Source organism: Pyrus communis, chromosome 10, assembly GCF_041283825.1.
Source record: "Pyrus communis isolate YQ-2024b chromosome 10, ASM4128382v1, whole genome shotgun sequence".
NCBI classification, from domain to species: Eukaryota; Viridiplantae; Streptophyta; class Magnoliopsida; order Rosales; family Rosaceae; genus Pyrus; species Pyrus communis.
This window is the reverse complement of record NC_142574.1, coordinates 19,345,577-19,412,400: the sequence shown is the minus strand read 5'-3', so window position 1 is coordinate 19,412,400 and position 66,824 is coordinate 19,345,577. Positions and strand designations below refer to the sequence as shown.

Sequence of the window (66,824 nt, the reverse complement as noted above, 5' to 3'; positions counted from 1 at the left end):
CCAAGTGCAACATAAGTCGAGTTTGACACTTTTTAACTTTTTTGAGCTTCTTTTCCTAATTGTTGTTTTTTTTTTTTGGTCAATTATTTTCCTAATTGTTAGGTGTATTTCTGAATTATACACCATCTTCAATCCTTAAAGTTAAGTCATGAGGTGCTTTCACCTTGGTAATTCTTTTATTTTTGAAAAATACTACTATTTTTTCTTGGGTAAGATGTTAGGTCATCTCCAACCAACCCGGTCAAAGGGCAATAGGACACAAAAATCGTCTCCAACCGAGGACTAGGCCAAAGGGCTTGTGGACCCCACCGTGCCAAAACACCCAAATCAGGTCAACCAGCCAGCCCTCCAGCCCAGCCCACTTACCCTCCAACGGCTACCTGGCATCAACATGACGCCAGCTAGCTGACGTCAGGTTACCGTTGAAATTTGATATATATATATATATTTTTTTTGGATGAATTTAAAAAAAAAAAATTTAATTTGTTTTCTTATAAATACCTAAGCCATTCCTACACCATTTCTCACATACTTTTCACATTTCCATACTATCCGAAAAATTATTGAGATTATATAAAGATAAGAAATCCGAAGGCTTATTCATTTAGCGACTAGTGGCACTCAAAATATGTCCGAAAACCTTATTTTAATATGGTAGTTTAATTTAATTAACCATATTAATTCAATTAAAATAATAAATTATTGAGGGGGTTATGTTTAGCCTATGGCCCTTTGGCCTCCTGGGTTGGAGATGAGTTTTTCATCAAGGGGCTATGTTTGGCCTATGACCCTTTGGCCCCCTCAGTTGGAGATGGTATAAAATATGGTTTGACACTTTTCATTAAAATATAATTTCTTGCAAGAATATAGGGTTGAACATGGTCCTTTGCCCCTCCTTTGGCTCTTTGCCCCTCCTTCGGCTAAAAATGATACTGATGAAAATTTGAGGCAAAGTCACGGTTTTAATAATCACGGTAGAATGTAGATACAAACCTTCTGTCAAGTTTGTTAGTTAATGTGCTTCCCTTCATTCAATTTCAAATCTTATCTATATAGTTTAGATGTGTTCGGTGTATATTATTTTATCGTTTGTATAAAAGTAAAATCATAACAGATTGACATGAATTTGAGTTTCGTGATACTTTTCGGTTCGTCTTACGGTAAAAGTTCACATTGTATAAAATCATGTCCCGAAGCTTGTTACCAATGCTCCCTTTTTTGTGTAGTGTCATAGAGTCGCATTGAAAATTCAAAGCAGTCTACCTTACTGTATGAGACTTGATTTTGGTGGGTAACTTCCAAACTAGGAAAATTCGAGGCAGAATCCTACCACTGTACAATTTGATTTTCTTTTTTCGACAAAATAAATTCATCGCCAACACAGCAAATTTATACAAAAAGAGCGCAACTACAAGGTAAACACAAAAGTGAAGGAAACGAAAACTACAAACGCATGAGATCGGTCCAACCAAAGCCCCAAAAGTGAAGGAAAACAAAACTCCAACATCCTCCAAAGAGCACCACAAAGATTGCATCTAGATTGATGTGGGACGGAGGAAGAACGGAGCCAAGTGGGTTGATGGACAGCAGGGAGTGGAAGAAATGGGAGATCGGAATTGAGGGCTGAGGATTGTGAAATCTAAGGCAAGAAGGGGTGGAGGACAGGGAAGATCACAACGGACAGCAGGGGGAAATGCAAGCTAAGGGAAAACGAAAGAGGAAAAGCAGCGGATTGCCACTGACCCTGGCCGCGGGTAGGGTCATTGGCGTCAAGGGTTGAAGAAACGGAACACTCACACAACGGCAAGAACTCTCAGAGAGAGAGAGAGAGAGAGAGAGAGAGAGAGCAAACGGGACAGAACTGTAATCCATACAATTTGGTTGTTTTGATGGTAAGTTTCAACCTAGTGGCTGTCAAAAGTAATTAGAACAAGTGATTTCACAGATATTTACACCAGAACATGAGTAGATTGAAGATCTCTTACACCCTTATTTTTGTTGAAATATTAATTTAAATGTCGATCGATGAAACTCTACGAGAAATTCGATGGATGAAATGTCAATTGGTTACGTTTTACAAATGGAACTCATCAACAATCACAACTAAAGGCAAATGTCGGTCGATGAAATTCTACAAGAAATTTGCAGTATCTATGGAAAACTAACCTTGAACCCACTAATATTGAATGAATTGAACACAAATTACAGGAGACGAGTATGTTACTTGTCAATCTAATCTGAATTTTGAATAAGTATTCATGACATGTATGGAGAATTTGAATGGAGAAAGACAAAAATATCTGAGTAACATAATCCTTTACACTGACTGTAGAACTAGGCGGAGATGGCGAAATGAAGTCGTCATTACCTAACCTTCCCAATTGAATGCAGATAAACCGCAACCGAGACAACGCTGGAAACAAGAAAGAAGCATAGATCAGCTATTGTTTTTCTCATGATGGCTACACTGATGTTTCCCTTACTTTTATTGTGAAAAATGGTAACTATTTGAGACCAGTGATGTTTCGAGAATACCACTCAAAACGATGTTTCGAGTGATATTTCTCATGATGGCTAAACTGATGTTTCGAGAATATCAACCAAAATACAAACACCTACTACCAAATTGTAAAAAATATCTTTTGACAAGTTGATTATGGCCAAGCCACTCCCAACCCAATACATATGGCATGGCACATGACAGAATTGAATGGGTCTGTAGGACTCAACTATTTGACGATAAAGTATAGAACATAGATGTTTCATGTGAGCAGAGGAAACTTACGTCGAGCCAAGGAAAAAGGCGAGGGATAGATGAAAGCCAAATAGAAACACAGAAACAACTGCTGTAAGAAGCATTGCCACTGAAGTAGAATACACCTGCAGAAAGTAGCTAAATTAAGATCGAATTTTCTTAGAAGGCCAGGAAATATTCAAGGTGTGATTCCAACAAATGCCTCATAATTTTAAAACCCACAATATATGAAATGCATATTGTTAACACAAGTAGGCCATTGACAATGATTTAAAAATGCATATTGTTAACACAAGTAGGCCATTTACAATGATTTAAAAGACAGCAGCCCCGTAAACCCCTCCACTTTCCATACGTATGTAAATCAAATTAAATGTAAGAATTTTGTAATAGGATGCCTAAGCATAATTATAGGCCATTATAAAGAAGCATGTAAAAGTACTTCAGTGAATGCTTCCCTAAAATCAAAGTTGTAATTCCGTGTCTTACCTTCACAATATTATCAGCATACTTCATAACCATAGAGACAGCAATACCACTGCAAAGGAAACAAATATAAGTAATCAAATAGAACACGATAGGGAATATGCACAACAAGCAAACAGCCATTGATAATTTGATAAGAAAAATAGGATACATAATCGACCTGAGTGCGTGGTTGAAAATCATGAGAACTGTAATAAAAGAGTATCCGTGGAAGAATCCCCTGAAAACGCATTTTCGAAGGCAGGATATTTTAGCAATGAAGACAAATATAACTGGTAAAGCAAAAGACCCAACAAAGAGAATAATCAGAAATGGAAAACAGAGATTAAATTACTTGTTCATCACTGCATCAAAATCTTGAACCAGTATAGCAACAGCATTGAAGGCCATGCCAAACACGTACATCCAGAAGTTCTGCACATTTATATTCCTTGCAGGACGCTTTTTCATTATGGCCTGCCAATATTATATAGAATATTTAGTCAACCATAATGTTTTAAAAGCCATTAGTGACAAATCTAAACCCAAATTTTGATAAAATTGAGTACGCTGGGTAAGCTATTTGCACATTTTGTGATGCTTTAAACATGAAGCAGAGAACAAGCTGTTTACTTAAAAAGTCACCTCGGTGTATACTCCAGCAAAACCACTTAAAAGTGCCATCACCTGTTACAAAAACAAACATGGCAAGCTATAAAAGGGGGGAAATAACAAAATAAACAAATCAGATTAAGACTTTCAAAATGTTTGAGAACTCACAATGGCCATCACCCAGCCTTGGAATGGAGTTTGGAGAACACTGTCAGATCTGCAAACAGAATGCCATTTTAACAAACTTATTGAACTAACTCAAGCAGAAACTTTTATAAAATAACAATTAAAAAGCGGTGAACAGTGTTCTCTACACTCTGATTTTCATATATAACTAAGGAATCACAATATCGGCAGACGAGTTTAACTTTTTAACCTAGAGAAAATATGAAGGATATTTATGACTTGAGTTCCTCCATGAATTCAATAAAATTAACTCCCTATCATCCACATGAGATGCACCATGGATCAATCACATGATAGGATTTATTGAGATTGAAAAGCCAACTAACCAGTAACAGCAGTCTGCCGAGAGACAAACTCATCATAAATTAAATCAGATTACTGCATGGAAAAATATGGCAGTTAAGACACTTACTTTGGGTTCAGTTGTGCAGTAGTGCACCCTGCACATAGTATAATGAAAGCGGCCCATTGAATCTCACTTAACCTGTAGTAAATACAGGTAGAAACAAAAGCTCATAAGAACTGTATCTTCAGCCAACAGTATACAGCAGCACACAAACTAGGCAGCTTAGCTTAGTCGTATTTACTTACTTTCTCTTGAGTATGATTCTGTATAAAATTCCAGTACTGATAATGTTGAAGTTCTTCAGTATTTGATAACCCGGAGCATCCACGTACGCAAAGATATAATACTGCCACATACAAATGAGCGCTGGATGAAATCACACTTCAGAAAGTAAAAAGACCTAACACACTGATGCAAAAGAAAACATACTACCGCAACCAACCTGAAGCAAATTCTTGATTAGGTAAAGAAATGCCGGAATGGGGTACACAATAACTTCATCCAGCTTTGCACTCAACCTAATTCAAAGACAGAATACAATCATGTAACTTCGGGTTTAAATCCCTTTACGCCGCCTATTACAGTCATTCATCAATACCCAAAACATTATACAATGAACAGAATCGAGTTCTCCCGTAACATCACTATAACTCAGCAACAGTGCACAAGTTATACAAAAGGTAAAAACCTGTTATCTTCAGTAACACCTTCATTGCTCCAGATTCGTGCCAAAGCAGCAAGCGATATTGCACACTTCAAAGCCTCCACCTAATTCCCAAAACACAACCCATTTCAAGTCAAGCGAAAAGCCACATTACAAAGCATAAATTCCTAAACTTTAATGTAAATTGTAGCTTCATCTGCCTCAGTACTCACCGAGAAATTTGCAGTGGTGACACTGTATTCATACTTCCCAGCCCGCTTCGACCACACAATCAATATTGCTTGTGAACTCGTGAAAACGGTCAGAGCTATCGTAACAGCCGACCTATTCCAATCAACCCAATACCACTTATCAAATTAAATTAAATTAAAAATACCAAAGATTTGAGTTAATTGGAAGAAATAGAAAGATTGGGCACACTTGAGCTTCCACTTGGTGAGATCCACTGGCTTGACCCGCAAGCTTTCGAGGTCTTGGGGGGCTGAAGATTCATCTTGATCCTGCAATTAGATCAAATTGGTAATAAAAAAAGGTTGAAAATTTGAGGATTATAGCAAGAAATCTGGTAACTTATGTGGAAATCACCTGATCTTTGAGCTTCCTGTACTCCATTGCTACGCTCTGTTTGGTTTTCTTTGTGCCAATTTTGGTGGTTTTCAGATCCCCACAGCCATTGGAGGACACTGCAGTGAGTGAACCACAATGAAGAAGAAAACCGACCGAGACGACGTCGTTTGAGGCTGTTCTTTCCTGTTTGGTCTGAACTCGCAAATGAAATGACCCGAGCCCAATAAGAAACAGAAATCGGTTATTTGGTTTCGCACACTCCTGTTAATTTATGAATTTTGATAATTCATAAATAAAGAAGAGTGCGTGAAGTGAAAATATGGGTGTGGAAATCGCTTACATGTATCTAAGGAGGCTTCGATATGCATTCAGAACATGTTTAATGTTTTTAGAGTACATTTACCACATATTTGTACCATCATTTGTATCATTTCTTTAATAAAGATAGAGTCCACCAACATATGCGGGTCTCATCTCTATTAGAGAGATGGTACTAATATGTGGTAAGAGTAGCACTTTTTATGTTATAATTGACTTGAATATGATAACTTAATATAGTCTCGTCTGGTAGAGGGTTGGACTAGAATGAATAATCTTCCAAATGAAGGATAACTATGTTTGGATGAACTCTAAGTACTCATGAATCTGACAATAGGAGAAAGATTGATGCTAGTGAATCTTCTCCTAGGAGCCGGCCTACATAGAGAGAAAAGATAAATGTTAATAACCTTAAAGTTTACTTTCTCGGTTCTTATTTTCATCTTACAATGCTGAATGATAATCTAAATTATCTATTTTGTAAAAATTAAACAATTTCAATCATCGCGTAAGTGTATAACGAAAATGAGAACCGAAAAAGTAGAGCAGAAGGTAAGTAGCATCCCCTTTGAAAATCTCATTTATTTAGTATACTAAACAAATGTCAAATTGCACGCTAATTAGAAAATAGGAATTCGGTGTGAACATAAAGATTTCATTTGGGGACCCGAAAGAGAGAGGTGAGAGAGACTCAGAGACACAGCTGACATAGCAGAAATTAGGGAGGAAGAAGAAAACTTATAGCTCATTGTTTAATTTTCACATAGTTTTCAGTAGTTTAAAGGGCTCTTTTAAAATGTGTCAATATTTGTTGAAATTTACTTGTCATTTATCAAGAAACCAGTACGTGCATAAAATAAAACACATGTTTTGTATCCTTTTCAATTTCTACAATTTGTGATCACAAAACAAAATCTTATATGTTACATCTTTTTAATTTCTTCATTTTTATTTCTCTCTTATCCAGCAATTAACAACACAAATTCTACACTTTTATTATTCTTTGTCTCATACATGTTACCAGGATGTTAATGTAATAGTATATCAGGTCTATTATATATTGGTAACAATACGTGATTGACTTGAGATACCGATACAATGAAATTCTCAATGTACATAAATGCATGTAACTATGTGAAATTTGACTATGTAAATACAAGGTTAGACTAAGAACTAAAGGAAAGACATTTAACATTATAAATTTATAAGTTTTCATTTACTTGACACAATGATTAATTTGAAAATCAAACGATTACAAAAGGGTTTACTTGAACACAACACGATTATAAATGAGTCGGTCAACTACAAAACCTATTAACACAAACTATCAACCGTAATTTAGATATAAACTTTGAATACATGCAATCTTTCTTAAATCACAATGTCAACCTTTGTCATGTTTTTATACCATGTGTCATGTTAGTAAGACGCGTGTTACTACTTATTAAATAAACAGGTTTAAGTGCATGTGGTCCAATATCTTAGTGGATATGATGTTGAGTTTTTACTCATATATCCCGGGTTTGAAACATTCCTCATTATTGTAATAGTTTTGAACCGTACCCCTCCCCTTAATAATAATAAAATTTAAATAAACATGTTTAAATCAGTAATTGAACAACATTGCAAGCAATGTTAAAATACAGAGGGAATGAATGGGAGAATGACTCATGTAATTTGCAAGCAGCAGATCCAGACTTTACAACCGACAACTCAAAGGTGGTCCCTCCTCCTCCTCCCACGTTTTAGGGACGAAAGTGATAAATTGCTAAAAACTGTGCCTTTTGCTACTGTAACTCCCAAGTTATTGTTTTATTCTCCTTTTTTTTATTCTTTTTTTTTTTTTCTGTTTGTTTTTATGTCAACCAACCATTTCATGCCAAAATATTGGGTTATATTCTTTGTTCTAGTAACTTAAGATGTCGATGTATATTATGATATTTACAATGATGACTGCATCCTCATCACAATGATTGGGTAAGCAGCAACCCATCCATCCTTTTTAACCCTAAAGCAACAAGAATTTTGACCTATAAAAAAAAAAAATCAAGAAATTGAAAGATGAAAAATGGTTGCTTAGTCATGCATGGTAAGAATGTGAGGATGGAAATTTAAGTAGAGTTGTTTGATAAAGACAACTCATGAGGTGGGGTGAAATTAAAATACAAGAATCTGATCATTTTGTAACAGTTGTTGTAGAGATGATGTGATCCATTCTCGAACACAAAACATGTGACATGGCAGAACTTGGTATTACGAATTCACTTCAATTATATCGCACGTTGGACTTATTGTGAGTCAAGTAGACTTATGTAGTGGATTCTCACTTTTAATAGTGTGATCAAAAGATACAGATACTTGTATTTATATTCGATTCCTAATAATCTCTCTAATTAGAGTAGTTGGTTCTCCTAATTCTTGACAAGCTGTAAACAAAATGCTTATTATATTTGCCAAAAACAAGTCTAAATTAAAGGAACAAGGCATGATTTCACCCTATTTAAGAACATTATTTTGGACTTAAACCCTAAATTAAGTCCTTAAATTATCAAGAAAAAAATATTAATAAAATCTCCCAACAATGCTGAGAAACTCCCCCACACACCCTGTCCCCCATCACAGGAGGAGAACGAAAAGGCTGTAAAATGCAGAGAGAAGAGAAGAAATCCAAATTGAAAAGAAACTCCATGGACCCCACCACCCCCACCGTGGCCCCACACATCACGAATAAGAACAGCCTGTGAGATGGAGCTGTGAACGCTATATTTCACCACCCCACACACATGACCTTCAAAATAACACACAAACAAAACCCCCCACAAACCACATTTCCTCCTCATCCTCCTCTGGTTTTCTCCATTTTCTCAGTGCTCGAATTCTCAGAAAAATGCCCCCAAATCATTCACTTCCAGTTTCTCAGGAACAATTAACAGATCAGCCCGGGCTGCGCAGGCGGCTGTCGTCTCTGTCCCTGAAGCTCCAGCCCATCTCTTCACCTGCAACCTCATGGGCACTAAGCCGGTCGAAATCGGTTTCCGCCATGGGAGAGTACGCCGGAGGATCCATTAGAAAATGGTGGGTCCAGAGCTGGGCATGGATCATGTCCAGAAAACCCATTTTTGCCCAGGATCTGGAGATGAACGAGGAAGAAACCAAAGTGCTTGGATCCGACAACAGAGGAAGCTGGAGGCATGTGTTCTACAAAGTCCGGTCGGAGCTCAAGAAACTCGTGGGCTCTGATGTCGGAAGCCTGCCACAAACTTACAGGTACAATTTTGACGATGGGAGGACCAAAACCAAGAAAGTTTACGGCTGAGATTTCATGGGTAAGTGTTGGTTTTTGAAATTAATCAAGAAAGTTGGGTCCTTTGTGGAATTAATAAGAGATTCGACGGTACAAAAATTCGATAGCAGATCATCAAAAAGTACTACTTGCTAATGTTAATCTTTGTTGTTGTTCCAAACACGAAGATCATTTGTACCAATGTAATTAGACTATGTTGCTGTTTTTTGATGTTCTTATCTTTGTGTCATGTGGGATTGTTGTTATAGAGGGGTCGGGTTGAAAAATTAATGGTGGTCTGAGGGTTCTCTGCAATTTGTGGAAAGTTGAAGGAGTGGTTGGCAAAGGCAGACGTGGTTTGATCCAACAATGGAGATTGCAGAGGTTGCTGCTTATCATCATAAAATTAGAGACCATTTTATTGATTAGTAAATGCTAAATATCATGTTATTATTTTAATTTTTTTTATTTACGAATAAATTATTTTTGCAGATTCTCTCCTATTATTTGTAAGTGTTAATTTATGTGCTAGTTAATTTATAGTAAATGAATTATTTATAAATTAGCTGTTCTTTCTTCTTCTTCCTCCTTGAGATCTTGCTTAATTCAATCATTATCTCTTAATCTTGTGTATTAAGAAAGTTAGGATCTTATGTGATGAAAAGTCAATTCCAATATTGGTAGATCTAAGACGTGGGATGCGTGCCTTTGGACTCAAGTTTGCTCTTTTTAAAAAAAAAAAAAAAAAAAAAAAAAAAATTGTAGAGAATCTCTACAGTCCAGTCCTTCATAGGATACAATATCTTAAAATAAATTCGAAACCACTCATATTACAAATGTTTCTGCATTTGTAGTGATCGAAATTTAAAACGTCTAAGTTTACATTTCGTTTCTGTTTCTTTTATCAATGGACCACCTTTTTAAGATTCTTTTTTGTTTCTTTGGTAATTGGTCAGAATAAATTCCAAAAACAAAGCAATATGGTCAGGATGGGCACTGCCAATGGACAGTTGGGTTATGAAACAAACGTACGCGTTTTACAAAAGAACCAACTGTCGTTATATGCTAATATAATTGTTGCTAGCAGAACGTACTGACAAATTATAAAGCATTCTTAAAATGTTGAACCGACGCGGTGCATTATTTGGTATGAATGCAAGCGAGCGTGATGGAAACCAAGTTTTCCAGACAAAGATTACCCCATGAAGACTCACCTCCTGTCCTGGAATTCGTATCTGATTTTGCATGGTGGGGTTCGCATGTTTTGTAAGAATTAAATTCCTTTGGATTTTTGAGAAAAATAACAATAATTGAAGACAAGCCAGTTCCCACAACCGAGTAGGAAAGTGTCGGTGTATGTTCTGTTGCACATTCTTTTTTTATATAACACATAAAAAAAGTAAGAAACAACTGATTAGTTATTAGTGTAAATAAAACTTATTAATTATTTAATTTTGGAATTTTGAGTTTGTGACCAAATCCTGGATCACCGACTAAATAGTGGACAATTATTGGAGGGTCAATTGGTAATGGCTGAGCTGCCAAATGCTAATTAATCATCAATTTTCAACCCTTTTACTACCAACTTTACAGTTAAGTTAATATTAGAAGCAAACCACAATTTCACCCACCCCTTTCGACACCTCTCTCTCTCTCTCTCTCTCTCTCTCTCTCTCTCTCTCTCTCCCCGTTCAACTGCAATTTCATGCTCCTCTCTCTCGAGTTCCTTCAAATATATCCATGGCCGGCCTTAAAGCATCTACAAATTGACAAGAGAACCGGTGGGAGAAGTTGGGAAGGAGGACGCCAAGCTGCCCAAGTGAAAGGGTGGTCATGGTGTTAACCCTAAAAATTACCAAGCATATGTAGCGCGCAGGCTGAGTAACTAAGAGCTAATTACGTTCTTTTTGTAGTTGGTGCGGAAGTGTCAACTTGTCGCCGAGTTGAAATAGGCAAGTAATATGTATATAGTGATGATGTCGAATCACGCTATTGACTTTTGGATCGAGGGACTACAACTAAAGAAGGAACATTCCCAGCCTAGGGTTCTTAGAACCTAAAGATAAGGTTGCTAGTCTCACTATGAAGTTCAAAATCCTTTGCACCCGGTTTGTTGGCTTCAACTATATTCATGAAAATATAAGTGCGTCAAACTGAATTAGATTGTAGGACAAAGGTACCCAAAATAAATGAGTGACTTTAAGATGAAAGTCGTTTAGCCTAATGAATGCCGAATCTTGAAATACCTCAGAGTAACCAATCATAGAACAACTCACTTCGCTGGGAAGTTGATAAGGTGACCTCTTTTGGCGAGAAAAATTAGAAATTCTTCGCTAGCTGAGACTTGGATAGATAACAAACGAAGATAAGATAGTGTTGTTTAACCAAACTAAAGGTCTCTTAAGCTAGGCAGGTTCTACAGTTCCATTGTTGTTTAACCAAACTAAAGGTGTCGCTGATTGTTGAGTATAGTGATATTTAACCAAACTGAATATATGTTAACAGGAAGAGGTTAGTGAGCAGTTAGTGTTTTCTCAGGGTGCAAGAGGGTTTTAATCATAAGGATCCCTTCAAAGTCCCTCGATCATAAGGACTAGATTTGGGCTGCCCCTGAACACCATATGCTTATGGAACTAACGTTGAATCGAGAATCAAAATTTCTCACTTCAGATTACCCATTCCCAGGCCTAACTTATATTTTGGGCCCAAATGCATGGTTTGTGGTTGTTAGGTTTATTTTCACTATTTGCTTCCTTTTTTTTTTTTTTTTTTTTTTTTTGGTGGGTGCACCGGATTTGGACGAGGCTAAAATAAAAACTCTTATTTATAGGGTAAGCTTAGATGTGTAGTGGAGTTTAAGTAGAAAAATTCCAATTAATATTAGAAAAATTCAACTAATCTTAATTAAAATTAACTTAATTGCCAGGATAATTTTGACTTGGACCTTATATAATATATACCATAAATACTAATAAACCATGGTAATGGAGTCACAAGATAAGTAAGGGTATGCTTGTAACAAATTTTAGAATGAATAATTTTTTACAATAAAACGCTTCTTATTACACCATAAAATTGCTAATGAGTTTTAAAAACACTTGTTATGTAGAAAGCAAAGCACTTCCAACTGTAACTCTCATAAAAATTTTACTAAAAGTTTCTACTTAATTATTGTAAAGACACATCTAGTAGAAGCATCTTTCTCTTATTGGAATGACCGAATGAGGTGAGCACTTCTATTCGAAGGTGCGAATAATGGAAAAGAAGAACTTGAGGAAAACAAAATTACTAAATCAGCGGAGACAAAAAGATGGTTGATAGGCAAACAGCTCGTTTAATTTTGTAGTGCGTACGTACGGTGGCATTTGATGTGTCTCACGAGGAGATGGGTTTTTCCACGTTAGGCATGTACACCATCGAGAGATCAGATCTTTTGCACTTAAATGGGTGCGGCTTCTCATTGTCTTGAATTATTGTTTGACACATATTAAGTTTATGATAATAAAATTAAGAAAAGTTAAGTTTAAGTTTAAGTTTATAAATACGTGTTAGTCAATGATTAAGGCTACAGAGAGGTCACATTTATTTTAAGTGCAAAAAATTTGATGTATCACCACCTAAACAAAACAAACAATGCATGCACTTCAGTATGCACTAAATAATACAAGTAGCAAATTAAAATAATAATTATTAGCACTCTATAGATTTAGTTAGTACGCTTTTTATAAAAATATTTTTCCTTCTAAATAGAAAAAATTTGAAGAACACAATTAAATTTTTAGAATGTTAATAAAAATTTCCTACGTTAATAATAAACCAAAAATAATTTTTGCGCATTTTTTTTAATCATTTAGAAAGGAAATTGTTATAAGTTATAACACTTTAAAAATCTCATTGGACACTCCTTATAAATGCATTTTTTTAAAATATAAAATTTTTAGAGTGCCAATAATAAATTTCTTTTAAGAAAATTATGTTAAATCATATGACACACCCCGACCGGAATCAAGGCATGATGGCCGTCACGTGAAGGTGACATAACCACAAGTGCAAGTGATGAAAGAAAATTGTGAATAAATAAAAACCAAAACTAGAATTTAATTAACAAATAAAGTGAGTGCACAGTAGTGGTTACAACCCATAACTACAAATATTCAGAGCATAGATAACATAAGGGTAAAGCAGTCGAACGAGAGAAGTACTTATTACACAACTAGAGATAAGTTCCTATGTTAAGATGGAGATACGTCAAAATTACCAGTTATTCATCGTACGCCACATAGATAAATCAACTAACTAGAACTTGAAGGGGCGAAAAACAGAAGGGTAAGTGGGTACAAAAATAAAGGTTTATAAAATCCATTTAGTTTTCAATCATACTAAACAAGTATAGTTTTCAGAAAATCATACTACGTATAAGTATGAAATCAAATGCATGCCAACAATAAATTCAGAAAGATGCCACAGTAGGATATCTCAACGGCAATATGAATATAATCATGTGCTCAACAAGTTATACTAGCACGCAAGTCGGAGTCACCTAATGTGACTTGTACGACTGCACCTATTGCTCATCCATCTAAGCTAACACACAAGTCGAAGTCACCTAATATGATTTGTAAGACAAGACTAGGTGTAATAATATACGCTCTGGTGCTACAATCACGTGAAGACTAGCGCTATGCACGTCACCTACAAATCGAAGTCGCCTAATGCGACATGTACAACAGGACTAGCACCTACTTGGATCTAAGGCGAGCGCGGGCTGTGAAGCGAACATCATGTGAAGGACTAGCCCTGGCCCGAGGCGAGCACTAACACCTGTGCAGCAATGATGAGCGAACTATATGAATATGAGCATGCCATAACTCAAACATTATAAACAACATAACAAACTCACATGTATTTACCTGCGCGTCCCATAGAATTACATAGCATTATACAATAGCATAATATTTACCAGCAGGTAAAATGCATATGAATATGCCATGATCAAATAAATAAATCTCAACCACATAACAGCATTTTTTAAAATTATATAACTCATGACATAATATGCATAAAACAATTTAAAAGCATTTGTGGAAACTTTTAAGTTTATATATATACACACACACACGAAAACAAAATGCCCACTCACTGGTATGTCGTAGGATTGTAGCCCACTAGTCTCGCTTGTCCACTTACGTCCTCAGGGTATGTTTCCCCTATATGCGAAACAACTACTTATAATTAATTAATATGACATATATGGAAAAACTTGGAAAAACATCCCATAACTTGCTCAAACGGAAGCTTGAATATATGAAAATGTTCTACTCGAAGTCATGGACATGCACGTAAAAACCACTCACCGGCCGAAGGCCGATAGAGACCTCACGAGCTGTCCAACCCACGGCCATACACGCGACCATGTGCAGGCACGCGTCTGATAACGACAATTAGGAATATTCCGCTAAACTGACAGAATATTCCATTAAAATTTAACGGCATTACCTGACGCCGTTAGAATATTTCGTCAACTTTGACAGAATGTTCCTTGTCTTCTCCGGTGAGCCTCGCCGTCTGGTTTCGCTGGAAACAAGAAAAACTCCCCGTTTTCTGAAAAATTTTCAAAACTTCATATCGTCTTCATTTCTCAACCATTTTTTACGCACTTTTATATGGAAATGAAGGGAATGAAGAGGAGAACAAGTTTGTACCTTCAAAAAGTCTAAAAAGTGGACGAAAATTGTCTGAAATTAGCTCGAAGCTCTCGAACCTTATTTCAACTCCTTGAAACTGTGTGTTCTCGCCTTAACTCCACTCCAAACTTAGTCTAGGGTCTCCCTGGAGTTATGTGGAAGTTTCCCCGACCTTCAAAACCTTGGAACGCAGTTGAGATCACGTCGATGTAGAACCCACCAAGTCGGAGCTTCCGAGTTGCTCCTCGTTGACCACTCAAAACTAAACTAACTCGTGATCTGAGGGTTGGTTGAGTTCGTGGTGACGAGAGGAGTGTGATGGTGTGGTTTTTAGAGTCGATCTACAAGGTTTTGACGTTGGTCTTCCTTGTTGCAAAGAAAGAGAGCTTCAGTGAGGGAGAGAAAAGTGAGAGAGAGAAAGAAAGAAAGAGAGAGAGAGAGAGAGAGAGAGACTTTTCTGATTGGATGACAGGAAATGGGAATGGGTTTCTGATTGGGGGAGAGGTGTGAGGGACATATTTGATTGGTGGGTGAAAAGGGAAGGCACATGTCCAATTTAAAAAGAACAAAGGATAGGCTTTTACAAATTTCCTATAGTAAAAGAAAACCATAAAATCTAATCGAAACAGTGTTTCTATCATTGATAAATTAACACACGCTTGTGTACAATTTTACCCGTCAATTACGTACTTTAACGTAACGTAACTTTTTCGTTACGAATCCAATTTAGGTCCAACTCGCGCTCACACGACTGTATCAATGAATACTAATTAATTACGATAGCAAGAAATATAATTTAAGAGCAAATAAACATGTCCACGTCACTTGCCAACAAGGGCAAAAATGCCAATTCATATACTCGGGGAGAAATTACATAGAAAATTAGGGATGGGTCATCACATCATATCTCTTTCTTTTTTATGGAATTAAATCACTTCTCTAGTAAACTAAACCAATCGTTGACATGGTTGTTGATGAAACTTGTTGTACGAGGCCGTATTTCCAGCATACCGAAAATTATAACCCTAAATGGGAGAAACACATTAAACCACTACGACATCGTTTTTCTGAAGGCCAGTGTAAGTAATTATCCCCATGGGCTCACTTCCTGCCAAGCGATTCGAAAGAATATTCCGTCATGTTGTTGATGCAACCAAGAACAAGGCCACAACGGCACCTGTGTCCTTTCCCACCTCATGCCCGCTGCTGAGGAATAAAAGCAGAGAAACGGACGGCCACCACAACCCACCCCATATATCCGAAAGAAACAACTCACATGGCACTGGCTCTAAACAGCATAATCCCCCACACCACAGCTTTACGCCTTGGCACTTCTCTGCCCTCTTCCAGAAAGCCCTCGAGCCCTCAATTCCAACTGCCTCACAACCGCCGCCAGAGAGGTCAGATTGTCCAGAGCGCTGCCTCTTCCTCCGCCAACACCACTGTGTCAGATGTTAAGCTGCAGCTCCAGGAGGAGGACCCCAGCAATGGCTTCAATCCCATTTCCACTTTTGCTTCTGGTGAGTGTATTTTAAGCGCTTTTGCCAAAAATCTGCTTATTTACTTGGTTTTTGTGGGTTTTATTAAAATCGTATGATTGTTGTTGTAGCGTCAAAAAGTTTACATCTTTGCATTGATATTTGGAGCAACAGACGGTATTTGGATTTGGGGTTGTATAGAAATTGAGTAATTGAAATTTACTAGATATCCAATGGAAAATTTCCAGTTATTAGATATCCAGTTTGATATTTGGCGGGTAAATTTCCATTCTTTGGATTAGGGTACACAACAGTTGATAAGAGGATAAGTCAGAAAAGGAGTAATGAAATGTATTAACTTTTATGACTAATTTCCAAAGAAATGGCAATCTGCCAATCTAAAGGGGTCAGTTATTTAATATCCGGTTTCATTTATAGTAGAAAAGGCAATGGATAAGAGAGATGATGGTTAAATTTGTATTTGTTATGTTAACTATTTGAAGTCTAGAATCTATAAGTTAATATATTTAACGTGCTGCTATAATTCAATTTCTCTTTTATGTGTTCGAGCGTGGTCCGAATTTGCCAGTAATGTGTCCGGTGAATGGGATGGCTATGGAGCAGACTTCACAAGGGAAGGGTGCCCATTAGAACTTCCCGAGAATGTTGTACCTGCAGCTTACAGGGAGTGGGAGGTTAAGGTTTTCGATTGGCAAACTCAATGCCCCACTCTTGCTAACCCAGATGAGCACATTCTTTTATACAAGAATATAGAGCTACTTCCTACTGTTGGATGTGAAGCTGATGCCGCCACTCGATATAGAATCATTGAGAAGAATATTGGTGGTCAGAGTAACGAAGTTTCTGCCTTTGCATATCAGTCTAGTGGATGTTATGTGTCTGTCTTGCCAATTCAGGATAAGGGTACGCATAAGTTACTGGAGTTAGAGTATTGCTTGATCAATCCTCAAGATAAAGAGTCTCGGGTGAGAATAATTCAGGTCATCCGCATAGAGAATAAGAAGATGCTGCTGGAGAATATTAGAGTTTACTGTGAGAATTGGTATGGGCCATTCAGAGATGGGGACCAGTTAGGTGGATGTGCTATCCGTGATTCTGCCTTTGCTTCTACGGCTGCATTGGAAGCTTTAGAAGTTATTGGAACTTGGCGAGGTCCCAGTGCTGTTGCCAGTTTCAGTGGTACTCAAATTGTGAGTTATGGTCCTCCTCTTTTTGGTTTGGTGTGTATATTTTGTATGATATGCTTAACCAAAGCTCAAGTCCTTGAATATCATTAAGTCTGCTTCATATGTTCAAATAATTCTTTTGTTTGGTTAAAAGTTAGGCAATTTGGTCGCTCCAGAGGTTCACTTCATTCTTTGTTTTTGTCACCGTGGGAATCACAAAACATCTACATATTCTCTCATTCAATCTTGATTGATCTTTTTGTGTCACTTTTTAATATCTTTCTTTGATATCTTCTGAAGTTATGGCCTCCTATCCATCCATTCGGTAAATAATTATTTATTTGTTGGATTTCTTGTAATTCCATGGTCTAATTAGTATATAATGTGAACTTGATAAACAGAATGTTCTTCAAGAACTTTTAGACAACAGCGAGCAGAGCTCCGTAAGAGATGAAAGTGGTCTCGTATTGCTTCCCAAGCAGCTGTGGTGTTCAGTGAAAGAAACTAAAGATGGTGATACATACAGCGAGGTAGGATGGCTGTTAGATCATGGACGTGCCATCACATCAAAATGCACCTTCTCAAGCACAGCAACGCCAAAGGCAAGTTAGCATGTATAGACTAGTTTACTATTGGTTTTGAATTTTTAGTGTAGCATGTCAGCAAGCATCCAATGACGAGGACAAACCAGCTAAGGATTCAGTCCCGACATATAAATTGATCATCGTATATAGGTTTTGAAAGATGGTTTCGTCTATTCATCTTTGGTTACTTACTGCTCCCATATTCATAGCTTCTGTGGTGAAAATTGAAATTCATCTGTGTCAGTCGAATTATTTTGCTCCAAATAAGTTTCAGTCTGCATAATCCCTTTTGTTTTTAGTCTAGTCAGTCAAATCAATTTGCAATTCAGATCACTCAGTGTCTCATGGACATTAATAAAGCAGTGTATACGCTTAATTTGACATCATTTTTCATCTCCTTTTTACAGGAAATCTCGGTAGCAAATGAAACTGCAGTTTGAAGGGTACATAGACATTTCGGATTAACTCCGACGCGCAATACGCAAGCTGACGCAAACACAAATCTAGGACTCATATGAAATGCATCTCAAGTTTCTCTTCCGTTTTTTTTTTTGGGTGATATATTTGATTAAATGTATAGCAATAAGCCATCCACATCAAGCGGCCAATAATGTATGTATAAAAATTGGGTCATTTTCTTCAAATTCATAGTATTATTATACCACATGCCCTGGAATCTGGAATCTGTCCACTTGTCTTTATAAATCTTGAAAACTTCACCAAAACGAGACAATTTGCACGTGGTGCCATTGACTCAAACAAGCGTCCCACTCCGCCTGTTAATTTTATCCAAGGATCATTATCTAGATACCAAATCCATTGACCAAAAGAAAATCATCTAGATAATAAATTCACTGTATCAAAAAGATTAGCAACTTTAAACAAACTGATAAGTCACACTCGATATCAATCAATCAGAGGAACAATATCCTTGCTCCAAATTTCTTCATCTTTCTTTTCAATGTTGCAATCTGGTAGCCTGTAGTGACTTACCTTCTTCGCTATAATTATATGAGAGCAAGAAATTAATATTTAAAGGAAAACACCCACACACAAAAGCACAAAAGGTTAGTCTTGAAACAATACTTGCCATCCTCAAAATAGTGTGTGGTGATACAGCAATACAAAAGGCATCACTAGACAAAAACAAGAACAACAGAAATCTCCCACAACAGAAATCTCCTATTCAAATCTCTTCTATTTAGAGTTGCGGAATTAAGATTTGCTTCTCAAACTTCCACCACCAAAGCTGCTGTACAACCTGCCAATAGGATCGCACGATTAATCACAGATGCTAGCATTAAGGGTAATGGAGGGAGGCATAGCATCTGTTTCGAATAATATTCCGTGTAAAAATGGAGTTATCTGGATATATTGAAACGCGGAGAAGGATACCTTTACATGACGCTGGCATGCTTAGTTGGAAGCTAATGAGCTCCCGGTGCATCTCTCATGCTTACATTTAGACTATTCCTCATAGTCCGTCTTCCAACCGGCATGTTTCCCTTCACATTGCCCTTTTGCATCATGGCGACAAATTCACCATAGTCAATCCTTCCATCCTAAATACAGGGCAGAATTGAATTTTTGAGTAAAACTAATAATAAGCCTAAATCTACAAAGACGATAGTACAATATATGATTCTCCACCAAACTATTTCCGGTGAGATATTCAGATGCAAATCAAACCCTGTCATAAATATATTTGGCTGCTCATGAAATTTTATTGACTTACATTATCCTGATCAACTTCTTTTATAATATCATCAAGAAGGACGTCAGTCATGTTATGTTCTGTACAAGCTTGCTGGAGCTCATCAACTGTAATATAACCACTTCCATCCTTATCAAAGTATTGGAAGGCTGCAATCAGATGTTCTTCACGTTCTAGTTTGTTAAGATGAACTGTAGCAGCTATAAATTCACCATAATCAATTGTTCCACTGTTGTCCACATCAGCCTGGGAAAGAACGAAAAATGCTTAGCTTTGTGAAACATAAACAAAGTTGAAGATAAATAACCACAATATTGAGAATTAGACGAGTAAACAAGCCAACTACAAATGATTCTGTTTGGAAACAAGCATCTTACCGCATCCATAAGATCACGTATCTCTGTATCCTTCATGGTAGAGCCGTATCTCCGCAAACCAGCTTTAAGTTCGTCAAATGTGATTGCACCACTATTATCAGTATCCATTGCCTGGAACATCTCTCTGAGCCCAGCAATCTCCTCCTCAGATAGGCTTTCAGCTATTACCTGGTAAAACGTAAAGCCAAAAAAACCTTCAGAACAAGTTCTAGCATTCTAGTAAAGTGTCATGCCAAAAGTCAACATCAAGTATAAATTCTCTTTATAAGAAATACTAAGATTGACAGAAAATTCTAAACAAAGTGTTCCAGTCTCCCATGCACTTACCCGTAAAGCCATCTTCTTTAACTTGTTCATAGCAGAAAACGTTTTGAGACGAGAAAGTACGGCTGGATCTAGGGCTCTGTCAGGAGCAACCCCATTTTCGCAAATCCAAGGGTGGCCTAAAAATGGAAATCCATCACTTACAACCTTGAGTAGCAAAAGTATGCAATATGTAACAGACAATCATGATTAATTCCACTTCAACAGAATCCTTCTGGTTGTCCATTTCCTAAAATTTGAAAACCCTCACATTAGAAAGGAAAGCTAAGCAATTGGTGTGAGTTGAAATGGAAGCAAAATTTCCCACGTCATATGCTTCAAATTGATAATTCAAAGCAGACTTTGAAAGTTTATTCCTTTTTGGCATGAAAATTAGCTGTTTCTTTAAAAAAAACAGAGAAATGGTGGTTTGGAGTTTAGAAAACTAAACTTAAAAGGCCCAGAGCTTAGAAAACCGTGGTTTGGAGTCTAAGCCGCTAAAAAAGTTTCCGCATGACCTCTCATAACATGTTTGTGTATGTGGTAATAATGACATGATCCATCCATAGAAAAGAAATGGAGTACAACCATTAACTAAAAACTACCTAATTTTTTGTTGCATTAATTCATGCGCATTATTTCACTAAAATAACTTAAAATGCTAAGAAAAGGTTAAACATACATAGCACTTCATGAGCAGTCAAACGGTCTGAAGGCCTAGAACATAGCATCTTCCGGATTAGGTCTTTTGCACTGTCAGATATTAAGGGCCATGGCTCTGATTCGAAGTCAATATATCCCTTCAAGACCGCATCAAAGATCCCCTGCTGGGTTTCTGTGTAACAAACACAAAACAGGTAAACTTTTCAATAAAAGAAAACATGGAGTAATCTCTGCTTCTTGAAAATATGAAGCCACCATTTTACCAGCCCAAAATGGTGGCACGCCACTGAGCAGAATATACAGTATAACTCCAGCAGTCCACACATCTGCTTCAGGTCCATAATGCTTGAGGAGTACCTCCGGAGCAACATAATATGGGCTTCCGACCACATCAGTGAAAATTTGACCTGGAAAGGACTTAATAGAGTTAAACAGGCTTGCAATTAAAGATAACATTGGTTTCTAAATGACAAGAAGAACACTGCATGCATTCCAGTTCTTCAATAATTATCTAGAGGCAGTGCCAATAAATGCAGAACAGGAATTATTCAAATTTATTACTATATACGCGCAACACAAGTCTAGCTACTCAAATCCACGTGAACACGATATAAGATATTCCATACTACTATTTGATCAATATTAAGTGAAGTAAACTCACATCATAGCTATTATTAACAAACAAAATGATATTATTTTTGTTTGTTTACCTGGTTTGAAGAAAACTGAGAGTCCAAAATCAATGGCCTTGAGAGAGAAATCATCATCCTTGTTGACCAACAAGAAGTTTTCAGGTTTTAGATCCCTATGCATGACACCAAGTGAATGGCAGGCTTCAACAACCCCAACAATAATCCTTGTTAGCTCAGCTGCCTTTCTCTCACTGTAATGTCCTCTCTGGATGATGCGGTCAAACAACTCACCCCCAGAACAAAGCTCCATTACAATATGAACATACAGTGAATCCTCGTAAGCACCCTTGATTGTCACAATATTCTTGTGACCAGCCAAATGGTGCATTATCTGAATCTCCCTCCTAACATCGTCCACATCCTCCTTTGAGATCAACTTCCTTTTGGAGATAGACTTGCATGCATACTGGCCGCCAGTAGCAATCTCAGTGCATAAATACGTAGTCCCAAATTGTCCCTGTCCTAATTTATGACCCAACGTGTAGAGATCACGAATGTTGGCGGTCTTGTGACCCAAAACATAATAACTTTGGTTATCAGCACTTCTCCTCATGGTGTTATCTTTCCTGGGACTAATGAGGGGTGGATGACTATTGTCGGTTTTGGTGTTGGGGCTGTCTTTGGATTCTTGGTGACCGTGGTGCTGCGATTTCAAGCTGGACTGGGAGTGGTCAGAATTCGAATGGTCAGACGCGGTGTGGCACTTGGAACTGGAAGCAGATTGCACTTCGGGCTGGTTGTAGCCCTGAAAATATTTCCCCCTGAAAGATCCACGGCATGTGTTGCCCATGAAACAATTACAAATCCCCTCAGGACTTTTTCACAGACTTTCCCTCACCGAATTGATTTCTCATCAATTCACACTGCCACCATACAAGAAGTGCATAAAACATTCAGCCAAAGCTAAAACAATGAACAATCATGGCTGAACCAAAAGAAAATCACATCTTCATAATACAGATCAGAAACATGGGCCCCACAGGTTCATATGAATCTATAATCACAAACCAAGAAAGCCAGCAAAAGTACAGAAACTGAAATTTTCATGCACCCAAAATAAAAATAAAAAAACCTTTTCATTTTCTTCACTTTTTCTATCATACAAATCAATAACACAAGATTATGCAAATCAATCAACAAGATATTACAAACTAACCACACAGATCAAATCTTTAAGCACAAACAAAACAACCCATTAACCAGAAAAGAAAAAAAACCAAGATTCAGAAACAAAAAGTCTGATTAAAGCAAGCAGATACATTTTTAGAGAGAGAAAGAGAAAGATGGGGACTTTACCAGTTGAAAAGACGAAAGGAATGGAGGGTTGAATGAATCAAAGCACAAGGGGAGGAGAAGAGGAAGAAAATTAAGTAAACAACTCTCCAAAACGATAAAATACGGTGATTAGGAAGATTGGGATTTGATGATCTAAAAAAATCAATCAAAAAGCCAAAAGCTTTTGGGAATAATAATCTTTACAGCTAATGATTTTGATAAAATAAATATGTGGTTTTCCAAAATTGTATATATTTTCGGTTATTTTAGGATGGTGCTGCTGGGAAACATCGGATCGGAGGTCAGTACTGACCAGCTATTTAAGTTTCTAACCTCCCCTCTCATTCTTCGCTCTCTATCTTCTCTTTTTTTATTTTTGTAATTAATTAATTAAATAAAAAAATAAATAGCTTTTTAAGAAAAATTTTGCTACAAGCATTAAATAATCTGAATTGAGTTAGACTATTACATTCTAATTCGAGAGACATTTTGGCATTTAAGATGTTCACTTTTTTATATAAATTATCTCTTATTAATTCAGATTATTTAATGCTCATAATGTTTATTGAGATCTCTTTAGTAGTTTCTTTTTATTTGCTAATGGTAAGCAAATTAAATTTTAAATCATATTTGCAAATCAAATTATATGTTACAAATACTATGTTTAGATGAAGAAATTTAAGATCACTAAGGAATTTTAAAATGAAAAAAATTGAATTGACGGGATTTGATTTTCTAGAATTTGTGAATTTTCTTGTTTGATTAGCCTAAAAGAACAATGAAATTGAATACGAAATTTGTTATTTTTAATCTCTCAATCATATAAATTGGGAAATGACACATATTTACATAGAATTTAAATTTAGAAATTAGAGGTCCAAAATTTCAAGTTTTTTCCACACGAAAATTCTAAATTCATATGTTTATGAATTCAAACAAGGAAATTGGTGCATATCAATTTACAAATTTTGACTTTTATCCAAATTTAAAGCTTATTTCCCTCATCAAATATAGTGCAATAGAAAGTAAACTCGTTAATCAATGCTTAAATAATAATTTAATTATTAACAATCATATTATTTAATTTAAAATTTTTAATCTTCTTAATATTATCCTTTTGATTTCAAAAATCTATTTATTCATTTATTTTTGTCTGAATAGTAAGTAAGCGGTTTCCAGGAACAGGGAGAGGGAGGGTTAAAAAAGGAAAAGTAGCCATGTTGACTTGCCGGTGGAACCACGGTGGAAATGGTGAGTTCTCAGGTGATGCGTGGGGATTGGTTCCGAGAAAGCGAGTGTGATTGGTGAGTGCGGAACACGCGGTAGGTGTGAGGAGAGGTTTTTGTGTTGGTCAAAATGTGGGTTTTTTCGGGTAAATACACTTGAATGAGGATCCACTCCGGATTTTATTTTAGAATTCTGAGAATTTTTCAATTACGTATGTTTATGAACTCTTTGTCTACTAAAATTAGAAAATTATTATTGATATTTCAAAATTTTCATTATTTAAAGAAAAATAGAATTATAACCCAAAAAAAATGCTAACAAGACTTTGTCAAAGCGGAACTCTTCCTGAACTCTCTGTCTACTCATTTATTAATACTAATTTTCGTGCCAAAATTTTTAAACTGTGCTAAACCACAAACTCACTTCATGATTTATGGAAAACTCGCTTAGGCACAAGCCCTTGCAATTGTTGAAGAGGCTGCCTCCAACCCAATTGTCTCCCATTTTGTGAACCGGTAGAGGAGTCTTTTCGGGTGAAGAGCAACTCAACCCAATTGCCCTTGCAATCGGGTGATGAGTAGAGATGATCTAATCTAATGGTCATATGATTTTAGATTTGGGTGTTTTTCGGTAGACATAATATTGAGAGAAGACTTAAAAGATAGACGGTTGAAGTTGTTAAAATACATTACACAGTAAATCCACAAAAATATGTTTCTAAAATTAAGTAAGAAAGTGATGTCACGATCCATACACACACACACATTGAAAATAGGATGAAGTTCTATATATGAAAGGGTGGTTAGCTAAATATGATAAGAAACAATAAAAATTTAAATGGATTATTTTTTTGGTGTGATGGGGACCAAAGTCCCTTTCACTATAAATGAAGAGCATTCTTTTCTTTTTTCAAACATGTGAAATTATTTTATTAAAGTTAGATTAAAAAGCTTCTATATTTGATAGATAAAAAAATATAGAAAATATTGCCATACAAACGAAACTGGTGAAACCATTCATCAATGGTCAATTTTCTAACCCTAAAAAGGCAAACATGCATATAACCAAGTCAATTTTATAAATGGAATAATTTTATTATTTTCTAATAATTTTTATTTATTTTCTATTGGCTCGCTCATAAGCGAGGAAATCTAAAATCAGTGAGTAAGGTCCACAATAATCCAGCCAAATGGTTAAATAGTGCAAAGATGATCATTTAGTATTCTGATTTAATAATATTCCTCTTCACTTATAAGTGATAGTTTTTAGGTTTGATTTTTGCTGAATGCGAAGTTGAACCACATTATTATAGCAAGCTCATTGTAAAGCTTAACTACTTCTCAACTTTCTTCATTTAGATACTATCGTTTGTTTAATAATAATAATAATAAAGAGAAGGAAAAAAAGTAGTGCAAAGCTGAAATACTTGACCTAAAATTCTAGAAGTTTGCAGTCAACTCACTACATCCTAAAACTAAAAAGATTTTTTTTTTATGAAAATCGATATATATATATTTCACAAGAGCCAGGAATAGGCTAAGAAGTACAAGGAGTGGAGTTGTCCTTCTCAATTAAATCACTATTCAAAGAGGGAGTTTCTTCATCCCATGTACTATCTCCTCCAGAATGGAGGGCAAAACGAGCTAGCCTATGGGCTACGGAATTGACTTGGCGACGAATGTGGGACGAAAAAGATGAAAAGGGCAAATGGGGACACTGTGTCGATTAAAGCTTAGCAGCCATATAACCCTATGACTTGACTTAATAGATGCATAGGTCCAATGACATAAAATCTTAAGTTCTTCTGAGACATAAGGACTTTATGGCTTGAATATACTGTTGTCATTTATGTGTCAATAATATATAACAATATAGGAATTTTTTTTTTTTATACATAAGGGTTATATATTCATGCGAATTGTTACAATTATAATATCTGTACTGTATAAGTTGTTCTTAGTGTGAGAAGAGGTTTTTGTGTTGGTCAAAAAGTTCGAGCTGGTTTTTCTGGGTTGATACACTTGAATGAGGATCCTTTCCGATCATTTTTTAAGGATTTTGAGAATCTTTCAATCACGTTTGTTCATCGTGTATCATACGGTTAGAAATGTCAAAACTAGAAAATTATTATTGACATTTCAAAATTTTCATTATTTAAAGAAAAAATGGAATTATAACCCCAAAAAAATGCTAACAAGACTCTATTAAAGCGGAACTCTTCCTAAACTCGCTGTCACCTTATATTTTAATACTAATTTTTGTGCCAAAATTTTTACATTGTGCTAAACCACAAACTCTCCTCATGATTTATGGAAAACTCACTCAGGCACAAGCCCTTGCAATTGTTGAAGGGGCTGCCTCCAACCCAATTGCCTCCCATTTTGTGAACCGGTGGAGGAGTTTTTTGGGGTGAAGAGCAACTCAACCCAATTGCCCTTGCAATCAGGTGATGAGTAGAGATGATCTAATTTAACAGTCATATGATTTCAGATTTTGGTGTTTTTCGTTAGACATAATCTTGATGGAAGACTTAAAAGATAGATAGTTTGAATCGTTAAAATACATTACAGAGTAAATCCACAAAAATGTGTGTCTAAAATTAAGTAAAAAAATGGTGTCACAGATTTATATATATATATATATATATATATGGGTTAAACTCTGTTTACTACCCTCATGTTTCGTGGTTTTCAACATTTGGTACATCAAGTTTTTTTCGTCATAAAGTCATACCTAAAGTGTTAATTTTGGGACAGTCTCATACATCTGTTAGTCAAACTGTTAAGTCTCCCGTTAAATGATGACGTGACGCCCATGTGGACAATGATTGGGCGCCAGGTGTCATTAAGAGGTCCACGTGGATTTTTTTTCCCTCTCTTTTCTTCTTCTTCCTCCTCCCCCAATCCTCCCTTTTTCTCTACAACCTGCACCCTCCCCTAGCTTTTTTTTTTTTCCTCTCTTTCTTCTTCTTCTTCTTCTTCTTCTTCTTCTTCTTCTTCTTCTTCTTCTTCCTCATTTCTTCCTCCCCCAACCCTCCCTTCCTTCTTCCGTGTAACCCACACCCTCCCCCAGCTTCTTATTTTTTTATTTTCCTCTCTTCTTATTCTTCTTCTTCTTTTATTTTCCTCTCTTCTTCTTCTTCTTCTTCTTCTTCTTCTTCTTCTTCTTCTTCCTCCTTTCTTCCTCCCCCAACCCTCTCTTCCTTCTTCCCTGCAACCCGCACCCTCCCCCAACTTTTTTTTTTCCTCTCTTTCTTCTTCTTCTTCTTCTTCTTCCTCCTTTCTTCCTTCCCCAACCCTCATTTCCTTCCTTCTTCCCTACAACCCGCATCCTCCCCTAGCTTTTTTTTATCCTCTCTTCTTCTTCTTCTTCTTCCCTTCTTCCTCCCCCAAACCTCCCTTCCTTCTTCCCTGCAACCCGCACCATCCCCCAGCTTTTTTTATTTTTTATTCCTCTCTTTCTTCTTCTTCTTCTTCTTCTTCTTCTTCTTCTTCTTCATCCTCCTCCTTTCTTCCTCCCCCAACGCTTTTTTTTTCCCTCTCTTCTTCTTCTTCCTTTCTTCCTCCCCCAGCCCTCCATTCCTTCTTCCCTGCAACCCACACCCTCCCCCAGCTTTTTTTTCCTCTCTCTCTCTCTTCTTCTTCTTCTTCTTCTTCTTCTTCTTCTTCTTTTCTTCCTCCCCCAACCCTCCATTTCTTCTTCCCTGCAACCCGCACATTCCCCCAGCTTTTTTTTCTTTCCTTTCTCTCTTCTTCTTCCTCCTTTCTTCCTCCCCCAACCCTCCCTTCCTTCTTTCCTGCAACCTGCACCCTCCCCTAACTTTTTTTTTCCTCTTTCTTCTTCTTCTTCTTCCTTTCTTCCTCCCCCAACCCTCTCTTCCTTCTTCCCTGCAACCTGTACCCTCCCCCAACCTTCCCTCACCTTCATTCTTCCCTCTGTAATTTCTTCCCCATCCCTTTCTCTCTCTAAAATCACTACAAGCCTAACCCATATGGATATTTCTCTTCCTACCACAATTTCTTCCTTATTCCCCTCTTTAAAATCCCTCTCTGCAACCTGCAACCTGCAATCTTCCATCTCCGCTGCGACGATGACAATGACCAGCCAGGGTTTTTCGGGTCTGAATCCACTACGTACCAATTGGAGAAGGTTTTTCCAGTTTATGCATTGGGGATTTCGAAGATAGGGGGATAGGGAAGAAATTACAGACGGAAGAAGGAAGGTGGGGGAAGGTTGGGGAGACTGATGGTGAAGGAAGGCTGGGGGGAGGGTGCGGGTTGTAGGGAAGAAGGAATGGAGGGTTGGGGGAGGAAGAAAGGAAGAAGAAGAATAGAGTGGGAAAAAAAATAATCCACGTGGACCCTTTAATAACACGTGACGCCCAGTTATTGTCCACATGGGTGCCACATCATCATTTAACGGGAGACTTAACAGTTTGACTAACGGATGTATGAGACTGTCCAAAAATTAACACTTTAGGTATGACTCTGGGAAGAAAAAAACTTGATGTATCAAATGTTGAAAACCACGAAACATGAGGATAGTAAACATAGTTTAACCCTATATATATATATATATATATATTGAAAATTGGATGAAGTTCTATGTATATGAAAGGGTGGTTAGCTAAATATGATAAGAAACAATAAAAATTTAAATGGATCATTCTTTTTGGTGTGATGCGGACCAAAGTCCCTTTCACTAGTTTTCCAAAAAAAAAAAAAGTCCCTTTCACTATAAATGAAGAGCTTCTAGATTAAAGAGATAAAAAAAATATAGAAAACATTGCCATACAAACGAAATTGGTGAAACCATTCATCAATGGTCAATTTTCTATCCCTAAGAAGGCAAACATGCATATAACCAAGTCAATTTTATAAATGGAATATTTTTATTATTTTCTAATAATTTTTATTTATTTTCTGTTGGCTAGCTCGTAAGTGAGGAAATCTAAAGCCAATAAGTAGGGCAATTTCCAACCGAATGAGAGCCAAATGACTCGTTTTAGCCCTATAGCCCTCTAAGAAATTAATATTTTAATGAACAGTACATGATCATATTTCTTACCATCTCCAACCGAGGGGCCAGAGGGCCATGAGCCAAATATAGCATTGTGGCAAAAAACCATCTCCAACCGAGGAGGCCAAAGGCCCATAGGGCCAAACATAATTTATTATTTAAATTTAAAAACTACAACTACAACAAATTAAATGTAATATAATTAAATATTTAAAATAAATTGTGAAAACACTTATTTCGTCGTAGTAATTGACGCCACACTCATGTCTATTTGCGATGGTTAATAGTTGCATGTTAAATTAATTTATTAATTTAAGTGTCAAATTACTAGTACAACTTAGTTTGAGATAGCCCCACATCGACCATGGGAGAGAATTGAGCAAGAAAACAGACCTATAAAAGGAACATCCCAACATTGAACTAATCATACCTTTCTTGGCCTATAAATATATATATATATATATATATATATTTTTTTTTTTTTTTTAATTTTGGCCCAAAAAAAAAAAAATCAAATCCAATAGTAACCGATGTCAACTAACCGTTGCTAACTGGCATTACGCTGATGTCAGCTAGCCGTTGGTTTCAAATTTATGGTCTGGCCCGGGGCTAACTGGCTGGCCCATTTTATGGCCAGCCCGTTGGACCTTTTCTTCTTTTTGGCCCGGTGGGGCTTACGAGTCCTTTGGACTGGCCCTCGGTTGAATGAGGTTTTCGTGTCATTTCGAACTATTTTCGACCCTCTGACTGGATCAGTTGGAGATGGCCTAAGGTCCACAATAATCCAGCCAAATGGTTAAATAGTGCAAAGTTGGTCATTTAGTACTCCGATCTAGTAGTATTTCTCTTTACTTATAATTAAGAGGTTTTATCGAATGTGAAGTTGAACAATATTATTATAGCAAGTTTATTATAAGACTTAGCCTACTTCTTTACTTTTTTTATTTAAATATTATCGTTTGTTTAAAAAAATAATAATAATAATAAAGAAAAGGAAAAAAAAGTAGTGCAAAGCTGAAATACCTGACCCAAAATTCTGGTAGAAGTTTGCAGTCAACTCACTGCAGCCTAAAACTGAAAAATGAAAAGGGCAAATGGGACACTGTGTCTATTAAAGCATAGCAGCCACCTATAGGGAAAATTTTTAGGTGTGACGGGAACACGGATGGTACACCACGTGTCTCAATGCAAGTGGTGGAAAATTTTAATTTTTAAGTTATTAATATTTTAACACATATGACCCACCATTTATATTGAGACACGTGGTGTACCATCTCGTGTGACGGGAACACTGAAAAATCTCTCCACCTATAGATGCATAGGTCCAATGACATAAAATCCAAGTTCTTCTGAGACGCATGGACTTTATGGCCTGAATATACTGTTGTGTTTTATGTTCAATAATATGACATGGGAAATTTTTTTTCATACATAAACAGCGTCATATGTTAACATGAAATGTTACAATTATAGTATATGTACTATATAAGTTGTTTTTAATGTGAAGAGTTTAAATACAACTAAGGCAAATGAAGTGGTTAATTTGTTTACGTGCAACGAATCACACATCAAAATAAATTAGCATCAAATTAAACCAAATTGAACAAGAAAATTAACGTCATAAAACACCAAGACCAAATTGATTAGATTAAAATTTTCCTAAGTACAACACAAGGATCCTAATCAATCAATTAGTGTCAGCCCAATGGTGACATTGACGAACATTTCAAGGATTAGAACAACTTCTATAACATTAACACCCATTATGTTTCTTTTTCATATGCATTCAAGAAAAAAATATATTAGTAAAATTTGTATAAACAGTCTCAATTATAGATTTCTATATCCATATATTGATTAAAAAAATGAAGTTGATATGAAAGGGAGGCTTAACTAAATAAGATCACCATTTTATTATTGCTTAGAGCATTCTTAATAAGAGACTATATGGAACTGTGGAAGCCTACTTTAGAGCTCAAAACCCAATTGTTGTCGAAACGGAGCTTAAATCCATGCATAAGGTACGAAACAAAGAATATGCCAATTTATGATCATGGCATGCCAATAGAATAATAATTTATTAGATGTCAAACCCATACAATCACGCATATCTACCATGTCAAGCTATATTATGATATTAATACATTAATATTATAGTACAAGTCACACAAAGCATGTGACACGCTTAAATGAGCTTAAGCCACTTAACAGGGCTTGCTGAGCTGTTCATAGTGTGTATGATTACATAGATTCATTGGCCTATGTGGAATTAGAATTGTGGATGACTTTTGGGTTGCTTGAGAGCACTAAAAGTCCAAGCTTATGATTTTGGCTTCACATGAGAATGTTTAGAGAGAACAGCTTTCCTTTTCAAGCTCACACATGAAAAAGATGAGAGAAAGCAAGAAGGAGCGTTACCAAAGATAGAGTCATGCAGTGGGACTTAGTCTAGTAAAAGTGTTGTGGGGCTTAGTTCAAGAAAGGAGAAATTTTGGGCAGTGTGCTCAAACAAGCTTCACGGAGTTTCTAGCCTCTACAACATTATACCAAAAGAGAAACATGTAGCTGCAGCCATGGAAAGATGAAAAGAAGACTCATCTAATTTGGAAGAGGAGAAAGGACCAAGAGATCCCCTAGCTGGAGCCTACAAAAGTCTTTGCTTCTATAAATACAAGGCATCAGTACCCTATAAAGGGGAAGACACACAAACACACAAGGGGAAGAAGAATGACAAGGGCAAGAATGCACCATGCAGAGCAAACTTGATCTAAGTGTAGGAAGCCCTGGTTTCTAAAGGATAAGTTTTTCTTTCATCCTGAGTCTTCCAATAAGTCTCCTTAACTCCTGCAAAACCATTAAAAACTTTAGATTAGCTACTTCAATACCATACAGCCAAGAACAACCTCTCTCTAATGCCAAAGTAGTGAGCTTTTAGCTTTCACACCATGCATCATTCGTGTAAGTCATAACTTATTGTGGTTACTGAGTCGTTTTCAGTGTTGTTTGTTAGTTTAACAAATACTCCTCAAAGCTACTGCAATCAATGAGAGAAACATTCTATCAGCGCCTAGGGAATCCACCATCAACGCTTAGGGAAATGCTCTGTCAACTCCTAGAGAAACATTCCATCAGTGCCCAGGGAAATGTCCTATCAGCATTGGAAGCACTTCAGTGCCTAAGCACTCAACATAATACCAAACCAAGCATCCAAAAGTTGCTGTAACAAGAACAAAGCATTCCCTAGGACTTGTTTTTCCTCTGGGATGCTTTGGGCCTAGTCATCACTAACTCAAAAACGAGGGACATGAAGGTTTTGGCTTGTTTCTTTACAATATAAGCCCTTAGGAAAACTAATGAAAATGGCTTGAAAACTTTGAGTTTTAACGATAAGGACAAAATAAAGGGTAAAATGAATAGTACTAGGTGTTGAGCAAAAATTGTACACAATATGTAAACAAATAATTCACTCGACACAATTTCACCCTCATTCATTTTTTGAAGAAGGTTTTATTAATTTGAGTTCGATCCATTCTAGGCTACACGCCTATTAATTACAACCTTCTTTTAGGAAAGGAATACCCTTTGATTCTAATATGAATAAATTGTAACTTTGGGGATTTGGGTGTTTATTTGATTTTGTGACTGCATCTAGGTAGAGCCTTAGATTGCCTACGTACCCTCGTTGAGGGATCAAGTCACTCGTAGTTCCTTAGTATTTGTTACTTGTTTAGATTTGATGCCTTGTGCAGTTTTAGCTCGTGCGGATGAGGACTTTGAACCATTAGAGCTTTTGATGCCTTGTGCAGTTTTAGCTTTTGCAGGCAGCGATTGAATCCTTGTGCAGTTTTAGCTCGTGCGGGCGAGGACAAGTCATTGGAGCGATTTATACCTTGTGCAGTTTTAGCTCGTGCGAGCAAGGACTTTAAGTCATTAGAGCGATTGATGCCTTGTGTAGTTTTAACTTGTGCGGGCGTACGTGCGGGCAAGGACTTTAAGCCGTTGGAGCGAGTGATGCCTTGTGCAGTTTTAGCTCGTGCGGGCGAGGACTTTAAACCGTTGGAGCGATTGATGCCTTGTGCAGTTTTAGCTCGTGCGGGCGAGGACTTTAAGCCGTTGGAGCGTTTAACGTAGCTTCGTGATTTTTGAGCTCGTGCGGGTGAGGACTTTAAGCCGTTGGAGCGTTTAACGTAGCTTCGCGAGGACTTTAAGCCATTAAAGTGTTTAACGTAGCTTCATGATTTTTGAGTTCGTGGAAGTGAGGACTTTAAGCCGTTGGAGCATTTAACGTAGCTTCGTGATTTTTGAGCTCGTGCGGGCGAGGACTTTAAGCCATTTGAGCGTTTAATGTAGCTTCGTGATTTTTGAGACTCGTTGCGGTTTTGTGCCATTTGATATTTGATACGGCTTCATGCCATTTGAGATTTTCTTTCGGCTTTGTGCCATTTGGGATTTGATACAGCTTCGTGCCCTTTGAAACTTGACGTGACTTCGTGCCACTTGAATTTGGAGGGCGGCTTTGTGCCATTTGAGATTTTTCTTCGGTTTCATGCCATTTGATATTTGATTTTTTATTTGACATTTGTCGTGGCTTCGCGCCATTTAAGTCTTGTTATGCCTTTGTGCTTTTTGATACTTGATATGGCTTCATGCCATTTGAGATTTTGTCAGAGAGTACCATCGAACTTTGTGTTCTAAGATGGTTAGCATCACGATATTTGAAGTGATGCGTGTCTACCAACTTGATGCCGACATTATCTTTATAATGTTGATATTGTCTTTATATTTCTTTTCGTCTTGGAATGCACCATCCTCTCGCCATTTAATACTTGGCCAGAATTCAAATTCATGGGGTTACTCACATACAGAGCCCATATAAATTTAGATGGGGAGCTATGACTTCGTGCCACTTGAATTTGGAGATTTTTCCCCCCGCGAAATAGGTTCAGAGATTTTTCCCCCTTTTTCTTGGCTCTTATACCAGTGGTCTTCCTCCAGAAATAATTCCGATATTCTGGGCTTCCACGGATTTCGTATATTTCGAACTTCTATTTGGATTGGGTAACTGTTGATTTCCAAGTGAGGATGGGTAAGGTTTGTTAGAGCTCAGATCCTTTTCAAATTTCTTCAATTTACCATCATTTCCCCCCTTAAATCATAAAGGCTTCCTCTTGTGCAGGTCATAAACTCTTTCATTTTTCTGCTGCATTGTTCTCTTGCTCTTACTACCCGGCTTGTGATTCTTTTGTGGAGCAAAAATTCAAAGCAAAAAGGAGGAGAAAATAACCAGCAGGTCACCCCATTTTCGTTTTTTTAATGTTCTGGTTTTGATTTGGAGTGGGTTGAAACTCTGAACTGTAACGAACTTATCAATTATTTCGTGCAGGTGTCTCGGGCAATGACATCTCTTCGATTTGGTTTGTTGCTGTGTCTTTCAGGTAAATGAACTTGATTGGGTTGACAAAACAAAAACCCTTCTTTTTTGTAATGGTAGATGATAAGCCTAATTTGATGTTGGTAACTTCTGTAGTCTAAATTTATATAACTTTTCCTTTATCATCAGTAGCTTTCAGTACCATTTTGACTTGGTTTTTGACACGGTCGGTGGACAAACCATTTTGCAGTACCAAATTTATTGAAGACAATTGTTGAATCATGGCTCCAAAGGTGAGAATTACACCCTGAAATTTGTGGTAACGTACTCATAGTATCTGCCGTATTTTGAATGGGTTTTAATGTTTCAGTGTGTAATAATCGTTCTTTGGCATTTCTGTTGCATTGAGAATTATTTGGCTGGTCTCGACAGTGGGCATTTGGACACCCTTTTTGTGCTCCCATCCATGTGTTGTCTTTGATACTTGCCATCTTTTCTCATTAACACTTGTACAAAGTGATGCTTTTCCCAAAATCTTTTGTAATTTTGATTTGTCTTCTAGTTCTTTGGGTGTTAATACAAAGGTTGCCATGTGAATGAGTTTCCCAATTAATTTGGGAAGTTTGATAGCAAGCTTTTCCTTCTTTGTAAACTTGGGACAGCTTTGAACTCTTTCAAATCCAACTTCACGTGGCAGAGAAGGATATCCCCTTTAGCTGTTTATTTAGAGATTGGCAAGTTTCCTTTCTTTCCCTTTGTCTTGTAGCATCTGTCAGTCTTACTTCAATGCTTTTGGTCAATATTTTTGACCCATACTTTAACTTTCTTCTTTGGTAAAGTCCTATGCTTTGACTTTGGTCCATCTTTGAAATATGCAAACAGCATCCCAATATATTTTGCTGGAACTTTATGAAGGGAGACATCATCTTTTCCAATTTCTCCTTTTCCTTGGACTCTTATCCCAAGTCAGTTTTCATAGGATTTTATGCAAAGGCCTTCTCCTCGTCTTGTACTCGTGAGTAGCAAAGAAAACAGAACAATTTCTTTCCTTTTGAGTTGCATTTTGTTATATGTTGATCCCTTGTTGTTTTTCTTCATAGAGACCAAGCATGGGTCGGTTTAAGGGGAACAAAAGTTGTATTTGACTTCTTTTCCTTTGTTCATTTGTCCATAAGTGCACCTATTTTCTCATTGGACCGTAAAGAATGACCTTGCATATAAGACTTGACTTTCTATATCTGCTTCCTTGACTTGATTTTTGACCGATAGCAATTAGAATGATCCTTTGTTGTCTTTCAAGTCTCCTTAACTTTGCCCAACATGATAACCATAAGAATGGCATTCATGTTACCTAGAAGACTTGCCGTCAATGTTCAGAGTCGAATGAAACTTTGCTCTTTCTGTATCCAAAACCTTTGCTTGCCGTAACACCAATTGCTCCTTTCCTTCTTGGCACGGACGGCAAGCATAGGTTACTTAGACTTGACTGGAACTTCACGGGATGGTCTAGGCCACCCCGAAGAAATTCATGGGAATGACGGCAGTGGCGAGGAGCGAAACTCTTGTGTACTTTTGCTCTCTTCAGATTTAGGCAGAAAGAAAACATGTGGCTGCTTTTTTTTGGACCGCTTTGTGTTGTTGTTGCAGTTATAGAAGAGTAGTCGGGTTACCATTTAAGAAACCCTCCTTGCACAGAAACCTTTTATGGTGGCTTGTTGGCAATTTTCTTGATGATTACAGGTTCAAGGTAGTTGATTATGCCCCATTTTTTCACTTTTGTCTGCAACACAACATTAAACAAGAGAGATAAATAAATTAACAGAACTTGTTTCATACCTGGTGATGAATGTTCTTCTTTGGATCTTGATTCGAAAGCACGAATGGATGAATGTTCTTCTTTGGATCTTGGTTCACTTTTCTAGCAGCACTTCGTTGCTTTTGATATTTTCTCTCAAAGTTTTTCTTGTTTTCTGCAGATTATCCCCTCTATTTTTCCGTCTCCTTCTTGCTGCAGCTGATGCCTATTCATAGGCATCCTGGGAAGGCTCTAGAGTTTTTTACGTGGGGGAGATGGAGGCCATGTTTTCTACCACTTTCTTTTAACCTCTTCCACATTCTTTTGTTGCAGAAAAGTGGGGAGCCCCCCTGTCTTGCACGTTTCTCCCTTTTGTAGGAAGGGATTCAAATCCTGTTTACTTTTATTATTATATTTATTTTTTAAAATTTATTTATGGATGTTTGACTTGTATGTAAAGCCCATCCTCGTCTTTTGGGCTGAATTACATTTTTGTTTTGCCTTGTAGTTTGACCCAATTTGTATGGACTTTACATTTTTTTATATATGTTATATATTTTTAAATGTGATTTTTCGTTAAAATGAATAATACCAGAAGTTTTTCGTTAAAGTTTCTTACAATTTTTGACACGAAAACTCCCCAAAATGATGTCCCACAAGGGTATTTTTGATATTTTACTGTTTAGGTGAGGAGCATTAAACATGGGCAAAACCGTCAAAACACAATTGAATGAACAATATTTTTAGTGCTCATAATACAATTTGGGCATTTTAGTATAAATGGTCTTTGAGATTGACATAACTCTTTACTTTGGTCCTTGATATTTAAAATCGATAAAAATGGCCATTGTGTTTTTCCACCATCAATCATTTTGGTCATTCTGTGAAAAATCTCTGTTAAATAAAGACCAAAATGACAAAAATACCCCCAATTTAATAAACAATATGCCAAAATGATTTGACAAAATTTGAGAGTATTTTTGTTATTTTTTTCCTTATTGAACGAAGGTTTTTCATTAAATGACTAAAATGATTGACAATGAACAAATTAAAGGGTCAGTTCTATTGATTTTAAATCTCAGAGACCAAAATGAGGAGTTATGCCAATCTTAAGAACCATTCAAGGTAAAAAAAAAAAAGGTACAATTTTTAATAAAGGATATCTAACCATGAGTGACATGCCACTTGCACCACGATGTAGTGATATTTTTATTTGCATGTAAGTTATCTCAAGTTCAAAATCGATCCCATTGTACAGAGCGCGTGCCCTGCACTGAAAAGGCTCCTCAAAGTGTATAGCTTAGCTTTCCATAGGACTCATGAAACCCCTACTAACATAACATTTGAAGTATACAAAATGTCTTCCAAGGCAAAGCTCATACTTTATAATTGCTGCTGCACGTTAACATAAAAGCATGCAGCACAATCTATTTACATCTTATATACCCAAAATTATAACGTTCCACGAAGCTAGACTGCCGATCAACGACATATTATGGATATAACAAAACTATTTACCGTAGCCTAACGAAGGATCAAAGCCGAAAAGCCAGAGACAAACGATAGTATTTTCTGGCCCTAAGGGTGACTTCCCCTCATCCTCAAAGAAATTGATCCGATTCAACTGTTCTTTATCTAATCTATGTTATTCAGATGATATGTTAGCTTCTTCAAGACGCCTGGTAAGCCCTCCACTAGATGGCCTGAAATTTTCAAACTGGAACTTGTCATTAGATGAAACAAGAGAGAAAATGTCGGGTTGTGTGTGAATCAAGTAACAGGCGCTTACAGTCCACAAAGAACTTTGATGCTGTCATAGAAAAACCACTGCAAGGTAATAACAGGGCCGACAAGTGTAATTCGCACAGGAAGACTTCGAGTAAATAGATTAACAAGGCCAATGTTCTTCACAGCCTGAAGATAAGATATAAAACCAATGCATTAATTGATGCTTTAACCTTGAAATGCAAGAAAAGAACCAATGAAAAGCTTAATTCGAAGGGCTACCTGCATCACATTGGCAGCCTTTTTATTGTAAAGGGAGGAAACAATGTTGTCTGCGGGGTTGGAGACCACAGTACCAACAGCTCCTGCTGCATAGGCCGCTAAACATGTCACACCAAGCTGTTGGGCTCTTGAACAATCCTCTTTTCTCCTTTGCATAATGTTGCGATAAATCAGATCCACTGAGTGCTCAAACGTCGTGAACATTATCACAGTGACTGAAGAAAATGAATACAACAGGAAATTTAATAAAAATAGTTACTGCAATGTGACATTGCATAATCTCTAGTCACTACTGAATGCTTGATCACAATAAATAAGAAAAGATAGTAACTTTCTCATGCTAAATGGCAGAAAGAAGCTAGCCAATTGCTTGGGTCAGGCTCCAACAGGGTACGATTTAGTCTCGAAGGTTTAATGTAATAATTTCCTGTAATAGATTTAAGACTATTTTCTTGTTTAAAATTTTCAATAAAACTTCTAAACCAAAATCATTACTGGAAATGTAGGACGGCTTTGTCAGAAATCATTATAGGATTGTGTACATGAAAATTTTGAACGATAACTAACAGACGCAGACAGCCAAAAGAAGTTTATTTCTACTTCAAAATAACCACACTAGCAACAACGCAGCTCTAGTAATGACATATAGCCAACTACCGTCATGATTTCTTACTGCTATTAACAGAAATCATGTATAAGATTTTGTACTGAATACTAATATATTATTTAAAATTGCAGGATGGCATGAACCTCAAAACTGCATTGGCTGCCCCTTAACTGGATAAATCAGGACAACACAGACCCTTGAAATTTCTACCGTGACAAACCCCTTGAAGTATATTTTTAATTCAAAAGCAGGAATCCCACTAAACAAGCAAATGAAACTTTTACAATGCAGAGATAGAGATATTACATGGAAGATTTCGACCCCAAAGTGGTAAAAGTCCTCTGTAAAAGCTGCAGTGTAGATAAGCTGATAAGGATAACTGAGAAACTATGAGAAGGAAAAGGACTAGTTTTTGGTAACTCACCCAGATATCCCTTCGGTTGAGTATAGCTTTGGAAACCCATCAACTAAGCCCTTTGCAAAGTAGGGCTGTGTTTGAACTCGGACTTTGACGGCTTCAAAAGGACAGAGAGCCACATCAGCAAATACTTGAGCAGATGCACTGCTGAGGAAGAATATGGTACTCTTGTTGTGATCTATCAATGCATCCGAGTAAAGCTTCCTAAAGTATTCGTAGAGACCAAATCTGCAGCCACCCTGAACACCATATCCAAAAAGCTTTCCAGACCAACCTCTCCAAAGAGAAGAAGGGCCTTGTTCTTTCCAAAGAGTGGAAAACCCTGTACCCATCCTGTTATATTTAATTGGATTTACCTGAATTGGACATGTTAAATTATCAGCAGCCATAGAGAATAATAATGTTCTCGACTGTCAAAAGAGTAACGAATTTAAAGACAAATAAAAACAAGGGAGATCAATCCTTGAAACATTAATTTGCATCGCCCAGTAATGGAAATGGAAACTGAAATGAATATATGGAAACCAATGGAACCACATGAAATTTCACTACTGGAAAGAACAGAGATGTACATCTGGTAAGTCACTTGAAGATACAAGCTAAAGCACCAGAAGAATTATGTGCAAGGGAAGTGATGTAGTTGGTTATACTGACCTGAGACCCATGCCATTCAATGTATTAAATTTTTCAAGAAAAACCATCAGCACCGAGATCAATTTGCGAGGTTTTGGTCAAGGAGAAACATACCATCATACCGACCGCGCAAAACCCCTATTCCTTTTTTGGGAACTTCTATTCTTTAGAGACGGAACAATTTTTTCTATAAGGGCAAAGGCTAGCCTACTATGTTTAAACTCACCAAATGAAAACTTCAAACTTGGTATCTTATTATCCCACAGTTTCCTGATTTCTCATGCCAAATCCTTGCACATTATATTAATTCATCTCTAACAACAACTAAAACGATCAGTAAGTAAACAAAGGATACAGCCACCTCTGCAGCCAGTCTATTACTAATAAAAATTGGTAAGACATACAGTGGCACTCAACTGTACTAATCGGTAACATAAACACGCAAATGCAAAACTATAAAATCAGATTTGAGGGAACACGAAAAACCAGTATCGAACTATTGCAAAGTAAACTAAGCATGGATCTTTTATTCAAAAGTAAAACTTGAATGATCACAGTGACGAACATGAAAACAACTACAATTCCCTATAAAACAAATCCATGAAACACAATACTCGAAAATAGCTCATATTGTCACACAGAGCTGAAGATTAACTGTTTAATTGCTTAAGATTCTTCAGCTTCCAAGAACAAAAACACCAATGCCAGACAATACAAAGCAACAAGAACCCACCAAACATTTTGTCAACAAAAGGCAAAGTTCTCAACTTCAACACACAAAACATCCAAAAAAATTGGAGAGCAAGCTAAAAAGGTTGATTAACAACAAAACGCAGAAAAAATAATGGAAAACTGACCTGCATATTAACTTTCAAGACATCGAGAGGCGTGATTGCGAGATGGGTAGCGCCAGCACTGAGCATTCCCCCAACAGTGCAGAGCCCATAATACGCAGGTGAAAATTCCTCACACAACCTTCCTTCAACCCCTGCCATGATCTCGACAATCTCAACACTCTCTCACTTCCAATCTCACATCCCTTTAAGTTCCAACCCCAAGAGGAGCAAAACCCATCTGATAGATTCTTGGGTTGGAGGGCCGGAGAGATAGAGAGAGAGAGAGAGAGAGAGAGAGAGAGAAGAGCTTACTTGGTAGTAGTTGCAAACTCGCTACAAACTAGCTTTAGGGCGTTGGGGGAATAAAAAAAAGGGTAAAAGGAGGTTCCAGGATCACGTGGCAGCGGGGATTTGTGCAAAAAATTTCGATGCCATGGACGACTTCTCTAGCTACGTATACGTCCACGTTTACGATCCAAATACATGGCTTTGCCATTCTCAACTAAACCCAACTGTATTGCTCTTTATGGCGTGGGCTATACGCTGGCCGTGAACGTATTCAATTTGAGTTTAGTTGTTGGACTTTTTAGAGTCTGACTATTCTTTTATGCATAGTAGAGAGAAATTTCGGCATCATGGTTTATAACTAGAACAATTCTCGTATTAAGTGAATTTAGTGTAAAGTCTAATGAAATTGAAATGTAAGAGGCCCTTACTTGGCCATGACGGTTTAACTAGAAATTTTGACACTAGTCTTATTTTGCTAGATCTGTCGCGGCATCGCTTTTGTTGGATTCTAGCAACAGTGGATTTTACATAAGCGGTATCGTCTCAGATAGAGAGGACCCAACCTGTGGAGATGAGTTGATAGTGGACTTCGTTCTTGTATTAGTTATGTTTTGTACGTGCTGTGTCTAGCGGGTAATGTCTCGCCTGGCGAGTGATGTGGTCTCGCTTGTTAGTGATAATTTTTGTGGTCTCGTTTGCCAGTGACAACATTGTGTGTGCCTTGGTATAGGTTTGCAGCGTATGTTGTATTTGTGGTGAATTTATACTACGGCACGATGTTGGGTAAGCATTTCTCAACTTATAGAAAAAATGTTTTGAGTTCGAATTCCTTATCCGATAGATCCAAAAAAACATTTTTTCACATGCTAGTTACATGACTATTCATTGATTATGTGATCATCTCCTCCTCATATGTTGTCACATGACCAACATGGCGGGATTACATGTGGGTTGCAGTGCATGGAGTTCTTTGTCCCAGCCAATTTTGAACAATGCATAGCTTTAATTAGGGTTTTACCACAACTTACTATCCGATTCTAGAAAGATCTTATTCAAGTAAAATACCAAACAAACATCATCTTCATCCATGTCCGATTGAGCCAATTATCTCAGTCTATCCAACTCTAAACCACATCGCTTCTTGTTTATGCGCCAATTCCTTTTGTTCTACATGTGTTAGTAACACATAGAGGAAATAAAAAAAAAAGATGAATTTAAGAATCTGAATAAATTCAATAGACATTTTAGCGTACACCATCTATTAAAAGGTATCAAATCCTTGATTACCAGGTGACAAAGTGAACATTTCTGAGTCATTTCGTGTACACAAAGATGTCATTGTAGTATGCAAGAACTTTTTGTTCATTTCCATGTTAGGGTTATCAGACCATAAAACAAATTTGGAAGAATTTATCTACAATGTTATTTGGGCTCAGCCCAATGGGCTTAACATTATATCTTCTAATTTACAAAGGAAGGTCCAAGTTTTATCTCAGGCCTGCATCATAACCCTATAATTCGACAGATTTGAATAGAAAGGAACAGAATCAAGATCAGTCACAAGGCGCTAGTTTTCAAGTTTTCAAGTTTTCCTACCAAAATCAACGGTTCTTAATTATTTGCTAATTACACAAATGATATATTGAGAAGTATAGATTTCCCTTCGTTCTCTCCATTCAATTAGGTAGCTAGCTGTAAGGCATTGATAAATGGTGATAGATGTCAAATTCAACGTACTTGTTTGGAAGAGAAATTTCGTAAATGATAAATTTGTTGGGACTGGTTTGAATTTGAGTTTTGACGATTATTTGTTTGAGATTCCTCCTGCTATTGTGGGACGTCTAGTTCAAGAAGATATTATGGGGGTATTTTATTTAGACTTGTGCTTGTGATTGTTTATGGTCTTTCTTGGGCTGTAACTCGTCTATTGAAATATTTTATTTTATTTTATTTTATTTTTTAACATATCACTTTTGTTCACTTTGATATTTATTAACCATCTATGATGCTAAGCTAAAGATTTATAGTTAAAATAATATAGAGAATTAGTAATCATATATTTACATGTTCAATTTATTAAAGAAAATTTATGATGTGAAGGGTGACTTACATGACAAGCAAAAGCTTATAGAATTCTCCTCTTTTTTTTTTTTTTTTTTTTTTTCAACAAACGATATACCTAGACTAAGGAATGAGGAACTGGACTTAGTCTCATTATATGCTAGTAATAATATAATTCAGATTCATCTTTCAAATTCGCCTTTCAAAATAAATAATTGAAACCCACAAGTACCATACCGCATGGAATTACTTGACCCACACAAAGCTGGCTTTCAAATTGTTGGTAACTTTGACATGCCAACCATGGAATAGACCCTATACTTGTTGGCTTCAATTATGCAAATCCCTAACTTGTTGAATTTGATGCCCCAACCATTGATATAATTGTAAATAATACTAACCAAATACAAATAAAAAAAATCAACCCAATTAAAAAAAAACAAAAAAAAAAACTCATTTCTTACGAATTACGAGTCATTATAATGACTCGCAAATTATAGTCTCATTCATGCACAAATCACTTATAAAAACACACACAAAAAAGAAAAGAATATATGCACTTGCTAAATTGTAATTTGTAGCACAAATTATAGTCTCATTCGTGCACAAATCACTTATAAAACACACACACAAAAAAGAAAAGAATATATGTACTTGCTAAACTGTAATTTGTAGCCACTTAGTACTGCAGTATAATGGTATACCTCTTCACTTGTAAGTGAGAGGTCTTAAGTTCAATTCTCGCCAAAGGTGAATTGGAACCTCATTATTGCTAGCCCATTATGTGACTTAACCCACTCCCATAGCTTTTTAGTATAGATAATATCGTTTGTTAAAAAAAACTACAGTTTGTATAACCAATGCTAATTTTGGTCAAGCCTGTCTTTGAGAATTTGGGGCCCTAGGCGAGCATTTGAAGTGGGGCATTAGAGTTATCTGACCCCCATCCTTTGTACATTGATATCTATAAAAAGTATTCGCTGAACACATGAAATGTCTATTTCTACATCAATATCAAATAAATTAACGTAAAAAAAAAAAAAAAAAAGGAAGTGTTATTGGGCACTTCATAAATCTTATTTTACACTCCTCACAAGTGTATTTTTCTTTCTAAATATTGAAAGTTTGGAGTGTAGAATAAGAATATTGGAGCGCCAATAACAATTCCCAAAAAAAAAAAAGAGAAAGATATACAAACATTACTTAAATATTATACATCTCACCTTTTTAGATGCAAATGTGCTAATTTTGAGTACATAATCTAAGCTTTCAACCAATTCTTTTCAATTGATAAAATAGCTAACCCATCCAATCTTTCTTGTAACATAGTTGATCGAAGTTAAGATTTCATCAACTTCAATTTTTGAAAAACTTCTTTTTGCAGAAGCAACTATAACTTGTATGGCTAACAAAATTCTACACACAAGACTCAATGACTCAAAAGTTTGTAAACTTCTTATTTGAACAAACACAAAGTTTGTAATATTAATTTTTATATAAACACTTATACAATAAAAAAATGAAGCCCCTCAAAAGCGGAGGCCCTTTGTGGCCCGTCTACTCCGTCTACCCTAAAAGGGGAATCCTATCAACTTATTCCGACCTAGGATAATAAGTTCATGAGCTTGGTCTTACTTCACTGTCAAGAAACAAAAGAAGATTTTCATCTTCAAATTTAACTCAGATGTAGCTCGCTTCTTTTTGGATGTGAATGTATCAAACCAAAATACCTAACAAACATTAGCTTTTCCTAAAAAATAGGTGATCCAGCCGCACTTTCTAGTAGGACTACTTTGATGATGGTGGGCCCTGATTTTGATATTTATAACATGTAGAAGGTAAGAGTAAAATATTTTCTGTTTAGAAAAGCAAAAAAATAAAACAAAATTAAAATAAAGGAGCTCAAAGAAAGGGAAGAAAAAAGGCAAGCCGAAAGCCCTACCTGGATTGTGGATTGGGAAATTTTATTTGAATCCTTGTAATTTCTTTTTACATCTAACTTATTCTTTACATTCATGTTATTTTAATTAAAGAATTAATATATTTTTAAACTCAATTTTATTACCTAGACTAACCTCCCAAACCCATTTCAAACGTAAATTTATCTTTGCACCCATTTAAAAAACAAAATCCCAAACTGAATTATTGAAGTTTGTATTTGTGCACTAGGGGAGACAGATCTCCAATGTGTTCATGAGATGTTTGAATCTGTTGAGGAGTATGTTAGAATATTTGAACTGCTTTTGTTTAAAGAATGTCGGCACAACTTTACAGCACCTGGAAGAAATTAACATAGGGTGTGTTCTAAAGATGCTCATATAATTGTTTGTGTAAGAAGCATTGAAAGGAGAAGGAGAGAGAGAGAAGAGAGATGTTCCACGTCCAATTTGTTTCCTCCTATTTTAGTCTAGTGATACATCTGAGTACAAATTTTAGAAATAATGAAAATAAAAAAGGCTAACCATGTATTTAGGGTTGGTCGATGGCCAGTATAGCTTATAGTACCTATGTTTTTTTCGTGGCTCTATGATTTTGTGAATTGACTAAAGTGTAACTTTTGGTGGTTAGGGTGGTATGATGTAATAGTCCTTCAAGTTAGTGAATGCAAGTAGACATTTAAAGAGGGGATGTGGCGACTCTCTCAACTCCACGACCTAGATCAGGTCTGATAGTCTCTGAGAATCCTTTTCTATATATCCATGTCAAGGGGTCAATAAATTCAAGAAGTTTATAATTACCATCCATTGATAAATCCATGTCGTTGAAGGATTAAAACTTCAAAATCATCATCTATTGATAAAAAAAACTTGTCTTTCTCTACAAGAGTTATTAGGATTTTAGCCAAAACGAACGTAGGATAAAAAGGAGTAATAGTAGGGTTTAATTATAGTAGGTGGGTTTATTGAGAAATTTTTGGTTTTATTATTAATTTCATCTTATACTGGATGGTAATTGTATAAAAAGATAAAAAAAACAATTAACATTTAAAATACAAGATGTGAAAAAAAAGGTACATAAGTTCAAATACAACTTCTCTTGTGGATTTCCTTGTCCTCTACTTGTGTTCCGTTACCAGACAATCCAATTCGATTCGATTCACATCATCTCTCAAATCAATCATTGCTTTAGTGTTGTCATTTATTTTTGTTACAAATAATATTTTTTAAATAAATAATATTATCTATATTAAGAAAATGAAAAAATAAATAAACTTTGATAATGACTAATAATAATATGATTCAAATTCTTCTTTTAACGAAAATTAAATCTAAGGCCTCTCGAACTTACAAGTAAAGATTCAAATTCTTCTTTAACGAAAATTAAATCTAAAACCTCTCGAACTTACAAGTAAAGATAAATACCATAAGATCGTAGTAATAAGTAGCCTATCATTGCTTTAGTTTAAGGCTTCTTCTTTTCTTAATACAAGATTGATTTGAGCTAATACATGTCCTACACGCTTACAGGGACAGGGACTCTGATATTTACACAAACAAATCCCAGTTAAATTATTAAAAAATTCTGCTAAACATGCTTTTGATTTGATTTACCTTTTTATTGGTCTTGTCCATTACGTAATAATGGCATTAATTGAAGATTTGGAAGTGGGAAATATTCAAGAGCTGAGCTGGGTTGGTGCTGTTGTGCTGTCCTCTACTGAGACTGCAGGCCAATCGTTATGAATTTCTTTTAATTTTTTACCAAATCTTTATTTTTAGCAAATTCTTTAAGTTTTTTTCTTTATATTTCTTTTGGTTTGTTAAACTTAAACCTACACGGCCTTGGTTCAGCTGGTTCTCTCCTCTCAAAACCCCATTGGTTCTTCTCACATGCTCTTCTCTAAGAAAACGGAGCATCGTGCTCGTTGGCGTTCTTTCATTTTCGTTCGAACGATATTCGAATCTAATCAGTATTACGAATTGATAATTCATACTTGAGGAATATTGTTCTAGTCAACTTAGTTACGTAAAACACGCGTTTAGATGGTGATGGAACATGTAGCAGAAAGCTGAGCAGGGAGGGGGTGACGTGCAGGGCGAGGAGAGAGGGAAGGGGGCAGGTGTCCAACAGCCACCGCTCTGTTCCGAAAGCTGCTTAACGAATGAGAATTGCTTTATTTTTTATTTTTGCAAAACCCTGCGTTTCGTTTTCGTGGAAAGTATAAAAAAAAGAGTGAAAATATCATCTGCAAAGAGTCAAAGTCTCGAACTCCCGACGGTGTCGTGGCATTCGAAAACAGACGCACACAACAGAACAGACCCACTATCAATCAAACACCTATATTTCAGGTAAAAACCTTAATCACCTATTGTTGTTGTCTTTTGGTTTTTGCTCATGTTCTTCCTTTGTGTCTGATTTTTGTCTTGTTTTCTGCAATGGGATCACTTTGTCGCTAGGATTGCTGAACTGGGTGATCAAGAACTGGTTCGATTCGTTGATATTTGATCTGGTTTTTTGTTTTTTGATTGGATTGGTTGGTTTTTCCTGAGATTTTGTGAAAAGGGTTGCAATTGGTTTTTATTTTTGAGTGGAAAAATGAGTGGAGCTGTTCTCGTTGCCGTTGCTGCTGCAATTGGTAACCTGTTGCAGGGATGGGACAACGCTACTATCGCAGGTAAATCTCTCTTTTAGTATCTACAACTTATGCCTGTCTTTTTTCGACATTTGAAAGTTGATGCTTTTAAGATTGAGAGAAATAGTCGCTTAGATGCTTCAAAGATTGGCCTTTTTAGCTTTGTTTTGATTGCTAATCGAGTTCAGTTCATCGGTCTATCCCCGAAATTTACTTCAACGGCAGTCCTTGATTCGTTTTTTCTTCCAGTAGTATTGGTTTTAAGTTAAGCTTATACGATTTCGGAGCTTGATTGAGTGAACGTTTTGGTTTTTCTTGCAGCTTCTGTTTTGTACATAAAGAGGGAATTCAACTTGGAAAGCGAACCAGCTATGGAAGGGCTGATCGTGGCCATGTCGCTTATAGGGGCAACTGTGGTTACATTTTGTTCTGGAGCTGTAGCAGACTGGCTAGGCCGCCGTCCTACGCTGATAGTCTCTTCTGTCCTTTACTTTCTTAGTGGTCTTGTAATGCTGTGGTCTCCCAATGTTTATATCCTTCTCTTGGCACGGCTTTTCGATGGATTTGGAATCGGTTTGGCGGTTACCTTGGTTCCGCTTTATATATCTGAGACAGCCCCGCCTGAAATAAGGGGATCGTTGAATACCCTTCCGCAGTTTCTTGGCTCGGGTGGGATGTTCTTGTCATATTGCATGGTTTTTGGGATGTCGTTGACAGAGTCCGCAAGTTGGAGGTTGATGCTTGGGATTCTCTCTTTTCCTTCTCTTGCTTTTTTTATATTGACTGTGTTCTTCTTGCCCGAGTCTCCACGATGGCTTGTGAGTAAGGGACGGATGCTTGAGGCTAAGCAAGTTTTGCAGAGGCTACGTGGCAGAGAAGATGTCGCTGGTTAGTCATTTTGTTCTGATTATCTTCGATTATTTGTTGTGATACTTTGTTTCTAATTAATTTGCATTGATAGTAAGTTTTCAGCAATTCATTTCTAGATCAACATAGAAAGATAGCTTTCTGAAACGAAATTGGAGAACCGGTTTCAAAGGCAAGTTTTGGGTAATTGGAGCCGTCATACTTAAAACCCTACCTTGTCACTTTGTCTATTTTTGTGAAGCAGAAGTCCTTTCTGCTTTCTTTTTTAGCTCTAACACTGCAAAACCCTTTTCGAGTTGGCATAAAGGTGGTACTTTTTCTTTCTTACTTCAGATTGCACAATCTGGTGTGGTAGCCATTATAGTAGGAAAGTACGTGCTATTTGCTTCTGCTATATAACTATTCCATATGCAATGCTGCATTGTTTGAATGGTATTTCATCCTTCTTTGGCCAACAGGTGAGATGGCTTTACTTGTTGAGGGTCTTGGAGTTGGGGGTGAAACGTATTTTGAGGAGTACATAATTGGCCCAGCAGACGACTCCGCTGATGACCACGATTTATCTGCTGAAAAGGATGAAATCAGATTATATGGGCCTGAACAAGGACAATCCTGGGTTGCCAAACCTGTCACCAGGCAAAGCACTCTTGGACTTGTGTCTCGACATGCAAGCATGGTAAATCAAAGTGGGCTTGTTGATCCTCTGGTCTCGCTCTTTGGCAGTATACATGAGAAGCTCCCCGACACAGGAAGCAAGGGAAGTATGCTTTTTCCGCACTTTGGCAGCATGTTCAGCGTGGGAGGGAATCAGCTTAGACATGAAGAGTGGGACGAGGAGAGTGTTGCCAGAGAAGGAGAGGGTTACGCATCTGATGCAGCCGGTGGTGATTCCGATGACAATTTGCACAGTCCATTGATCTCGCGTCAGACAACAAGCATTGAAAAGAACGTGGGCCCACCTCCCCAGGGAAGCCTTGCTGGCATGAGAAACGGCAGTCTCATTGGTGGAGAGGGAGCTAGTAGCACCGATATTGGTGGCGGTTGGCAGCTGGCGTGGAAATGGTCTGAGAGAGAAGGCCAAGATGGACACAAGGAAGGAGGGTTTAAAAGAATTTATTTGCACCAGGAGGGTGTCCCTGCATCTCGCCATGGATCTATTGTTTCGATACCTGGTGGCGATGCACCGAACGACAGTGAGTTCATCCAGGCTGCTGCTTTGGTGAGCGAATCGGCTCTGTACTCACGTGAACTTATGAATCAGCATCCAGTTGGACCGGCAATGGTTAACCCAGCTGCAACTTCTGCAAAAGGGCCAAGTTGGAGTGATCTTTTTGAACCCGGAGTGAAGCATGCCTTGGCTGTTGGGGTGGGAATGCAGATACTTCAGCAGGTATTGAAAATTCGTTTACTGAGAAGTCTCTAATAATTTGCTCGTGTAACCTCAACTGGACCAGTGATGTTTATTTATTTCTTTTCCATGCAGTTTTCCGGTATAAGTGGGGTTCTCTACTACACGCCTCAAATTCTTGAGCAGGCGGGCGTTGGCATCCTTCTTTCGAACTTGGGCATTAGTTCAGCTTCTTCGTCTCTGCTTATCAGTGCAGTGACAACCTTGCTGATGCTTCCTAGTATAGCCATTGCCATGAGGCTCATGGATATAGCCGGCAGAAGGTAAATATATATTTTTTGGTTATATCTTGACATCTTTCTTGAATGGCTAACTGAACACGTACTGGTTTGTATTTGTTGTTTGAAGCATACGATTTCGTGATCCTCAAAATAAGATGTTGAACATCAGTTATGTTTCAGTTTTGTTATGTCTATGTTAAATTTATGTATCACGTTTTGTCATGTAACAATTTGGAACCATTCTTAATTCAGGAGCTTGCTGCTCGGCACAATCCCTGTCTTGATAGTGTCTCTCGTCATCCTAGTCCTCGGAAGTCTTGTGAATATGGGCAGTGTTGTAAATGCATCAGTTTCGACTGTCAGCGTTGTGCTCTACTTCTGTTTCTTTGTTATGGGGTTTGGTCCAATCCCCAACATACTCTGTGCAGAAATCTTCCCCACCAGAGTTCGAGGCCTCTGCATTGCCATCTGCGCCCTCACGTTTTGGATTGGCGACATCATTGTCACCTATTCACTTCCAGTGATGCTCAAATCTGTTGGCCTTGCTGGTGTCTTTGGCATGTATGCAGTTGTGTCCGTCATAGCGTTTATCTTCATTTTCTTGAAAGTTCCGGAGACCAAAGGTATGCCCCTTGAAGTGATTACCGAGTTTTTCTCTGTTGGTGCGAAGCAGGCTTCAGCTGCCAAGAACAATTAACTTGATCCATATTGGGTTAAAAGTTTTGACGGCTGTTTTATCTTCCTACTTTCGCGTTGAATCTACATTTTCTTTACTTGTTTCGGAATTGGTACGGTTGATCCTTGTAGAAAGGATCATTGTATAATTATCCCTCATTTGTTATACGAGATAAAAATGGTAAGAGTTGTGTTTACAATTTGTTCCGAACGAAAATTGTGCTTTAACCTTCATATGAAAGGTGATTGCTTTACTATTTTACTCGTCGAAATTTTACGTGTGCTTCGAATTGAATGAAAATTGTGCTTTTCTACATCTTCCTCTCCCTATTGGAGCTCCAAAATCTGGAATCCATGAGTTCGAAACCAACTTCATTTGCGACGCCTCTCTTCCACAACCACAATGCGCGACTAGACGGGCACGAAGAGTTGTACTGCAGCCACCTATCAACACAACTCACATGGAATCCATGACAACAATATGGCAACACCCCTGTGACATCTCCGTCCACAAATTCCATCAAGCAGATCGCACATTCCGCGAGTCTTGCATCAACCGCTGCTTCGAGTGGAGACGATCGGAGATTTTCCGGTGAAAAGCATTTAACAACCAGCTAGAACATTTAATCACCAACTGTGAGTTCAAACATCCAAATCCAACTCTGTAGTATCCAACTTTAGAGCATTACTCAAGACACGGTGATTTTCATGCTCGTTTATTTTAGAGCAGAAAAAGAAAAGTGCGGAAATCACTTCGCTTCTAAAGCCATGCATTAAAGATGTCACAAGAGAGGCTAACTACATTGATATATGTGGGGCAGGCAACACTTGTGCTCAAAACACTTGGTTACGCAGTTCTCAATTTTTATGTGAATACAAAATGCAACACAAACACAAAAAACACCTCCTCCCTCCTACTACATTTGTATACAAAACCACCTAATCATTTTGGTACCGAGCCGCTCTTAGTCTAGGGATATTTCTTATCTTGGAATGGTGCTGACAAGTCTGGCACCAACCCGGTCGAGTCTACTCACACTCGCCGCGGCCTTCAACTTTCCCTCCTTTAGAAAGGCCGCCACCATTTTTTCTCCGATCACCTTTCCCTTCTCGGGATCATCCGTGACCGCCACGGCAGTGGGACCTGCCCCGCTAATGGTGCACCCGAATGCCCCGGCCTCGATTGCTGCCTTTTTTACAGCGTCCATACCGGGAATCAGCGGGGCTCGCCGCGGCTCCACGATCTTATCGCTCGACAAAGCCCTGCCGAGCCCGGGCAAGTCCCCCTGCAACACTGCCGCAACAAGAGCCGCGGCCTGGCTCGAATTCCAGACATGATGGGCCATCCCCACCTCCGCAGGCAGCGCCGCCCTCATCTTCTTCGTCGGAGCTTCAAACTCCGGCGTAGCCAGCACAAAAAACAATTCTTTACCATCTGGAAAGATTAGCGGAATCAAATCCAACGGTTCATAGCTCCGAATCAATACGAACCCGCCCATAATAGCCGGAGCTATGTTATCAGCGTGGTAACCGGAAACCTTCTCCTCCGATTTCAGCCCCGCGATCACCAATTCCTCTATACCCAATTTCCCGCCAAAAATCTCGTTGACCGCAACAGCCGCAGCGGCCGCGCTCGCCGCACTGGATCCGAGCCCCGAGCCTAAAGGCAAGCCCTTTTCCAGAGTGAGGGAAAGGCCCACCCGATCGGACTCCGAGCATCTTCATGACTTCGATGGCGGCGATTCCGGCGCAGTTCCAGAGAGGGTTCTTGCTGAGCTTCTTGGAGTTGTGGTCACCAGAGATCTCGGAAATGGAGATCTCGCCCGGCGATACCTGGGGGTCGAGGGTGAGAGAGACGAAGTCGCCGAGGCCGTCGACTGCGCAGCCCAAGAAGTCGAATCCGGGGCCGAGGTTGGCGACGGTGGCGGGAGCGAAGGCCTTGACGGAGGTGAAAACGGGTTCGGGCTCGGTGGAGGTGAGGTGGGGTCTGGAGGGGAGGGAGAGGTTGCAGCGGAGGTGGAGGGGTTTGGGCTTCGATGATGGTGATGGGATTGCGGCGAAGAGCTTGAACGGAGATTGGTGGCAGATCGCCATTGGTGCACGGACTGAGCAGCTGAGGCCTGAGTGTCTGTGAGGGGTTTTAGGATGGAGAAAGATGCTTGTTGGGCAATGGTGGGGACTTTTGGGGTTTTGAAGAAATGTTAATGGGCTGGGCCGGTGGTTTTAGGTAGTGGCAGAACCACTGTCAAGAGAAATTGAAAAGATAACTTCATTTATTAGTTTTTTTTTTCGTACTTAAACATTAATCATTTTACCACTTTTATATTTTGGAAATATTTTTATTCACTATCATAACTATGGTGTATATTTAACATATATCTAATTATTTTTTAATGTGTTCTTTTACATAACTCTAATTAACTTTTACATTAAATGTTAATTTTTTAATTTTGAAAAAAATTAATCAAGATAAAGTGAAAGGAGACGTAACAGATAATTGCCATGTACTATGACTGTTCACTTTTATTTTAATTGATGACATGGTAGGGTGTCTAGTAAAGAAAAACTATACAAATATTATCGTAAATGCATTAATGTCACGTATGTACATTGTTTGTGACAATATAATATCGAGATAGGCTTATTAATTGATTTGCCCTTTAAAACTATCATTTAGTCTCACTTTAACCTTTAAAGTTGGTTTTTTATCTTACTTTGCCCCATGAAACTGTAATTCTCGTCTCATTTAATCTCAGTTCACCCCACTTTTGTTCATTTTGTCAAATAAATGGTTAAAGTGAGGAGATGTGTTAAGGACAAGAACGTGAGGAGATGTGTTAAGGACAAGAACGTGAGGAGATGTGTTAAGGTAGAACGAGAGTTGATGTTTCCGTGGCTCGAAGGCTCAGACTGATCTTCAGCTTTGGGGGTATGTCGTTTGAACTGGCGTAACATGGAGAACAAGTGAATGAGTACAGCAATAAAATATACAGCGCCCGCGATAAGGAATAGCCCCCAAAAGCTTTGTAGTTGAAGCTGGTCCGACACGATATTGGAGGTCTCTGAAGCACAAATCTTTCTGGAGAGCCATTTGTTATAAATTCTCTGCAGATCACCATTCTCAGAGAGAGTGAGTGTGGCAGTTGACATGTCAATTGCCAAAGGAGAGTCTCTTGGAAATGCCTACAAAAAAACATGTATGATGTAGTCGTCTCAGATATCTGACATGTTATGTTGTTAAACTGTAAATATGAACTAAACACGTAAACAAGATTTCACTTTGTTGAGTGGTCTAGATCGAAGTTTGATAACGTAAAGCATGTCAGACTGCTCGGCAAGAGAAAAATTTGAAACGGAAAGTATTGGTCTCCGGGTGGATTAAGCAATTTAAGACCAAAAGTAGTTAAGTTGAGGTACTCACAAATCCCCACCCACTTTTGGTGAACTCCGACCCCCTAATTGAGAACTTGCAATTTTCTGAGAGGAAGAGTTCTATGTATGCTCTTTCATCAACCACAGCAGCAACAGTTTTGTCCTTAAGCGCGGTTGCATAAGCTTCTGGTGAGCCGAGAGGAACTAGTCTAGACTTAGGGATGTTGAGCTGCTCAACCAAATAGCTCTGAGCAAAAGATCCGATTTGGAATCCTATAGGTTCTGTGCTAGTTATCAAGTTATCGATGCCGGTGACGGGGGATGATAATTGTTGTACTGTGAGCATTGATGTCAGGCTAGCTGTGTAGCTTGAGTTGATCACTAGAACTACAAAAAACCAGATGATCAGCACCGTGTGGCCTAGCGTGCTCACGATGTTTTCTCCTGAAAGTTCGAAGTAGATCTTTTAAACTCGCATCGAGTTCTTGGTAAGGACACAACATTTGGGGCAAAATTGAACTTACCATGAGCAAAAAAACATGGTAGAGAAGCTAAACCTGAAAAACAAGAGAATGAAGGCAGATGAGTCAACAATTTTTCGTGCCACCACGGATCCCAGCCTCTGTAAATTAGTATCTATATGCAAAATCTGTGTCGGAATGTTAAATGTGCAAAGTACTTACCATAAAATTGTGGTATGGTATGGAGACATGACTATATCGTGGACACAATTGAAGTGATCAAGTTTGAGTAAATGACATATATTATCCATATATAATTTTTAGACAATTTCAAATGTAGAGATTCAATCATAACGAGCTGGAATCGCATATAGGGTAGCCAGACCTAAATCTCCTTCATCAAATCAAACACACGACATGTTGTGAAAATGCATTTTAATTTTTTGGGCTGATTAATGTGAAAATAAAATTGTGAAAGGCCTTTCTCTTTAATGTTTATATCGTGTTTGATGACTTATGTGAGAATTTGATATTTCGTATAATTTTTTGCCTGCTTCCCCGATATGTTAAATAATATTATCAATTTATAAACTTTTTTTTATTTCTTTGCAGAGTCAAATTATTGAGATAACAAATCAAATACTTGAAGCACACAACAACGTTTATTATATATTGCATCTCATATATTGAAATGTCATTAAATGATTTTGACAGATACTATAAAGTTTGACAGCAAAAGACCTTGTCTTTAAATGATTCAACGCCATGTAAAAAATTAAAGACTCGGTTGAAAAGAGTTTGCTGTTATTTTTTTTACTATTTTATATTTATGTGACAATTTTGATAACTCAAGCTTTATGGTATCCGATGAAAAAATAAATTTAAAATAATGTGATGTGTGTGAATGGATGGCATTGGTTTGGAATAATAATATATTTAGGATTTAGAATCTCCACTTTTTGCAAAAACCTATTTCCAATTTTACCGCTTTGAAAACATGAACTAAAGATCGGCGCCGTCAACGACCGTCAACTACCGGTTTCCCCACTTTTGGTGAGAACCGTCCACAACTGTTATAATCCAACGGCTGCGAAAACACCCCAGCCGCAATTGTTGATCTCCCACACCTGAACTCCCACACCCTCCTTTCCCATCATCCGGTTACCAACCCAAAATATCAAACACCGTCCCCGCCAGGTGTCAGTCTCCCATCTGTCCGTATTTACGACTCCAACCGGGCGACCCGCGATGACCGGTTGAAAATACACACGTAGCCGGTTGCCCTCTGTTTTCTTCATCCATCAGAACTCTTTCAACGTCAAATCGTGCACACATCAAACCAAAAGAATTCAATTAAAATAGAAAATAAAAACAATTTTCCCAGTTTTTGAGTTGAAAGCCTTGTGGGTTTTGTGGGCTTATTTGTTCCCATCAATTTCCAATTTCTCTTTCAGGGATCTTTGAAGATTTCGTTTAGCTAACCAAAACAGTAAGGCAAGTATTTTCCATCTCATAATCTCATCGCCCACCTACTATTTTCTTCAAATTTTATCTTTTTTATGTGTAAAGTTTGAATCTTTATGGCTGAGGAGTTGTAATCTTTTGTGTGTGATCTTATTAGGGTTTTTGAGTAATTAATTTTGTGAATTTGGGTTTTTTTCTGCTTAAGTTTTTTGCTTGGTCTGTGATGGTTTCTGTATTTGGATTTGGTTTCTGTAGTTCTAAATCTGTGAATTATATGAGTTGTATTCTACAAATAATAGCTATGGACTGTATGCTTTACCAAAAATAGAATAGAGTCGTGATTATTATGGGTTTTTCTGTTTTGTTCCCTGAAATTTGATATGGTTGTGGCGGATTTGATGGTTTGGATTGTGATATGGATTTGTGGGTAGTCCTGGAAATTTCAAAGTTCTTTGCTTTTTAGGGAGTTTATATTTTCAGTACAGTTTAGGCTTGTAGCTTGTGGTTCAGTAGGTTAACTGCGCTGTTTGATCTTTTAACTTTTAGTTTAACAAGTTATTGAGAAGTGAGTTGAGAATTTTCGGGTACTTTTCTGCTCAGATATCTGAAGGAACAACACAAAAGGAAGACGCGTAATTGGAGCTGTTGTGTGGTATCTGTTCCTGATATCGAAATTTGTTTGCCTGAGAATAGTACGAAGCTCTTGAAGTTTGAACTACGTGTATGTGGAAAGAGTCCTTGAAAGGGTATACTTGAAGTCCAGTTTTTTTTAATCCAGGAGTGGATTATGGTTTGGAAGAAAATGGCTGCAGGCACTGATTATCCACATCCGCTCTCCATGTTGGATGGCAGTTTGAGAAAGGAGAACGTTATTGTTACAAGAGACGAGAAATCAAGTACTTTTGAGAACTTAAAGCAACCGAGTGTTGGCAAACCTCCTCGGCACCTCTCAGCTATTAGGTATTGCGTGAGCACTGCCCAGTTGGCTCCTGCAGCTGAAGTGGTGAGATTGATTTCTATCAGCTATAACAATTGCATTTTATTATTCATTTCATATTAAATGGCATGAAATTTGATGTTGCCTTTTCACTCCTTGCTTAGGAGTTGGATATTGAGATTGTTAATTCAAAGTCCCCATCAAATAGTAACTCAGCTTTTGTACCTGTTTTTCGCTCTGGAAGCTGCTCTGAGATTGGATCAAAACCATTTATGGAGGATGAGCATATCTGTATAGACAATATACTTGATCATCTAGGTTCAACTGAGAACTTCACTTCTCCAGGAGCATTCTACGGGGTCTGTATTTCAATCATCGAACTATGTATAAAATTGTGATCATAAAGATTAATGCTACTTTCATGTGATTTTTCTGATTACACAACTACCCTGACATGCCATTATGTGTCAATCATTTTGTTCTATTGCAGGTTTTTGATGGTCATGGTGGTACTGATGCAGCTTCTTTTATTAGAGAGAACATTTTAAGGTTTATAGTTGAGGACCCGGATTTTCCCTTCTGTACTAAGAAGGCTATTAAGAGTGCTTTCCTAAACGCTGACCTTGCTTTTGCTGATACCGGTAGTCTTGATAGTTCTTCTGGTACCACTGTACTTACTGCCCTCATTTCTGGAAGGTGAGAGTTATTATTATTCTATTGTATCTTTTCTCATCTTTTGTTGATAAAGTGATTTTAAATGTATCGGTTCTGCTAGCAGCTGTATGTTAGTTTTCATATTTGCAATGTGCTTTATCTGCTCCCTCGTTGAAAACTTTCTGTTTTGGGGTTGTTAAAAACAATTTTTGAACAATTGCCAACGGATCGATTTTGAAGCTTATGGAGCTATATGCTGGAGAATTGTTAGTAGGAAAATTTGAATTCTATTGAGATTGTTGTACATTATAAACTATCTTATTGCGCCACGTCCACAAGTCATATTTCATCTTTGCCAACCACATTTCTTGCTGTTACAATGTCATCCATGGTGCTTTCGTCCAGGAATGCTCTCATGGCTTTATATCTCATGGCATCAATATAGAGCTTGTAACATGGTAATAAACGTTTTAGTGGGAGGCAGGGGGTCACATTTTAAACACTTCCATTGTGCGATAGATGTCCGGCTATAAAATATAATGTCATACCGAGGTAAACTTGATAAGTTTTTTTCTGTATGAAGAATGTACTGGAGGCTTGTAGGATTTTGACCACAAAGTTCTCATCAATTACTCGTGTCTTTATAATTGGTATGATCCTGATGTGCATATGATTTCTCCTTTTCAGGACGATGTTAATTGCAAATGCTGGGGATTGCCGAGCTGTGCTGGGAAGAAGAGGTAGGGCGGTGGAGCTTTCCAAAGACCATAAACCCAATTGTGCCTCAGAAAGAATAAGAATTGAGAAACTGGGAGGTGTGGTGTACGATGGCTACCTCAATGGTCAATTATCGGTTGCACGAGCTCTTGGGGACTGGCACATGAAAGGCTCTAAAGGTTCCTTGTGTCCCTTGAGCGCAGAGCCGGAGCTTGAGGAGACGATTCTAAGCGAGGAAGACGAATTCCTGATCCTAGGCTGCGACGGGCTGTGGGATGTGATGAGCAGCCAGTGTGCAGTCACAATCGCAAGGAAAGAACTAATGATTCACAATGATCCCGAGAGATGCTCAAGAGAGCTGGTTCGGGAGGCACTCAAGCGCAACACGTGCGATAACCTGACGGTGATTGTGGTATGCTTCTCGCCAGATCCACCCCCGTTGCTTGAGATCCCAAAGTTAAAATTCAAGAGGAGTATATCGACGGAAGGCCTGAACCTTCTGCAGGAGGAACTAGATGGTAAATCATGATTAGATTAGATGTTCGATCAATCACAGTTTGAGGATGATATTGAATGATCAGTTTTCTTTTTTCTCTTTTATTTATTTATCCAGAATTGCCATCAAACAGCCAACCATTTCTTGTTTTGATCCGTCTTATGATCCAAACATTTCTGTTGGCGTTTGATTGAAATTTGTTGTACATAATAATATAGCAATAAATCAGTTTGTTTTTTTTTTTTTTTTTTCTTTTCTTTCTTCTTTTCCTGGTAACTAATCCAACCCATCTTCTCAAATCATAAAACCCTAAAGTCAATTGCAGAAGTTTTAATTTAGAAGGGGAAAAATGAGAAACAAAGGCATCATAAAACAAGCAATATCTGTTTGGAGGAATTTGGATGCGGTTATGGGAGCAACCGGATTTGTTGTTTAATAAATTAATTAATTTTCTTCAGTGCTAATTATTTCAAGATAAATTGGATTAATTTTGTTAGGAAAATCCTATGACGCGGATTCCAATTCCTATTAGGATTAAGAAATTCCTAAAACCTATCAATAGAGACTTTCCCATTCCATTACGACTTACATCACTCTGTGGACTACTAGTTGCTTTTCATACAAGTTAGGGTTTCGACTTCCGGATCGGAAAAGATGGCTGCTCTACTAAGGCAGAGCAATTGGACTTCCTTCACCTGAGGCAGCAACTGAAAGATCGCATTCGCATGAAGAAATCAGGAGGCTATGCTGCTGCTCACTTCTGCTCGGTTAGTAGTACTACCGATGATAACAAGAAGAAATTGCCTTCGACAACTTCGGGTCCTTCTTCGGCCCATTGGAACGTGTTATGACGAAGAGAGTGCGAGGAGAAGAAGGATTTCATGCCGGAGTTGAAGAAGTTGGCTTCTAGGGTTTTGAATTCCGGCGACAAGGCTAGAGCCAACGTAAAGAGTCCCGCCCCCTTGAGCACGGCATTGAAGTGTAAAATCATCCAGTCCCGGGTTACTCCTTTTTGCAATCGGACGGTGCAGAAATTCCAAAGCCTTCAAAAGGAGGAGAGCTTGAAGAAGTTGGCAAAACCAAACCCTCCTCGGCGAAGTCTGAATCTTCTTCAACAATGCAAGGCTTAGAGCAAACAAAGCAATGTAGCCTAAAGCCAAAGCCGGAACAGAAAAAAATCCATCTCAAAAAGTCCGATCAAATATCGCGTGGAGGAGCGTTCAGAGGATGTGATTGGCAAATCCAAACCCTCCTCGGCAAAGCCAGAATCTTGTGCAATAAAGCTAGGCTCGAAGCAACACAAAGCAATCTGTTGAGCCGAAAAGCACAGCGAAACCAAAGAAATCCGTCTCAAAGAACCAGGCCAAAGACCGTGTGAAGGGAGAGCAAACAGTTGATGTTTCTTCTGTGATCCAGGAGATATTCGGACGCAATCGCAAGCTCCCTAGGCCAGATGATGACGGTGATGACCTTGCGATGGTGTCCACATTTGACGACATTCTGAAGGAAGAGAGGAAGAGTGCAAGAATCGCGAGGGGGGAAGACGAAAGAGAGCGGTTGCCGCTCGAACAAGAGGAGAAGCAAGAAGAAAGGTTCAGAGCAGCAAAGAAGCTCAAGATTAAGATCTAAGTTTCCAAAAATTGATGTTGCATTTCTTATTGGAGATTTAATTAGGTTTAAGATATTTGGATTCTAATTAATGAAAGTATTAGTTTCTTACGACGAAATTCCCATATATATTCGACTGTTTGAAATTAACAGGAAGAACTTCAAATACTAAAAAACTGTCTAAAATTTACTAATTATGCCAAACTTGTAGACCACGTCATTACGGGGTATTTTAAGGTATCAAGGATACACAAAGAAAAATACACGTACAATGATAAATTGTCATAGACCTATAACTCTATCGTTGTTGCTCAAAATCTTATGATTCACGAGCATATTCCAGCCCCCTTGAGTGAGTACATTTCGGATATCAGCACTTGACGCGTTGTCGTTTGACCAGACTATGGTCACGTTCTTTATCTATTTTCCCGTTCCCATCAGCGCTGTCGTTCTTTCGCTTACTGTCTTCACACGTGAAAGTCCAACCGGGAAACTGAGACTCGGAGTCTGAGAACAAAGAGGTCGGAGCTGCTTTGTAGTATGCTAGTGGAGCCGACTTTATCCTTCGTCTCACCTGCAATATAGTGAGTGCAGTGAACTAAGATGCCTGGAGATGAAACCATCAAATTAATTGCACAAGGCATATACTAACAGTAGCTTTCTACAATTTATGTTCTTGGGCTGCAAGTAACGGTTTCCACTACTTTTTCCTTGTGATTATAAATTCCCAGAATGCATAAAGTCTAATATACTCGAGGAATTCCGAGACAAGACAACAATACCTGCTCTCCAAATATTGTCGCATATGAACCTGAGCTAAAATCTTCAACAGATATTTCAGTGGTTTTGGCTCTGACTGTCAAATCATTCTCGAGTGACAAAACAAACCTAAGAGCAAAGGAAAATATATCAGGAAAAGTTGAAAGATATAAAGGACTGTACAGTAATCGCGCGATCAGGACTCGAGCATGAAACCTTGAAACAGCAGGGCAGTAGTGGTGACGGAGGGTATCAATCTCCCAAAGTGAGCTTCCTGTTTAAAAAGATATCTCATGAATATGTAAAAGCTACATGAAACGCAAAAGATTTGGAAATTAGTGGGGAAGTAAAATACTTACTCATGGCATTTGATTTCATAGGATCACTTTGTTCATTATCAAAAGGATCCATGCCTGATTTTTTGATTGACTTATCTGCTGAACCAGTTCCAGTGCCATCGGCGCCATCAGCAGCCCTCTGTTCTGCTTCTGGATCATCTTTCACAGTTTCACCACCACCTCCCTGCACGAACATTAACTCCTCATATGCATCATGTATGAAAAGAAATAACAAAGAAACACCCACGAATTCAGGCCAAGAGGATAGTAAATTCATTGACAAAGAAACAATTAAAGATTGTCTTCATACCCGATTCACCAAGCAATTGATTGAAGGATGTCTCCGTAGAAGATTATGAACCAGCACAATAATAACTAATGCTCCAGACGGAGGAACTGAGATTGACAGCCTACTCAATTTCTTGGCAAAAGCAGCAGCCAAATATGCAGGAAGAAGTGGTGATTTTAAGCAAGCATCTACAAGCTACAAATAAAATAGCACGATCATAAATTAACCAATTAGTTCAATCTAAATATTACCAATTAGTCCTATATGGCTTGTGTATGGAAGTATAAACTGTTACTGCAGTAAGATTAGTATTACCTGAAAAAACTTTGATCGATGCTTTGCCATAAAAATAGAGGGAACCAGTAATGCATAAAGTTTCTCATAAAAGTTGGGGTACTCTAAACCATGTTGTGTCATGAGGATAAAGAGACTGCTAAGAGCCATGACACTAATAACACCACCAATGTCATATGATCGAGTTAAGAAGTCACTGCACATTGTCAATATATGTCATATGAGCTTATAGAAAAGGTACTGCATGTTTTGTCAAGAAATTAAATACACTCAAAGTCACAAAGAACAAACTGAAAACCATAAATAAAATATGTTCAGTAATTTTACCATAACAAGACGGGGTTGGCTAAGAAAGGAATGACTGCCTGATGGAGAGTGGCAAGAACCTGAGAATTAAACCATAGCCCAGTCAGAGAATTATAGAGTAGAAAACTATATATAAATGCAAGGTAAACAGAATGAACAGACAGGCACTAGATGAAAATAACATTTAGTCTTTTTTCCAGTTATAAGAAACTGAAATTTCATAATAAAGAGAGTACAAAACAAGATGGATAAAAGATCAATCATACAAAACGAAAATCAAGAACAGCGAGGGGAACCAACTAGAACCCCGAAGCCAAACAAGACCAAACTAAACCCACCCTTGAGACAAAGAAAGGGGGGTGAATCCAATAGAATCAAGCCAAGGCGAACATCCTTAAATGATTAGATATGGAGCCCAAATAAAGCAAAAAAAGCTGACTTTATCTCAACTTGTAAATTGCAATTTTGAAGGATTCTACCTTTGTTGGCCCTTTCTAATCATCTTAGTTATCAAAATAGCACTAAAAGAAACAAAAATTCTGTGTTTATATGATAAGATTTTGTCAAAGAGACTAAAGGGGACGAAAATCACAAAACCAAAGCACATGAAGTACAGTACCACACATCAGGCACTGCTTCTACATATTTACTAGCACAGCATTCCATATAAAGGAAACAAGTATGGTCCAAATAAAGTGTATGGCTAGTAAAAGACATTCAAATTAGGACATGGTGTTGAGCTATGAAGAAAGGGAGAGAATTAATCACGTTGTGGGTAGTGTGTATGAGTCTTACCTCCTTGTACACATCAATTGGAAGTGGTAACCTTAGAAATGATAACCATGCTTTAGTAAATTTCAATTTCATCTTTTTGGCAATATTGTCTGCAGACAAGACCTGAAGACATTGTGAATCCATAAGGAATGTGCAACTTTAATCTCATACGCAAAATACAGAGGGAAATCTAGTGAATGAATACACAAACAATTTTGATAGTTGCATTGACACATCTAGATTACCTTATCCTTCTGCTTCTCAGTCTTGTGCTGTTTACCATCTGCCTTCATCTTCCCAGCAAGCCCTTCATATTCACCTTTAGACAAAAAAAAAATAAAAAATAAAAAAAATCGATAAACAAAGAAACTTAAAAGCTCAAATGATCACAAAATTAAAAGATGTTATACAATAGGAAATAGGGACGAAAGTTCTTATAGTCTGAAATTGAGACATGAGGCATGAGGATACTCACAGCCCTCGGTTTATGTAGAAAATACTTAAACATACAGGAAAACCACACACACACATTCACATAGATTACTGTGAACTTGGGTAGGTGAAACTATGAGAATTTTATATTAGAGCAACCAATTTGAAGCAGAATTGGCAGTGTAAATTGCCATAACTTAAAGAGACTCTTGTCTCATGCCATGGTTAGATCACAGAAGCATACAAAAAATAGAAAAGAAAGATAACACTTCCTTCTAATGTTTGTGGAATTATCCATGTATTACTCACTCTTTCGACTAATTATAATACTGTCCAATGAACTGGAAAAGAGGATTATTTTTCAGCATCTTTACATTTCATTAAGTTAAAACAAGAGGTTGGGCCATAATCATGTTTGAGGCCATAGCAGGGATTGACTAACTGATGCATACTCTATTTTCCCTTTTGGTAGGTGACTAACTTATCCATTATAATATTAATAATAATATCTTCCACCAAGATAAGTATTAAAAGGAAAGTAAAGTATGAGTTTAACTGTTTAATCACCGAGGGCGAAGGCAGAGAACACTAACCTGATCCACTCCACATCTCATGATCAGTTTTTTCAACTGAGCTTTCCAGAGATGGGATGTGTGATATCAAATAATGAATCTTGTGAATTACTTGATCCATGCTGCAAGTAAATGATTTTAGCAGTCAAAAGCTAACCAGTTAAAGCATCAACATACTAAAGAATCTAACACCTATGCATTATAAACTAGAATTCATTGACTTGATCACAAAATTAAAGAATAGGACAGATGAAAATGGACTTTGAGTCAAAGAAGAATCCAATATTACATAGAGGCTACAAGGATCTCAGTAACTTAAAAGTAAAATGTTTAATTCCAAGATATCTTGATGTGAAACCAAAACATCTGTAGTGTCAACAATCTGCATATGGCGAATGTAACACTAAAAATCTACGGTTATTATTACCCAAGAACTTCACCACTTGGCATTACCTCCGACTTAATCAGAGCACAGAAGGAAATGTTCCATATTAGGGTTATGTACATCTCTTAACAAGAGAAATTCAATGAGAGAATAAAAGAATCGAAATTTCCTATGTGATAACATCGTGGACAATACTAACCTTTTGCTGGGATGCTCCCCATCATTGCCGTCTTTCTTCACATTTTTGTCCTCTAAGAGAGAGATAGAAACAACAAACCAACCAAGTTAATACTAATACCACCACCACTCGAAAAGATGAAAAAATGAAAAGCCAAACTTTTTGCAAGAACCACAGCACAATGTACCAGAAATGCCGTTTGCATCCAGAATTTTAGCAAGCTTTTCAAAGCTAATGTAGGTAAAATAACTGCCAAAAATAGATGCAACAATTACAATACTTTTTAAGTGGCCAGTACCACAACTTTCCTGAATAAAATTACTAAAATTAATGGAATGTGACCATACCGGACATCGATATACTTGAAATACTTGGATGAGAGCAAGTCTAACAACAAATTAACCGGTTCTGTAGTGTAAACCTATGGATGACAACAGAAAATTATAACTCACTCTTCAAATTACAACAGAGAAACATGAAAAATAAAACTCAAATTAAGCTTTTGGAGAATAAATAAAACTTACAATACTACGAAGCAGCCTATGGTACATTGCAGAGTGAAACTTTCCGCCATTTCCGAACTTCACAAACTCCATTATCGTGTCCAACACCACCTCCTAATCACATCACCAGCAAACCGAATTAAAAAATTGAATTCAAAATTACATAAAAACACAAGAGAAAAGAGAAAAGAACTGAAATTCAACAAATGGAAAAGCGACCTTGAGAGTTTCGTCAGATTGCGGCGAAAGCAGGACTTCGACGAGGGCCTCAACGAGCTCGTCGAACTTGGAGCGGAGCCAGGTGCGGTATATGAAGTCGGGGTCGTCATGGGAGCCATCGGCGGCGGAAGGCTTAGAGGAGGAGGAAGGTAGGTCGGGAAGGAGAGGGGTAAAGAAGGACTGGAGAGAGAGGAGGGACTCGACGACGAACTGAGGCGGCGAGGCCGGGGAGACGAATGAGAGAAGCTTAGGGAGGTTGTTGATGTGGGCCCGGGACGAGAGGAGCTGGTTCCCTAGTGTTTTTAGGTCGGAAAGCTTGGTGCTTTTTTGCTTCTGCTTCTGCTTCTTGGAGAGGATGGAGGCCATGGCTGCTTCTGGTAAAAGCTCGGCGGGAACGGAAAGGGAACGGGAACTGAAAGGGAGAGTGAGCAGAAGGGTTTAGGTTTTTAGGTGCGAGACGACTTCAATTCAACGAGAACGACATGTCGTGATAGGTTGGTATAAATATAAACTTTTTCTTCTTCTGAAAAAACATAAATAATTAACGAGTCCTCTAAAGTTCATTTTTTATATTTAAAAAAAAGAGACATTCTGATGGCTTCGTCACAGCAGTTCATCGTTTTGGGGTCGGGAGTATTTCAGCCTCTTCTGGTCACTATCGTGTGATTCACTAGAATCAATAATTAAACTTAGGATATGCCGTATAGAATACGGGCTTGAAATTCGTCTCCAACTACTGGGCCATCCAGTGTGGTTAACAAAGTCCTCTAAAGTTAGTACCTTCCAATTTGCAGTAGCTTTCATGAGGCGTTGTTTCGAAAGGGAATTTCACACAGAGGTGCCTCGAATGCGGATAATCTCTACAGGCAATCTGCCTCTCTCACCAACAGCAGCAATATCATCGGAC

General features: G+C 37.7%; 9 protein-coding genes and 1 long non-coding RNA gene across 18 annotated transcripts; 5 read left to right on the top strand and 5 right to left on the bottom strand.

Moving 5' to 3' along the window:
• Positions 1-2,152: 2,152 nt before the first annotated feature.
• Positions 2,153-6,857, bottom strand: LOC137728704 (CMP-sialic acid transporter 2). Its single transcript, XM_068467447.2, has 14 exons — positions 5,614-6,857; positions 5,449-5,528; positions 5,241-5,352; positions 5,053-5,132; positions 4,807-4,882; positions 4,610-4,710; positions 4,431-4,502; positions 4,001-4,049; positions 3,866-3,907; positions 3,576-3,697; positions 3,402-3,461; positions 3,245-3,293; positions 2,786-2,880; positions 2,153-2,413 (listed from the first exon to the last, which is right to left on the bottom strand). Exons 1-14 carry the CDS (start codon positions 5,638-5,640, stop codon positions 2,365-2,367), a joined length of 1,014 nt encoding a protein of 337 aa, XP_068323548.1. The 5' UTR covers positions 5,641-6,857; the 3' UTR covers positions 2,153-2,364.
• A 1,815-nt stretch (positions 6,858-8,672) lies between these two features.
• Positions 8,673-9,687, top strand: LOC137728705 (uncharacterized). The gene has a single exon (XM_088677104.1). The coding sequence runs from the start codon at positions 8,801-8,803 to the stop codon at positions 9,227-9,229; it is 429 nt and encodes a 142-aa protein (XP_088533230.1). The 5' UTR covers positions 8,673-8,800; the 3' UTR covers positions 9,230-9,687.
• Positions 9,688-15,952: 6,265 nt separating this feature from the next.
• LOC137727563 (uncharacterized) lies at positions 15,953-18,805 on the top strand. Of its 2 annotated transcripts, XM_088678468.1 has the most exons (5): positions 16,018-16,400; positions 16,929-17,569; positions 17,947-18,147; positions 18,537-18,570; positions 18,649-18,683. In XM_088678468.1, the coding sequence occupies exons 1-4, from the start codon at positions 16,157-16,159 to the stop codon at positions 18,567-18,569; spliced, it is 1,119 nt and encodes a 372-aa protein (XP_088534594.1). In that variant the 5' UTR covers positions 16,018-16,156; the 3' UTR covers position 18,570; positions 18,649-18,683. The 2 variants fall into 2 exon arrangements, with proteins under 2 accessions (XP_068322506.2, XP_088534594.1); XM_068466405.2 differs by having other exon boundaries at positions 15,953-16,400; positions 18,537-18,805.
• Positions 18,806-19,038: 233 nt separating this feature from the next.
• On the bottom strand, positions 19,039-23,622 carry LOC137727561 (calcium-dependent protein kinase 26). Of its 2 annotated transcripts, XR_015952598.1 has the most exons (10): positions 23,175-23,590; positions 21,897-22,741; positions 21,450-21,593; positions 21,206-21,358; positions 20,548-20,663; positions 20,221-20,388; positions 19,865-20,089; positions 19,525-19,691; positions 19,220-19,390; positions 19,039-19,130 (listed from the first exon to the last, which is right to left on the bottom strand). XR_015952598.1 is itself a non-coding variant. In XM_068466404.2 (9 exons), exons 2-8 carry the CDS (start codon positions 22,666-22,668, stop codon positions 19,557-19,559), a joined length of 1,713 nt encoding a protein of 570 aa, XP_068322505.1. In that variant the 5' UTR covers positions 22,669-22,741; positions 23,175-23,622; the 3' UTR covers positions 19,198-19,390; positions 19,525-19,556. The 2 variants fall into 2 exon arrangements, 1 of the variants encoding a protein (XP_068322505.1); XM_068466404.2 differs by lacking the exon at positions 19,039-19,130 and having other exon boundaries at positions 19,198-19,390; positions 23,175-23,622.
• Positions 23,623-34,144: 10,522 nt separating this feature from the next.
• Positions 34,145-37,129, top strand: LOC148693662 (uncharacterized). Of its 6 annotated transcripts, XR_015951894.1 has the most exons (5): positions 34,146-34,490; positions 34,576-34,689; positions 34,783-34,834; positions 35,021-35,063; positions 36,747-37,129. It is a non-coding gene; the product is annotated as an uncharacterized LOC148693662 (long non-coding RNA). The 6 variants fall into 6 exon arrangements; XR_015951899.1 differs by having other exon boundaries at positions 34,145-34,475; positions 35,021-37,129; XR_015951896.1 differs by having other exon boundaries at positions 34,153-34,485; positions 35,021-37,129.
• A 610-nt stretch (positions 37,130-37,739) lies between these two features.
• On the bottom strand, positions 37,740-41,499 carry LOC137729695 (mitochondrial phosphate carrier protein 1, mitochondrial). Of its 2 annotated transcripts, none has more exons than XM_068468702.2 (6): positions 41,088-41,499; positions 39,604-39,953; positions 39,486-39,529; positions 38,573-38,787; positions 38,355-38,479; positions 37,740-38,268 (listed from the first exon to the last, which is right to left on the bottom strand). In XM_068468702.2, the coding sequence occupies exons 1-6, from the start codon at positions 41,223-41,225 to the stop codon at positions 38,211-38,213; spliced, it is 930 nt and encodes a 309-aa protein (XP_068324803.2). In that variant the 5' UTR covers positions 41,226-41,499; the 3' UTR covers positions 37,740-38,210. The 2 variants fall into 2 exon arrangements, with proteins under 2 accessions (XP_068324803.2, XP_068324802.2); XM_068468701.2 differs by having other exon boundaries at positions 37,740-38,282; positions 41,088-41,403.
• Positions 41,500-46,948: 5,449 nt separating this feature from the next.
• LOC137727924 (monosaccharide-sensing protein 2) lies at positions 46,949-51,475 on the top strand. Its single transcript, XM_068466791.2, has 6 exons — positions 46,949-47,704; positions 47,813-48,030; positions 48,310-48,876; positions 49,314-50,245; positions 50,339-50,526; positions 50,737-51,475. The coding sequence occupies exons 2-6, from the start codon at positions 47,952-47,954 to the stop codon at positions 51,179-51,181; spliced, it is 2,211 nt and encodes a 736-aa protein (XP_068322892.2). The 5' UTR covers positions 46,949-47,704; positions 47,813-47,951; the 3' UTR covers positions 51,182-51,475.
• A 437-nt stretch (positions 51,476-51,912) lies between these two features.
• Positions 51,913-53,342, bottom strand: HSK (homoserine kinase). The gene is given in 2 exon segments (XM_068466792.2): positions 51,913-52,859; positions 52,861-53,342. Coding segments are annotated over 2 exon segments (1,110 nt in total). The 5' UTR covers positions 53,254-53,342; the 3' UTR covers positions 51,913-52,142.
• Positions 53,343-56,312: 2,970 nt separating this feature from the next.
• LOC137728973 (putative protein phosphatase 2C 27) lies at positions 56,313-59,504 on the top strand. The gene is made up of 5 exons (XM_068467790.2): positions 56,313-56,486; positions 57,057-57,459; positions 57,558-57,752; positions 57,884-58,089; positions 58,735-59,504. Exons 2-5 carry the CDS (start codon positions 57,244-57,246, stop codon positions 59,291-59,293), a joined length of 1,176 nt encoding a protein of 391 aa, XP_068323891.2. The 5' UTR covers positions 56,313-56,486; positions 57,057-57,243; the 3' UTR covers positions 59,294-59,504.
• A 1,530-nt stretch (positions 59,505-61,034) lies between these two features.
• EMB2762 (CCAAT-binding factor) lies at positions 61,035-66,391 on the bottom strand. Its single transcript, XM_068468344.2, has 15 exons — positions 65,918-66,391; positions 65,720-65,812; positions 65,543-65,616; positions 65,383-65,444; positions 65,217-65,268; positions 64,654-64,754; positions 63,874-63,947; positions 63,650-63,751; positions 62,876-62,934; positions 62,570-62,744; positions 62,276-62,449; positions 61,987-62,149; positions 61,844-61,901; positions 61,651-61,756; positions 61,035-61,442 (listed from the first exon to the last, which is right to left on the bottom strand). The coding sequence occupies exons 1-15, from the start codon at positions 66,281-66,283 to the stop codon at positions 61,239-61,241; spliced, it is 1,863 nt and encodes a 620-aa protein (XP_068324445.2). The 5' UTR covers positions 66,284-66,391; the 3' UTR covers positions 61,035-61,238.
• Positions 66,392-66,824: the final 433 nt, after the last annotated feature.

Excerpts from the sequence above, each read along its gene's own strand:
- LOC137728704 (XM_068467447.2), bottom strand. The coding sequence starts at position 5,640 with ATGGAGTACAGGAAGCTCAAAGATCAG. Across the intron at positions 3,462-3,575 it reads TTTGATGCAGTGATGAACAA|GGGATTCTTCCACGGATACT; the intron begins GTAATTTAATCT and ends ATGCGTTTTCAG. Across the intron at positions 3,294-3,401 it reads ATTTTCAACCACGCACTCAG|TGGTATTGCTGTCTCTATGG; the intron begins GTCGATTATGTA and ends TTTCCTTTGCAG.
- LOC137728705 (XM_088677104.1), top strand. The coding sequence starts at position 8,801 with ATGCCCCCAAATCATTCACTTCCAGTTTCTCAGGAACAATTAACAGAT.
- LOC137727563 (XM_068466405.2), top strand. The coding sequence starts at position 16,157 with ATGGCACTGGCTCTAAACAGCATAATCCCCCACACCACAGCTTTACGC. Across the intron at positions 17,570-17,946 it reads GTTTCAGTGGTACTCAAATT|AATGTTCTTCAAGAACTTTT; the intron begins GTGAGTTATGGT and ends CTTGATAAACAG. Across the intron at positions 18,148-18,536 it reads CAAGCACAGCAACGCCAAAG|GAAATCTCGGTAGCAAATGA; the intron begins GCAAGTTAGCAT and ends TCCTTTTTACAG.
- LOC137727561 (XM_068466404.2), bottom strand. The coding sequence starts at position 22,668 with ATGGGCAACACATGCCGTGGATCTTTCAGGGGGAAATATTTTCAGGGC. Across the intron at positions 20,664-21,205 it reads GACTGCTCATGAAGTGCTAT|GCCACCCTTGGATTTGCGAA; the intron begins GTATGTTTAACC and ends TTCCATTTTTAG. Across the intron at positions 20,389-20,547 it reads TAAAGAAGATGGCTTTACGG|GTAATAGCTGAAAGCCTATC; the intron begins GTAAGTGCATGG and ends ACGTTTTACCAG.
- LOC137729695 (XM_068468701.2), bottom strand. The coding sequence starts at position 41,225 with ATGGCAGGGGTTGAAGGAAGGTTGTGTGAGGAATTTTCACCTGCGTAT. Across the intron at positions 39,954-41,087 it reads TCTTGAAAGTTAATATGCAG|GTAAATCCAATTAAATATAA; the intron begins GTCAGTTTTCCA and ends TGTCCAATTCAG. Across the intron at positions 39,530-39,603 it reads TCAACCGAAGGGATATCTGG|CTTTTACAGAGGACTTTTAC; the intron begins GTGAGTTACCAA and ends TCTACACTGCAG.
- LOC137727924 (XM_068466791.2), top strand. The coding sequence starts at position 47,952 with ATGAGTGGAGCTGTTCTCGTTGCCGTTGCTGCTGCAATTGGTAACCTG. Across the intron at positions 48,031-48,309 it reads GGACAACGCTACTATCGCAG|CTTCTGTTTTGTACATAAAG; the intron begins GTAAATCTCTCT and ends TTTTTCTTGCAG. Across the intron at positions 50,527-50,736 it reads ATGGATATAGCCGGCAGAAG|GAGCTTGCTGCTCGGCACAA; the intron begins GTAAATATATAT and ends TTCTTAATTCAG.
- LOC137728973 (XM_068467790.2), top strand. The coding sequence starts at position 57,244 with ATGGTTTGGAAGAAAATGGCTGCAGGCACTGATTATCCACATCCGCTC. Across the intron at positions 57,753-57,883 it reads CTCCAGGAGCATTCTACGGG|GTTTTTGATGGTCATGGTGG; the intron begins GTCTGTATTTCA and ends GTTCTATTGCAG. Across the intron at positions 58,090-58,734 it reads ACTGCCCTCATTTCTGGAAG|GACGATGTTAATTGCAAATG; the intron begins GTGAGAGTTATT and ends TCTCCTTTTCAG.
- EMB2762 (XM_068468344.2), bottom strand. The coding sequence starts at position 66,283 with ATGGCCTCCATCCTCTCCAAGAAGCAGAAGCAGAAGCAAAAAAGCACC. Across the intron at positions 65,617-65,719 it reads ATAGGCTGCTTCGTAGTATT|GTTTACACTACAGAACCGGT; the intron begins GTAAGTTTTATT and ends TGTCATCCATAG. Across the intron at positions 62,450-62,569 it reads ATCGATCAAAGTTTTTTCAG|CTTGTAGATGCTTGCTTAAA; the intron begins GTAATACTAATC and ends TTTTATTTGTAG.